The sequence below is a fragment of the Canis aureus genome, chromosome 28 (assembly GCF_053574225.1).
Source record: "Canis aureus isolate CA01 chromosome 28, VMU_Caureus_v.1.0, whole genome shotgun sequence".
Lineage (NCBI taxonomy): Eukaryota > Metazoa > Chordata > Mammalia > Carnivora > Canidae > Canis > Canis aureus.
The window spans coordinates 40,579,181-40,651,269 of record NC_135638.1 but is presented as its reverse complement, the minus strand read 5'-3'; the positions used below and the strand labels follow the sequence as shown (position 1 = coordinate 40,651,269).

Below are 72,089 nucleotides of genomic sequence, written 5' to 3'. Positions count from 1 at the left end.
GAATTGGACACATGGTAAATGAGGATTTAGAAATGAGAATATCTCCCTCCTGCTGACTGGGGCTGCTGTCCTTCTGTCTGGGATGCCTGCCCTCTGCTCTTACATCTGGTTCTCTCTCCTTTCCTCCCTTCCTTTGTCTCCTTTCTCTCTCCCTCCCTCTTTCTCCCTCATCATCTATTTTAACTTGTCTCTCTGTTCCATCTTCTTTCCAGTTAGCTTGCTTCTTTTCATGCACAGGAAATAATATGGCTATTTTCACCCAACTTACAGCTCAGTTGAAATAACTCACCAGTTGCTCTCTTTTAGTCTCACAAATTCCTTGGAGGAGAGAATTTGTTTGAATTTGTCAGGTAGAATCAAGTATCCATTCTCGATACAGTTCACTTCAGCCACGGGGCCAAACAGCACAACCATGACCTGAGTCCAACCACAGTGGAGGGGAGGCAGGACACTCACAGAGCAGATACCCCTCAGCATTTTAGCAATCCTTATTGTTTTGTTTTATCACAATCACACAAGTCAATAGTGAAATTTCAAACAATGCAGAAGCTGATGTGAAAAATGAATGTGCCTTCCATGCCTCACCACTGGTCCCATGTAGAGGGCTGAGGCCCAAGCCACACAGTGTCTGTGTCCATGCTTGGGACACAGCATGATCCTGGGCTCCTGGGCCTGGCAGCACACAGTTCTGCACTTTAGTTTTTATGTAGTGTATGAAACACAATATAATTCAGAAATTTTCATAGCAAGAGATATAGAATTTCATTTTTTGGTAGTTGCGTAGAATTCAATTCTGTGAGCATACCACCATTTACTTATTCAGTTCCTTACTGAGGGACACAAAATGTGGATTTTTTTCCCTTTCATTATTTTCATCATTCATTTATTTCGCTACATATAGGTAATGACAACAGTCTTACAAAATCCTGAACTTGGAATTGCTGGACCAAAGAAATATGCATGTAAATACTTTATGGTTATTGTCATAGTTCCCTCCAAAATGGTGATATATTAATAAGCAAATGTATTCTTTCTATCTTTCTACCTTAATACTGTGTAATGTCAATTTGCAGGATTGCTAATCTCATAGATTGAAGATTTTGTTATTTTTTTAAGTGTGAATGTCCTTAATGAGCTTTAACTCATTTCATTTTTAACCTTGTTGCACTTCTGTTTGTGAAGATTAAATAATTTAATATTTGCTTAGCACATCATATATAATAAATACTATAACTATCATAAAGACATAATAAACACATAGTAAATTGGCTGAAATTATTTTTAATTAATATTCTTTATGAGATACAGAGCTTTATTTTTACATTTTGAATGGACAAATTTATGAAAATTTTCTTTTATGACCTGTGAATTTTGTAGTTTTCTTAGAAAAGTTTACCAATATAATCAATGCTTATATTAAAACAATTTAATATTATAACCATGTAAAGTATTATAGACTGTATACATTAATATTTAAAGTTCCCACATTAGTATGAGTTTCCACGAAGCCCAATAAAATGTGCAATTCTTTTAAGAAAAAAGTCAGAATTAAAACTAGCAGACTAGCTGTAGAAAACTAGTTAATTAAGTACAACAAACCCTCTCATCTTAAGAGTTGAAGAAATGTTTTTTAAAGAATTATTTTGAAGATCTTAGTCTCTTTAAATATTTAAATAGTCTACTTCAATGGTTGAAAGTTTGGTCTAATGCCCCTTCTTTTTTCTTTCTTTCTTTCTTTCTTTCTTTCTTTCTTTCTTTCTTTCTTTCCATTTATCTTTACTAATCAGAGACATCAGAGAGAAAAACAATTATTTTTGCTGATGATTTTTTTACCATGTGAAAGATATTTTCAATACATAAAGAATATTTAAGATTTCCCTTTTACTTTCTCAGACTCATTTCTCTCAATTTAATAAAAGATTAAAGTACCGATTTTTTTAAGTTGAACATTTCAAAGGATATGCCTATATAGCTGAAAAGTTCAAAAAGTAGATATTGAAACATAGAGACTTAAACATGTTTTATGAAATGCATATGTTCAAATAAAAGAGCTTATATTGAGATTGGACACATTACAATATGTCACAACTTGCCAAAACTAAGAAATCATTCATTTTACAACTTATCTGGAATTATGTAACTTAATATAAGATGATTTAAACATATATAGAATCTCTTTTGGATGATTTAGTCATATACTATATCTCCCAGGGAACATTTATTTATTTTATTTAAGACTTGGTGGCTTTTTGTCTCTTCTGTGTTGAATAAATGCTTTTCATTTGGAAAGGATTTTTGTTTTAAAGAAATTTTAACAAAATACCTTATATTTTCAAGAAGCAAAGCCAAAGAAAATAAATGAATTTTTTCTTTAGTTACAGAAGCTAAAATAAAATGTTTTTTGCTTAAATGTTTCATTGAGTTTCTTTTCTCCTTTTTTCCTAATGAAAAGATTACAGATAACAAACATAAATATTGGGAGAAAGAAATTCTTTTAAAATATTTCCTTCTTGTAGCAAAAAATTTGAGTGATTTAGTTCTTCGCACAAATGATTATGACTACAAAATGAGAAGTCACTAAAGGGCCAAACATAATATGTAATAAATACCCAGACTCCGCATTGCCTCCCACAGCAGGATATAAGAACCGCCCAGGGTATTTTTTTTTTAGAGATTTTATTTATTTTTTCATGAGAGACACAAAGAGAGGCAGAGACATAGGTAGAGGGAGAAGCAGGTCCCCTGAGGGGACCCTAATATGGACTCGATCCCAGGACCCCAGGATCACGACCTGAACCAAAGGTAGATGCTTAACTATTGAGCCACCCAGGCATCCCCACCCAAGGTATGAAAATGCATTTGCCCAGCTTCCTTTAATATGTACCCCAAATCTTATCTTACGGTTTGAGTGTGCATTTTACACAAGCACCCACTTACGGTTATATTTTGCATATCTTTAATAATGCATATAATCTGCAGCATTGAACATGTATAATTTATGAATAATCTTATATATACTGGGAGCATATGCTCAATATATTTCAGAAATCAGTTTGGAGATCAGTGCTCTAAAAGATCACTTCTGAGTAATCCCAGATGACATTACTGGAGACTTGGGTAGAAATTATTTGGATAATTACTTTAATGAAACACCTCATTTTGTATACATGGCCTAAATATTAGCAGTATAAGTTGAATTCTGTTTCATCTTGATGTTAAAGTAATAAAATCACTTACCATACATCGCCCTCTGGCTAACTTATAATTTTCTTTGAAGTTTTAGTGTGATATTATAACAAACAGCAAATTTTCTTAAGATATTGAACTTCCTTTTCAATTGAACCTGAATATCTGTGTAGTAGCTTTGCAACTTATATAGCAGCTGTCCCGGGGAGTTATTGGTAATGTCCTGGGTTCATGATTTAGAGACTGTTTTCAATGACAGTGTGTAAAGGATTCAGGCTGTTTGGCTCTCATGAAGAAATGTAATAATCCAAGTCAGTCACCGAAATGACAGTACACGCAGAAACGTTGGCCACTAGGAAATTCTTGCAATGCTATAAAATTTAGGGGCAGACAGATACATCTTGTAATACTGTTGTTCTTGGGTCTGACCCCAGCAATCAAGTTTGTTGAACTGTAACTTTAAAGCCAAATGGACATAAATATCCCTTCAGTCCCTTCATTAGAGAGGACCCCTGGGCTCCAGAGCTCTCCAGTTTGCCTGCACCAGGACCCTTTCTCCCACCTCTATCCTTCCAGGTTTTGTGGTTTGGGCATTGACTGGTATCTTCAGTTCCTGCTTGATCACCTTGGCAAAGCATTGTTACTTTGCAATCATTACACGTAGAATCCCTTTCATTCTTTAGATTGGACTTCTGCAGCAATAGGCAGCTTAGCTCAGCAGAAAGACTGGAGAGATGGGAGTGATAAAATATCCTTTCAAGTCTCATCTATGCTGTGTTGTGGTTGTTACCCTGTGAGGTAGCTCTTTCCAGTGCTGTACTGCTAAATGTTGAGCTACCAGCTTTTAGAAAAGAAAGAGCCCTGATTTGTGGTTTTTGCTGTTTCTGTGGTGTAAATATTCCCACCAAAGCTGGTTCAGGCTGTGGGCACATCACCAGGGCTGAGCTAGGAGGAATTGATGCAAGAATGGGGGGTGCACAGCTGCTTAGTGCTTCAAGCTGGGTGCCCTCCTCTGGGCCAGGAGGATGAGGTGGTAACCTTCTAGTTCTTTTCTGTCATCAGCACCTTTTGCCCCTAGCTTGGTAACAGTATTCACAATATTTGCCAGCTCCCATGCATGATACCCACTGTTCAGACTAGTCGTTAGCCTTAATACCTGAACCTACCAAGAACCCAGCTGACCTTCATCCACTGCAGGGTCTCTGACAAGAGCCCTCCAGCCAGAGTTCTTGGTGTCTCGTGTAACTATACAGAGCAGTTTTATGCATATAAAAACACTAATATGTAGTATTCCCCCAAGTATTTTAAACAAGTGATGAGCTACCATACATCATTTAGAAAACTTTGCTTTTTTCCACTCTATATATCTTGAATGCTTTCCATATTATTAAATAGAGATGTTCTCCTTTTATTTATCAGCAACATGATATTTTTATAATTATGTGGCTTGATCACAATTTACTTCCACAGTGCCTTATTCATAGACGCAGATTAAGTTTTAGTTTTCTGCTTTCTTAAAATGCTACAATGAATAAATTTTAAAGTGTGTCAATTTTTATTTTTGCACATACATGTGAGTTAAATACTGAGAAGTAAGATTATTGGGACAAAGGAATATGCATTTTTCAGTTAATATATAGTGCCAGGTTTCCTTCCATAGGGGTTGTACAAATATCCAGCCCACTAACAATACTCAAAGGTGCCCTCAATAGAATACATCATCAAACTTCAAACACTGCAAATCTGATGGGCAAGAGATAGTTTTTTTTTTTTTTTTTTTTTTTTGGTAGCTTTAATTAGAATTTACCTATTGGGATTGAGTTGAGAATTCTTTGGTTTAGGAAACATTTGTATTCTTTGGTTTCTGAATTCTTTGTTTCATCTTCCTTTCCTTTCTTTTTTCCTTTCCTTTCCTTTCCTTTCCTTTCCTTTCCTTTCCTTTCCTTTCCTTTCCTTTCCTTTCCTTTCCTTTCCTTTCCTTTTTTCCTTTCCTTTCCTTTCTTTTTTTCCCCTATGGACTTGGTCTTTTCTGTAATAAACTGTATATAAAGGAGAGTAGAATTTTATGATTGAGTTGCTAATGTACTTTTCTCAGTTTGTCGTGTATCTTTTGAGTTTTCTTCGATGTCTTATACCTTGCAAAAATTTTTATTTGACTTAGTAGAATTTATCAATTTATTATTATTTTTTTCTGTTATGGCTTGTAGATTTTGAGGCAAAGTTGGAAAGGCCTTTCCTACTCTGAGATTATAAATTATTTTCTTTTTACAGAATCATTATCATCTCACACCTACACATTTCTTTCCAGAATATGTTCATTTGGTTGCAACTGATCAGCTCTGTGAGATTGATTAGGCATTTAGATAGATTGTATGGCATTGCCAGCCATTTGTTAAAGCCTGGGAGGGAGGAGAAAAGACTATAAATCGTGAATTCAAATTGTAAATATAATAGGCAGCATATAAAGAATATGGCAATAGATAATGTTAATGTTAGTAATAATTATATTTATGGTGAGCATTTATTGAGTGCTTACCCAATAAATTGAGTAATTTTAATAAATTGAGTTATTTATTAAATAATTTATTGAATATTTACTCAGACGGTGCCTTAAATGCTTTATATGATTTATCTAATGAAATTCTCTAGCAACCTTTTTGGTATTTCTCTTTACAAATGAAGAGATTGAGGAGTAGATAGGCTAAGCAGTTGCCAAGGTCTTACAGCTTCTAAGCAGTGGACCTTGATCTCAGAGACAGCCCTTGACCCAGCTCCCCATTGCCTCCAGGAATAGCAAAACTTCATCTCTGTTAGGTCTCTGGGGATTCATAAGAACGCAGAATGCGCTCTGTCCCTGAAGACAAAGTTGGCTACGGGTACTGGGATGATGTACACCCTACTCATTGTAGGAAAAAGGTAAAAAATGAGAGAGAGTTTGTGGGGGGCATTTGATCTTTGGACAATTGTAGAGTAGCTTAAGCATTTTCAACATTGGGCAGTGATAATGTTTTTTTTTTTTTTAATTTATTTATTTATTCATGAGAGACACAGAGAGGCAGAGGCACAGGCAGAGGGAGAAGCAGGCTCCTTGAGGGGAGCCTGATGTGGGACTCAGTCCCGAAACTCCAGGATCATACCCTGAGCCAAAGGCAGACACTCAACCACTGAGCCACCCAGGAGTCCCAGGGATAATGTTTTTGGACAGTGTTTTAAGCTTATGTCACCTGGCTTGTCTACTGCCAACATGTTGGGTATCAGCAGAGCAGCTGGGAACATGGAATAAGACCTCTTATTTTCTTTCTTTTATTTCTTCTTATAAATAATAGTATCCTGGGAATTCAACATTTGATGGAACAGTAGTTTCATTTCTAAAACAAAACAAAACAAAAAAGAGTTTGTGAGAACATAACAGAACAAATGCTAAATGTAACAAAAGCAAAAATCCCAAAACCTATGAAGCTAATTATATCTATTACCAGAGTGAGTCAAGGTCAGATACAAGGTGAGGTTAGGAGCCACGCCACCCGTCTCTGCATGTCAGGCTGATATCCATGCAGGACCATTGTACACCTTCACTGTCTTTGCCAAAACAGCTTCTATTTTTTTAAGATTTTATTTATTTAATCACGAGAGACGCACAGAGAGAGGCAGAGACACAGGCAGAGGGAGAAGCAGGCTCCATGCAGGGAGCCTGATGTGGGATTCGATCCCAGGACCCAGGGATCATGCCCTGAGCCAAAGGCAGATGCTCAACCACTGACCCACTCAGGTGCCCCTTCTCCTCTTCCTCTTCCTCCTCCTCCTCCTCCTCCTCTTCTTCTTCTTCTTCTTTTCTTCTTCTTCTTCTTTTTAGATTTTATTTATTTATCTGAGAGAGAGAGAGAGCATGAGAGAGAGAGCAGAGAGCACGAGAGAGAGCCCAGAATACAAGCAGGGGGAATGGCAGGCAGAGGGAGAAGGAGAAGCAGATTCCTCATTGAGCAGGGAGACTGATGCGGGGCTCTATTCCAGGGCCCAGAGATCACGACCTGAGCGGAAGGCAGATGCTTAACCGACTGAACCACTCAGGCCCCTCAAAAAACAACTTCTAAAGGAACAGAGTTGGTTCTACAAATGAGATCACAGACCATTCTTAAATATCTGAAATATGGTTTATATGCACAGTATATTCTATTGTGTATGTAACTATATTCTACTGTGTATGTAACTAGATGAATAAGCCATAAATTTTAAATGTAATAAACAAGAGCGATCACATTTTCTGTTAATTCTACTATCACTGCTAAATTTCCATATACAATGGTGAGTTGTGCATGAATTCATGTCTGACAATATCAATTATAAATGGAAATATATCATATGCTTATTAGATATAAAATTAAAAACTTTATTACAGAGATTTCCTAATAAACCTGAAGTTACAGAAAAATTAAGCATGGGAGCAAAAACTCATATTTGAAGGGTGTCTCTGATTACATGGTTTTGGTTTCAGACCCTAGGGTCTGTCTTCTTTTTTGTTGTTTTTATTTCCAGTTAGTTAACATACAGTGTAATAGTTTCAGTTGCACATTTTAGTGATTCAACACATCCATACATCAGCCTGTGTTCATCATAACAAGTGCAGTCCTTAATCTCCATCACCTATTTTACCTGTCCTGCTTTCCTGCTGATGACCATCAGTTTGTTCTCTATACTTAGTCTGTTTCTTGGTTTCACCCCCCCCTCATTTATTCTCTTTTCTTGTTTGTTTTATTTCTTAAATCCCACATATGAGTGAAATCATATGGCATTTGACTTTCCCTGACTGATTTATTTCACTTAGCAGTATATCTTTAACTCCATTCATATCATTGTAAATGGCAAGATTTCATTCTTTTTTATTACTGAATAATATTCCATTGTGTGTGTGTATGTGTGTGTATTTCATTTGTTTCCACGTACATTTATATATATATATACCATTCTTCTTTATCCCCTCATCAATTAGTGGATATAGGCTTCTTCCAAATCTTGGCTATTGTAAATAATGCTGCTATAAAATAGGGGTGCATGTATCCCTTTGAGTTAATATTCTTGTATTCTTTGGATAAACATCTGGTAGTGCAATTGCTGCAGAGTAAGGTAGTTCCATTTTTAACCTTTTGAGGAAACTTTATAATGTTTTCCACAGTAGCTGCACCATTTTGCATTCCCACTAAAGTACATAAGAGTTCCTTTTCCTCCACATCCTGACCAACAATCTGTCATTTCCTGTGTTGTAGATTTTAACCATTCTACCAGGTGTGAGGTGATAGGTCATTGTGGTTTTGATTTGCATTTCTCTGATGAGTAATGATAAGCATCTTTTCATGTGTCTGTAGGCCACCTGAATGTCTTTGGAGAAATGTCTCTTCATGTATTCTTCTCATTTTTAAATTGGATTATTTTTGGACAATGTTGAACTGTATAAGTTCTTTATATATTGTGGATACTAACACTTTATCAGATATGTCATTTGTAAACATCTTCTCCCATTCAGTAGGTTGTCTTTTAGTTTTGTTGATTATTTCCTTCTTTGGGCAGAAGCCTTTTATTTTGATGTAGCTGTAATAGTTTGTTTTGCTTTTGTTTCCCTTGCCTCAGAAGACATATCAAGAAAGGAGCTGTGTTGAGAATTTTTGCATCTATGTTCATCAGGAATATTGGCTGATAGTACTCTTTTTTGTCTTTATCTGGTTTTGGTATCAGGGTAATGCTGGAATGAATTTGGAAATTTCCCTTCCTTTTCTATTTTTTGAAATAGTTTAAGAAGAATGGGTATTAATTCTTTTTTAGAAGTTTGGTAGAACTTGCCTATAAAGCTGTATATCTGGTCCTGGACTTTTGTTTGTTGGGAGTTTTTTTTTTTTATATTATATCTGATTCAATTTCTTTGCTGGTTATCAGTTTGTTCAAATTTTCTATTTCTTCTTGCTTCAGATTTGGTAGTTTATATGTTTCTAGGAATATATCCATTTCTCCCAGGTTGTCCAATCTCTTGGTATATAGTTTTTCATAATATTATGATTATATTTCTCTGGTAGTGGCTTTATTTCTCCTCTATCATTTGTACCTTTATTTATTTAAATCCTTTCTCTTTTTTTCTCTTGACAAGTTTGGCTACAGGTTTATCAATTTTATTGATTTTTTTCAAAGGACAAGTTCCTCGTTTCATTTTTTTGTTGTTTTTTAGTTTCTTTATCATTTATTTCTGCTCTAATCTTTACCATTTCCTTCCTTCTGCTGGTTTTGGGTTTTGTTTATTATTATTGTTTTAGATACTTTAGGTATAAGGTTAAGTTGTTTATTTGAGATTTTTCTTGTTTCTTGAGGTGGGACTGTGTTGCTATAAACTTCTCTCTTACAACTGTTTTCGCTGCATCCCAGAGGTTTTGGACTATTGTGTTTTCATTTTCATTTGTTTCCATGTACATTTTTATCTCTTCCCTTTTTTTAAAGATTTTATTTATTTATTCATGAGAGACACAGAGAGAGAGAGAGAGGCAAAGACACAGGCAGAGGGAGAAGCAGGCTCCATACAGGGAGCTTGATGTGGGACTCGATCATGGGTCTCCAGGATCAGGCCCTGGGCTGAAGGCAGGCGCTAAACTGCTGAGCCACCTGGGCTGCCCTATTTCTTCTTTTATTTCCTGATTGACCCATACATTGTTTAGTAGTGTGTTATTTACCCTCCACGTATTTGTGGTCTTTCCAGATTTTTTCTTGTGGTTGACTTCCTGTTTCATAGCATTGTGGTCAGAAAAGATACAAGGTATGACTTCAATCTTCTTGAATTTGTTGAGGCAGGTTTGGTGGCCTGATATGTGATCTATTCTGGAGAATGTTCTGTGTGCACTCAAAAAGAATGTGTATTCTGCTAAGGATGGAATGTTCTACATATATCTGTTAAATCAATCTGTTCCAGTGTGTCATTCAAAGCCATTGCTCCCTTGTTGATATTCTATTTAGAGGATATGTCCATTGATGTGCATGCAGTGTAAAAGTCCCCTACTATTATTATTATATTATTATTTATTAGTTCTTCTATATATTTTTAGTAATTATTTTTTATGTCTTTGAAAGGTGCTCCAAGTTGGGTGCATAATTATTTACAATTGTTGTATCTTCTTGTTGTATTGTCCTTTAAATTATTATATAGCACCCTTCTTTGTCTCTTGTTACAACCTTTGTTTTAAAGTCTTGTCCAATATAAGTATTGTTACTCCGGCTTTCTTTTGACATCCATTTGCGTGATAGATGTTTCTTCATTCTTTCCCTTTCAGTTTGCAAGTGGCTTTAGGTTTAAAATGAGTGTCTTGTAGAAAACATATCAATGCATCTTGTTTTATTCATTCTGTCATCCTATGGCTTTTGATGGGGCTTTGAGTCCATTTACATTCAAAGTAATTACATATAAATGTATTTATTGCTATTTTATTACTTGTTTTACTGTTTTTTTTCTGTAGATTTAACTGATCCTTTCTTATCTCTCTCTCTTTCATGTTTTCCTGATTTTCTTTAGTGATATGTTTGGGTTTCTTTCCCTTTATTCTTTGCATGTATGTTAGTGGCTTTTGATCCATCAGGTTTGTATATAACCTTCTGCATATAGCAGTCTATATTAAATTGATGGTAGTTCAAGTTTGAATTCTCTTCTCCTCCCTACATTTTAGGTGTATGTTATTATATTTTATATCCCCTTTTTTCCCTTGACTGATTTTTTACAGAAATATTCATTTTTATTGCTTCTGTGTTTCTTAACCTTTTACTGTCACTTTTGGTCCTTCCATTCCATTCAAAGTGTGCTCTATAATATTTCTTACAAGTTTGGTTTAGTGGTTACAAAGTCCTTTAGTTTTTGTTTGTCTGGGAAATTCTTTATGTTTCATTCTATTCTGAAAGATAGCCTTGATGGTATTTTTGGATGCAGATTTTCCCCATTCAGCACTTTGAACATTCCCTTCTTGCTTGAAAAGTTCTGTTGAAAAATCTCCTGGTAGCCTTATGGCTTTTCCCTTATAAGTTAGTGACTTCTTTTTCTTGCTGCTTCTAACATTTTTAATATGTTTTGGTGTGGGTATGTTTTTCTTGATTTTGGTGGGATATTTCTGTGCCTCCTGGATCTGGATATCTGTTTACTTCCCAGATGAAGAAAGTTTTCAGTTAATATTTCTTCAAATAAATTTTTAGCCCCCTTTCCTCTCTTCTTCTTCTGGGACTCCTATACTATGAATGTCATTATGTTTAATGGAGTTACTGAATTCCCTAAGTCTATTTTTGTTTTGTGTAATTCTTTTTCTCCTTTTTGTTCAGCTTGATTACTTTTCATTACTCTGGCCTCTGGAGCCCATTTTCTTTACTATGCTATTCCTTACCTCTGTGTTAAGGGTGTCACTCATGTCTTTCATACTTGTCTCAAGTCCAGTGGATATCCTAATGATCAATGCTTTAAATTCTCTATCAATCATGTTACTTCTATCTGTTTCACTAGATCTCTGGATGTGGCCTTGTCCTGTTCTTTCATCTGGGATAAATTTCTCTCTCTCCTCATTTTGTCTGACTTTCTGTGTCTGCTTCTCTGTATTAAGAAAGTTAGTTGTGTCTTACATGTTTGAAAGTAGTGACTTTATGAAGAGGGGGTCCTGGGGTGTTCTGCAGTGCAGTATCCTCTGTTCACCAGAACCTGGCACTTCAGGAGACTATCCTATGTGTGTTGCTTTTGCCCTGCCCTTATGTCTGAGTCAGTTTTCCTTTCAATACAGTTGTCTACACTGATTCTGCCTGTTGTGGACTGGCGTGCTCTCGATCAGAGACCCTAGAGTATTTTAAAAATTAACCAACTCCCTTATTTTTTAAATAACTAGATTCCTTGCTTAAGTACTATAAGGGATGATGTGTACAAAGAAAGGAAGTCTAAAGAAGGTTAGAGAAGAAGGCAGCCTCTGGAAACAAGTGCCACCAACAAACCTAAGAATCTCTTTCAATATCACTTTTATTTCCCTTCCTTGTTGGTAAACTTTAATTTTTAAAAGAAAATTAAAATAACAAAATAAGTTATTAACTTATGATAATGGAGAGAGTAAAATGGAGTAAACATTGCTCAAGGAGGTATTTAGAATGGAGCCAGGAAGACATTGAAAGGGTAGGGTTTGAGCACCTTGTCTCCTGCTCAAATTCTCAGAATGCTGAACTTAGGTAAAAGCCAAAGCATCTGCTACAAATTAGAATAGGCAGAAATGGACTTTCTGCCCAGCATTAGCCCTAGCAACCAATCATGTATAGATAGTATAATTATAGCTAACAGCACCAATCACATTTTGTTCAAAACAACTTATATAGATTCCCTTTTCCTCTTTAAAAGCTCTAGCATCCTTTGTCTTTCAGGAGCATGCTTTTGACTTCAGTTGACTCTATGTCTCCCAGACTGCAATATCTAAAACTCCAAATAGATGTACATATTTTATTTTGCCATTTGCAGTCTTGTCTTTTGTTGGTCTAGACTCAGGTGAAGTTTATTGAAATACACTGAACTAGCACTGCACTGTTCTAAATTCATTCAAAGAGCCCAGTAAAATCTCATTCTGTAACTGAATACAGAGGAATGATTTATCACTGGGAAGTAAAATAAAATTGTTGGCAAAGTGATTTGGGATTAAAAACAACCAAAGGTAATTCAGCCTTGAATAACTCTTCATAAAGCTCATGGCTCTTTATGGACACTAAAGGCAAAGTACTGAAAAATAGCTTTTTAAAACTAAGATATCTTTACTCCATTAATCTAAACACTTGTATACACAGGTGACTATTTTGGCTCAAGAATAGATATAAAGATAAAATTCCTCACCTCATGTTTCATGCATGGACAGCTGGAGTTGCTGGCCAGGTTAATCACTCATATGGAGAGTGTTGAAATTCAGTGAAGTTCACGGTGATTAATACTCAAGAATATTCAGTGACCTATAACTAACACAACCTAAGTTGACTTCAGAAACTTTCTAGTTAAGTGACCCTGAACAAGTCACTTGTATTTATAGTTTAGTTTTATTGAGTTTAAAAGTTGCTAAATTTGTGCACTTCTATGTGACATGCGATTTGAGAGTTAATAAAAATAAAAATATCAAGAGATGGGGCAAGACGGCAGAGGAGTAGGATCCCCAAGTCACCCATCCCCACCAACTAACCTAGATAACTTTCAAATTATCCTGAAAACCTACGAATTCAGCCTGAGATTTAAAGAGAGAACAGCTGGAATGCTACAGTGAGAAGAATTCACGCTTCTATCAGGTAGGGAGAGGGAAAAAAATAAACAAATAAAAAAGCATCCAAGGGGGAGCGGCTCTCCCAAGGAGCCAGGCTAAGGGGGATGGGGAGAGCCTCCAGGACAGGAAAGCCCAGTTCTGGAGAAGCAGGAACTTTACCAATCTTCCCAGATGGAAAGGCACTCTCAGGGAGCTCGGGCAGGATCCCAGGAGAGTGGGGGTGCCCCTAGGCTTCCAGGGTCACTAACAGAGGAACTGTACTCTGGGGGAGAGTGCACCACACGCCACAGGTCGAGCTCCCTAAAGGGGTAGAGCGTGCGCCTGGCGGGTCTGGGAGCAGCTCAGGCGGTAGCTCAGGTGGCTGCTTCATGGAGAGGACTGCGTGGCCCTGAGAGCGGGATTCCAATGATGCAGGCCCTGGAGCACAGGCACCAGGGGACACAGCCCAAGATCCAGGGAAAGGCGGAGTCCGGGAGGGCACAGGGCAGCAAGGATGCTCCTGCAGCTCAGCCTCCCGGGATGTGCAGATGACTGACCCCTGCCCCCAGAGCATCCAGGACCCCGCAGACTGGGAGACTGCGGTAGTTACTGTGGGGGCTGTCTCCAGGGTTGGAGAGCTGGCTGCCGCCACTATTGTTGTTCCTCCTGGTGTCACCTTGTGCCTGGGTCTGAGTGGGGCAACCAGGGAGCAGGAGCCTCACAGGGTTAACAGCTCCCACTGAGTTGTGCACCTGGCAGGGAGTGGGACAGCTCCCCCAGGTGCACACACCTGAGAATCAGCACAGCAGGCCCCTCCCCCAGAAAACCAGCTGGAAGGGCAAGACCAAGTTATTGACCCAGCAGCCCTGGAAAGATCCAAGGGAAGTCTAGGAACTTACAGTATATAGAATCAGAGGAAACTGTCTTTGTTTTTTGTTTGTCCCCCCCTTTTTTCCCTTTTTCTCCTTTTTCCAGTACAACTTGTTTTTAGCCAGTCTGCACTGAGCAAACTGACTGAAAGGAAAAACTCACCACAAAAGAAATAATCACAGAAACAATACTCTGTTACACAGAGTTACGAAATTTGGATTACAATTCAATGTCAGAAAGCCAATTCAGAAGCACAATATAAAACTACTGGTGACTCTGGAAAAAAGCATAAGGATTCAAGAGAATTCATGACTGCAGAATTTAGATCTAATCAGGCCAAAATTAAAACTCAATTAAATGAGATGCAATCCAAACTGGAGGTCCTAACGATGAGGGTTAACAAGATAGAAGAACGAGTGAGTGACATAGAAGACAAGTTGATGGCAAGGAAGGAGGCTGAGGAAAAAAGAGAAAAACAATTAAAATATCACGAGGATAGGTTAAGGGAAATAAATGACAGCCTCAGAAGGAAAAATCTACGTTTAAATTGGGGTTCCAGAGGATGCCAAAAGGGACAGAGGACCAGAAAGTGTATTTGAACAAATCATAGCTGAGAACTTCCCTAACTTGGGAAGGGAAACAGGCATTCAGATCCAGAAAGATTCCCCACCCCCCCAACTAAAATCAATAAAAACCATTCAACACCCCCACATTTAATAGTGAAACTTGCAAATTCCAAAGATAAAGAGAAGATCCTTAAAGCAGCAAGAGACAAGAGATCCCTAAACTTTATGAGGAGAAGTATTAGGTTAACAGCAGACTTCTCCACAGAGAACTGGCAGGCCAGAAAGGGCTGGCAGGATATATTCAGGGTCCTAAATGAGAAGAACATGCAGCCAAGAATACTTTATCCAGCAAGGCTCTCATTCAGAAAAGATGGAGAGATAAAGAGCTTCCAAGATAGGCAGAAACTGAAAGTGTATGTGACCTCCAAACCAGCTCTGCAAGAAATATTAAGGGGGACTCTGTAAAGAAAGAGGAAGTCCAAGGAAACAATCCACAGAAACAGGGACTGAATAGGATTCATATCTTTCAATAGTAACTCTGAACGTGAATGGGCTTAATGATCCCATCAAAAGGCGCAGGGTTTCAGACTGGATAAAAAAGCAGAACCCATCTATTTGCTGTCTACAAGAGACTCATTTTAGATGTAAGGACACCTACAGCCTGAAAATAAAAGGTTGGAGAACCATTTACCATTCAAATGGTCCTGAAAGAAAGCAGGGGTAGCCATCCTCATATCAGATAAATTAAAGTGTATCTCAAAGACTGTAATAAGAGGTGAAGAGGGACACTATATCATACTTAAAGGATCTATCCAACAAGAGGACCTAACAATCATGAATATTTATGCCCCGAATGTGGGAGCTGCCAAGTATATCAATCAATTAATAACCAAAGTTAAGACATACTTAGATATAATACACCTATACTTGGAGACTTGAACACAGTGCTTTCTACAATCGATAGATATTCTAAGCACAAAATCTCCAAGAAACAAGAACTTTATTTATTTTTTTTTTTGAAACAAGAGCTTTAAATGATACACTGGGCCAGATGGATTTCACAGATATTTACAGAACTTTACATCCAAACGCAACTGAATACACATTCTTCTCAAGTGCACATGGAACTTCGCCAGAATAGACTACATACTGGGTCACAAATGATACCAAAAGATTGGGATCGTCCCGTGCTCGCTTCGGCAGCACATATACTAAGATTGGGATCGTCCCCTGCATATTTTCAGACCATAATATTTTGAAACTAGAACTAAACTACAAGAAGTTTGGAAGGATTTCAAACACGTGGAGGTTAAAGACCATCCTGCTAAAAGATGAAAGGGTCAACCAGGAAATTAGAGAAGACTTTAAAAGATTCATGGAAACTAATGAGAATGAAGATACAACCATTCAAAGTCTTTGGGATACAGCAAAAGCAATCCTGAGGGGGAAATACATTGCAATACAAACATCCTTCCAAAAACTGGAAAGAACTCAAATACACAAGGTAACCTTGGACCTAAAGGAGCTGGAGAAGGAACAGCGAATAAAACCTTCACCCAGCAGAAGACAGATAATAAAAACTCCAGCAACTCAATGAAATAGAGACCAGAAGAACTCTGGAACAGATCAACAAAATCAGCAGTTCGGTTTTTTTGAAAGAATTAAGACAGATAAACCATTAGGCAGCCTTATTAAAAAGAAGAGAGAAAAGACTCAAATTAATAAAGTCATGAATGAGAAAGGAGAGATCACCACCAATATCAAGGAAATACAAACGATTTTAAAACTTACTATGAGCAGCTATATGTCAATAATTAGGCAATCTAGAAGAAATGGGCGCATTTCTGGAAAACCACAAACTACCAAAACTGGAACTGGAAGAAATAGAAAACCTGAACAGGCCAATAACCAGGGAGGAAATTGAAGCAGTCATCAAAAACCTCCCAAGACACAGAAGTCCAAGGCCAGATGGCTTCCCTGGGGAATTCTATCAAACGTTTAAAGAAGAAACCATACCTATTCTCCTAAAGCTATTTGGAAAGATAGAAAGAGATGAAGTACTTCCAAATTCGTTCTATGAGGCCAGCATCACCTTAATTCCAAAACCAGACAAAGACCCCACCAAAAAGGAGAATTACAGACCAATATCCCTGATGAACATGGATGCAAAAATTCTCAACAAGATAGTAGCCAATAGGATCCAACAGCACATTAAGAAAATTATTCACCATGACCAAGTAGGATTTATCCCCGGGACACAAGGCTGGTTCAACACTCGTAAAACAATCAATGTGATTCATCATATCAGCAAGAGAAAAACCAAGAACCATATGATCCTCTCATTAGATGCAGAGAAAGCATTTGACAAAATACAGCATCCATTCCTGATCAGAACTCTTCAGAGTGTAGGGATAGAGGGAACATTCCTCAGCATCTTAAAAGCCATCTACGAAAAGCCCACAGCAAATATCATTCTCAATGGAGAAACACTGGGCTGGGAGCCTTTCCCCTAAGCTCAGGAACATGACAGGGATATCCACTCTCACCACTGCTATTCAGCATAGTACTAGAAGTCCTAGCCTCAGCAATCAGGCAACAAAAAGAAATAAAAGGCATTCAAATTTGCAAAGAAGAAGTCAAACACTCTCTCTTCACAGATGACATTATATTGTACATAGAAAACTCAAAAGACTCCATCCCAAGATTGTTAGAGCTCATACAGTGATTCGGCAGTGTGGCAGGACACAAAATCAATGCACAGAAATCAGTGGGATTTCTATACACTAACAATGAGACTGAAGAAGGAGAAATTAAGGAGTCAATCCCATTTACAATTGTACCCCAAAGCATAAGATACTCAAGAACAAACTGAACCAAAGAGGTAAAAGACATATACCCTAAGAACCACAGAACACTTCTGAAAGAAATTGAAGAAAACACAAAGAGATGGAGAAATATTCCATGCTCATGGATTGGAAGGATTAATATTGTGAAAATGTCAATGCTACTCAGGGCAATTTACACATTTAATGCAATCCCTATCAAAATACCACGGACTTTCTTCAGAGAGTCGGAATAAATCATCTTAAGATTTGTGTGGAATCAGAAAAGACCCGGAATAGCCAGGGGGACATTAAAAAAGAAAACCATATCTGGGGCATCACAATGCCAGATTTCAGGTTGTACTACAAAGCTGTGGTCATCAAGACAGTGTGGTACCGGCACAAAAACAGACACATAGATCAGTGGAACAGAATAGAGAACCCAGAAGTGGACCCTCAACTTTAGGGTCAGCTAATATTCAACAAAGGAGAAAAGACTATCCACTGGAGAAAAGACAGTCTCCTCAATAAATGGTGCTGGGAAAATTGGACATCCACATGCAGAAGAATGAAACTAGACCATTCTCTTACACCAGACACAAAGATAAACTCAAAATGGATGAAAGATCTAAATGTGAGACAAGATTCCATCAAAATCCTAGAGGAGAACACAGACAACACCCTTTTTGAATTTGGCCACAACAACTTCTTGCAGGATATATCCATGAAGGCAAGAGAAACAAAAGCAAAAATGAATTATTGGTACTTAAGTAGGATAAAAAGCTTCTGCACAGCAAAAGAAACAGTTAACAAAACCAGAAAACAGCCTACAGAATGGGAAATGATAGCTGAAAATGACGTATCAGATAAAGGGCTAGTATCCAAGATCTATAAAGAACTTATTAAACTCAACAGCAAAGAAACAAACTATCCAGTTATGAAATGGGCAAAAGACATGAACAGAAATCTCACGGAGGAAGCCATAGATATGGCCATCAAGCACATGAGAAAATGCTCCACATTGCCAGCCCTCAGGGAAATACAAATCAAAACCACAATGTGATACCACCTCACACCTGTGAGAATGGGGAACATTAACAAGGCAGGAAACAACCAATGTTGGAGAGGATGGAGAAAGGGGAACCCTCTTGCACTGTTGGGGGGAATGTGAATTGGTGCAGCCACTCTGGAAAACTGTGTGGAAGTTCCTCAAAGAGTTAAAAATAGGATTTCCTTATGACCCAGCAATTGTACTGCTGGGGATTTACTCCAAAGATACAGATGTAGTGAAATGCCAGAACACCTGCTCCCCAGTGTTTTTAGCAGCAATGTCCACAATAGCCAAACTGTGGAAGGAGCCTCGGTGTCCATCGAAAGATGGATGGATAAAGAAGATGTGGTCTATGTATACAATGGAATATTACTCAGCCATTAGACATGACAAATACCCACCATTTGCTTTGACGTGGATGGAACGGAAGGTATTATGCTGAGTGAAATAAGTCCCTTCAGAGAAGGACAAACATGGTCTCATTCATTTGGGGAATATAAAAGTTAGCGAAAGGGAATAAAGGGAAAGGAGAGAAAATGAGTGAAAATATCAGTGAGGGTGACAAAACATGAGAGACCTTAATTCTGGGAAAGGAACAAGGGGTAGTGGAAAGGGAGGTGGGCGGGGGGTTGGGGTGACTGTGTGATGGGCACTGAGGGGGGCATTTGGCTGGATGAGCACTTGGTGTTATGCTATATGTTGGCAAATTGAACTCCAACAAAAATTAAATAAAAATAAATAAAAATATCCATTATTTTAAAAATTACTTATCTAAAACTAAAAAAGCCAGAGTATCAGCAAGATACTAAAGCATTGGGTACCCTCTTAAAGTTTTTTCATTCACTAAACTCTTTTTTAAAAAATGAATGAAATTTTGAAAATTTACAAACAAATGTTTATAACAAACTGGTAAGGTATAAATAATAATGAATCAATGGTCATATGTCCACCATCTGTGCACCATCTGTACAGGATTTTCTCTGTACCATTGTACCAAGTAACCATTAGGTGAAATTTTGCCTATCATTTTCTTGATGTTTTCTAGGCAGTTTCAAAGGCATTTAGTATTTGTGTGCCTTTATACGTAAGGTATTATGCTACTTTAAAGGTAGCAGTATTGGTTACATTCATGAATAACACTTTTAGGCATATCCTCTCTCTTTTTTAAAGATTTTATTTATTTATTCATGAAAGACACAGAGAAAGGCAGAGACATAGGCAGAGGGAGAACCAGGCTCCTTGTGGGGAGCCTGATGCAGAACTCGATCCCAAGACCCCGGGATCACAACCTGAACCAAAGGCAGACGCTCAACCACTGAGACACCCATGCACTCCTATGGCATGTTCTCTATACAGTACATTTTATCTGATAATGCAAATCTTTGAAGACTAGAACCATTTTCGTGGATCTTCCTCTACTTCATAACGAAAGCCTCTTTTCTGCCCTATATTCATTGATTCTTAAAATTGTTTCTAGGAAAATAACTCAGGACAGCTAAACCAATTCTGGCGTTTTGCAAGAGGCTGGCTATTCTTTACTAGAATTTGTCTTTTTTTTCACCTATACTTTACAAAAGTAATTTATTAAGGTGTGTGATTTTTTTTATAATAAAAAATATGTATTTGATCTTTGTCTAGTTTCTGGTGCAGGGTTCATAAAACCCTTAAAATTTCCTGAGTGAGGTGAGGGATAAAAAGTGTCTTTTGTTATGTCGATGAGGTGACCTTTGGAAAATACCTAAGTATGGGAGCAGGTTGTCAAGGGATGGCCTTGAGATTAGAGGGTGGAACCTTCAATTCCATACCCAGCCCACCTTCAGAGAGAAAAGAAAGGATGGAGGTCGAAGCAAATAACAATGGCCAATTTTTTAATCAATCATGCCCATGTAATGAAGCTTCCATAAAAACCCCAAAAGGATGGGGTTGGAGAGTTTCCAGATAGTGAATATGTGGAAATTAGGGAGAGTGTAGCCTTCAGATAGCATGGAAGCTCTGTGTCCCTTGCCACATACCTTTCCCTCTGCATCTCTTCCATCTGGCTGTTCCTGAGTTTTGCCCTTTTATAATAAGCTGGATAATCTGATAATTAAAATATTTCTCTGAGTTCTGTGAGGTGATTAAGCAAATTAATTAAACCCAAGAAGGAGGCTGTTGGAGTATGTGAGGAGCATGTGTGAAAACATGGACCTGTGATTGACATCTACACTGGGCAATGGGGGGGCGGTTTGTAGGACTGAGCCCCTTAACCTGTGGAACCTAATGCTATCTCCAGGTAATTCCAGAATTGAGTTGAATCCTACGACACTAAACTGGTGTTTCATAATTACTTGGTGCATGGGGCAAAGCCACATATATAATTGTGTCAAAATTGTAGTTTGTGTCAGTGAAGTGGGATTTGCAAGAATGGCCCTGGCTTATAGAGACATGTGATTTGAGAAGAGAAAGGATGAAAAGATCAAGGATGAGGAAACTTTGATTTCTGGATGGTTATGTAGTCACCAGTGATACAGCATGATACAGCCTCTGCATTTTGTTGGTTTAATTTGTTTTATGATGACTGAATACACCCATTACTGAAGTTAGGGTAAATGCATGATTAAGGCAGCCCCTTTTGCATAGATACCCCATGTAACTTACTGCTGCAAAATCTAACATTTCTAGAAGCCTTCCAAAATTTGTTATCTCAGATTTCTCACATAGGTCATACTGATACCCAGAACATTAAGGCAATTAGCAAGAAAATAAGGAGAGATGAAGGGGAGAGTAAAGAGACTGAGGGTGGAATTCTTTAGATAGTTCTTGAGAAATGGGATGAATAAAGCAAACATCAGTGGAACTGAAACTAAGTGTTGATATGGCACTATCAAATATTGGGAGGGCCAATGGGACCCCCTTTTTGTCCCCTGACATTAAAGAGTCCAGAGTAATTTTTGCTATTTACTTCAGTTTGGAACAATTAAGTAGGACGGCAAGGATTCCAATATGAAACCTGAACAGAAATCAACTGGTGTGACGATTAAGCCAATGAATCAAGATAAAGACCTATGTAGAGGCCTAAAGCCATGTGCACATGTGTGGATAGAATAGCTAGGGTGGGGAGAAGAGATTTTTCTAGAGCTCTTTCACACAGAAGCCCGATGCACTGTGATTTTGAAGTCTCAGTGGGCAAAGGTTATACTGAGAATAAATAGAGATGCAATAGTTGATGGGATTAAGGTGAATATTTGGGTTAAAATTGGGATTTTTGAACAGATTTTGTGTGAGGTGGTCATATCTTTTTTTAGCAATAATATATTATTGAGGTGGATATGATGTCTGTCTGGGTTGCTTCTCCTACCTAATATTGTAAAACAGAAGGCATGTGAGCCCACCCTCAGGCCAGTTTTAATTGGGCATGCTAAATGGAAAACTGCTCCGAAGCCCACATATGTGGTTAACTTGAAGAATTCTAGAATACCTGGTGGGCAAAAAGAAATTAACAATTAATGATATATTAGAAGCTGAAAATAGTGGTCTCAATGAATTTGTTGTCTTGTGTGGCCTATGGTAAAGATGATGGTTCATGGAGACTAACAACAGACTATCAGGGCTGAAATGAAATTGTACCACTCACAGCTGCAACAGCTTCGGATGTGGTCTCAACAATACAGAAAACATAACTGGCTAACAGAGGCTGGTACTTAGTGATTGACCACATAAGTGCTTCCTTCTCTATCTCAGCCTCAGGAAAGGGACAACTACAGTTTACCTTCACACGGGAAAGACAGTAGTTTACTTTTACAGTAGTCGGCCTATATCCATGGTTTTGCTTTCCACAGTTTCAGGTACCTTAGATCAACTGAGATTCAGAAGCAGATGATCCTCTTTCTGACACATTGTCAGAAGGTCAATGGTAGCTTAATGCTACATCATATGCCTATACCTCACCTTATCTCATCACATAGGCCTTTTATCCTCTTACATCATTATAAGGTGAAGAGTGAGTACAGTATAATAAGTTTTTTTGGGAGATGGAGGGAAGACCACAATCACTTAAGTTTCACTATATTATTATAATTGTTTTATTTTATTACTAGTTCTTGTTAATTTCTTACTGTGCCTAATTTATAAGTTAAACTTTATCATATATATGTATGTACAAGAAGAAACTAGTATATATATATATATATATATATATATATATATATATATATATATATTTGTTTGGTACTATGCATGGTTTCAGGGCTCTATTGGAGGTCTAGGATTATAGCCCCCATAATAAGGGGACACTATTGTATTGTGTGCCATAGTGTTATCTCAATTTAGCAGTTTACTGTCATAAATTGGTCAAAAGGGATTTGAGTTTCATGCAGGTCTCAAGTGCAATAATATGCCATATTGGTGATAGCATGACTGTACCGGAAACTGAAGAACAAACCAGGACTGATTTGAATACAATGATGATATGCATGGTCAACTGGAACTAAGTAGTTACTGCAACCAGCAAAGGTGCAAGGACCTACCCAAATGGCAACATTCTTAGGAATAATCTGGGCAGGAGCCACCCAGGATATTCCACAAGTGACAAAAAATAAACTGCTATTAACTAACTACCCCCAGGACCAAACAAGAAGCCCAGCATTTGTTTGTTGGATTTTGGAGAACACATTTTCAACATTTGGGAATACAAATTAACAGAATGTTAGTTCCTATCTTTAAGATTACCTGAAAGAAAGTTGTATTTCAGTGGGGGGCCTATATTTCAGGCCATGTCTGAATTACAAAAAAATGGTAGCTGTCTCAAGCCATCTTGACCCCCATTCAGATATGATTTTGGAATTGTCTGCTGCGTTCTCATGCAGACTAGAGCTGCTTATGGTGAAAACCCATGAATGCTTCCCAGCAGCAGCTGTTGGGTTTTGAATGAGAAAATTCCCAGATGCTGCTGTGTATACATCATTTGAGAAACAATAACTGGATTTAATGGAGACTGCTTTGATGACTCATAAAATAATTGTGAGACCTGAGATAACTTTAATGTCTTGTTGGGAGATGTCAGAGAGACATTCTAATACAGAAGGAAGTACTCAGAAGAATTCCATAACACAATGGAAACGGTTCATACAGAAGCACACTGCCAGGGAAATGCAAGGAGGTATCCACCACATCCAAGAGCAGGCAGCTATTTTCCCTCTAGGACCAACATTAGAGCTACTTGAGGAATTGCCAGAATTGAATGTGCTGTGAATGGCTCTCAGTTGAACAACAACGAGGTGTTTGTTTACTAAAGGCAGTTCCAAGGTGAATGAGCAGCATTCTGTTTGCATTAAGATCAGTGTATGTGTGTGTGTGTGGGAGCACCTGGGTGGCTCAGTCAATTAAGCTTCTGCCTGTGGCTCAGGTCATGATCCTGGGGTCCTGGGATTGAGCCCCACATTGGGCTCCCTGCTCAGCGGAGAGTCTGCTTCTACTTCTGCCCCTGTCCCCCACTCATATGTGCACTCTCTCTCTCTTTCTTTCTCTCTCAAATAAATAATTAAAATCTTTTTAAAAAGACCAGTGGATGGAAAGACTCTGATTAAAGAGTGTAAAACTAAATTAACTCCATAAGTTGAATTGCATGTTGTTTTCCTACTAGTGATGAAAGAATTGAACAATGATAAAACCCTTATGGTTAGGTTTTTACCAACTTATGGGCAGTAGCCAATGGCCAGGCTGTATGGTCAGGTAGACAAGTAGTAGAAATCTGAACTATTAAAGAGATGCCCATAAGGGGCTTTTGCACTGTGTGACCATAGCCATGCCACTTTTCTGGGCCTCAGGATTCTCATCTGTAAATAAGAAATTAAGACAAGATGACGACTAAGATTTTTTCTAGATCTTTTGATCTGGATCCTGGAATCCAATTTAACATACAACTTTTCAGCCTGCGTTAGAATGGATCTAAAGGCACTAAGTGGCTAGTTGTTTAGACATCGTAATGACTGATTAAATAGTAGACAGTAAATTCTCATTATTTGAAGTAGTTATGTTCTAAACACATAGTTGTGTTCTAGTTATGTTCTAATTACCACAAACACTAATTTAGTGGAGACAAAGCATTGTTTTTAGGGGAAATACAGGGTCAGGTTCCTGCAAGACTCTAGTCACAACATTTTATCAACTGGTTGATACATCAACTTGTTTTATATGTTCCCGTCTATTTTTTATTTTCTAATTTTTAAAATCTAAATTCAGTGAATTAGCTATAATGTATTGTTAGTTTCAAAGGTAGAGGTCAGTGATTCAACAGTCTTATATAATATCCAGTGCTCATTACATCACATGCCTTCCTTAATGTCCACCACCTAGTTACCCCTTTCCCCAACCCTCCCCCCGTCCAGCAACCCTCAGTTTGTTTCCTATGATTACGAGCCTCTTATGGTTTGTCTCCCTCTCTGATTTCATCTTATTTTATTTTTTCCCTCTTTTCCCCTATGATCTTCTGTTTTGTTTCTTAAATTCTATGTATGAGTGAGATCATATGATAAGTGTCTTTCGCTGATTGACTTATTTTGCTTAGCATAATGCTCTCTAGTCCCAACCACATTGTTCCAAATAGCAAGATTTCATTTTTCTTTTCTGATGGTTGAGTAGTATTCCATTGCATACATGTACCACACCACATCTTCTTTATCCATTCATCTGTCGATCAGTTCTTTCCATAGTTTGGCTATTGTGGACATTGCTGCTATAAACATTGTATATAGGTGCCCCTTCAGATCACCACATTTGTATTATTGGAGTAAATACCTAGCAGTGCATTTGCTAGGTCATAGGGTATCTATCTTCAACTCTTTGAGTAACCACCAGGGTGTTTTCCAGAGTGGCTGCACCAGTTTGCATTCCCCTCAACAGTGTGAAAGAGTTCCTTTTTCTCTACATCCTCACCAACATCTGTTGTTTCCTGTCCCATTAATTTTAGCCATTCTGACCATTGTGAGATGGTGTCTCATTGTAGTTTTGATTTGTATTTCTCTGATACTGAGTGATGTGGAGCATTTTTTCACGTGTCTGTTGGACATTTGTATGTCCTCTTTGGAGAAATGTCTGTTCATGTCTTTGGCCCATTTCTTGAATGGATTATTTGTTGTTTGGGTGTTGAGTTTGATAAGGTTTTTATAGATTTTGGATACTAGCCCTTTATCTGAGAAGACATTTGAAAATATCTTCTCTCATTTTTGTTGGCTGTCTTTTGGTTTTGTCCACTGTTTACTTTTCTATGCAAAAGTTTTTCATCTTGATGAAGTCCCAATAATTCTTTTTTGCTTTGTTTCACTTTGGAGATGTGTCTAGTAAGAAGGTACTGTAGGTAAGGTCACAGAGATTGCTGCCTGTGCTCTCTTCCAGGATTTTGATCGATTTCTGTCTCACATTTAGGTCTTTCATCCATTTGGGTTTATTTTTGTGCATGGTGTAAGGAATTGGTCCAGTTTTACTCTTCTGCATGTGGCTGTCCAATTTTCTCAACATCATTTCTTGAAGAGACTGTCTTTGTTCCAGTGGATAGTCTTTCTTGCTTTGATGAAGGTTAGTTGACCATAGTTGAGGTTCCATTTCTGGGTTCTCTGTTCTGTTCCCTTTATCTGTGTGTCTGTTTTTGTGCCAGTACCAAACTGCCTTGATCCTTATAACTTTGTATAGATAAAGATAATTTAATGGGGTTCCTGGGTGGCTCAGTCAGTTTAGCACCTGCCTTTGGCTCATGTCCTAGGATCAAGACCTGCATCAGGCTCCCTGCTCAGTGGGGAGTCTTCTTCTCCCTTTGCCTCTTCCCTTTTGACTTCCCTCCCTGCTCATGCTCTCTGCTTGTCTTGTAAATAAATAAATAAAATATTTTTTTTAAATAAAAACTTATTTAATGTATATTGTTGATTTATTATCATTGAAATCACAGCCAACAACACCATAACTCATGCCTAAACAAAGCTTATGTATCACATATATTTTCTTCCTAAGCATACCACAGCCTTGTCCTGAGGGACACTAGAAAACACTTCAGCACTATGCACAGGGAATATTTTAAACAGGAAAATTAAAAGCACAAAAATGCAAAACCAAACAAAACAGAACATTTTAATAGACCATGAAGAAGACACTTATTTGGAGTATGAAATTTGAAACAAGAAGGCAGAGAATCACCTTGTTTGACCTCATTGGGAAGGCACACATCAGGTAACTCAAATGATTTGCACCTCTACAAACATTCGTAAATGACCATAAAAGTGCCATGACTATTGATTTGGGTGTTGCAGATAAATTTAGTGAATAAATGCATTCACAAATATGGATTCCACTAATGAATATAATTGGCTGAATATCTTTATAAATATCAACTTTATCAAAGAAAAGAAAAATAAATAAAAAGGCAAGGAAAACAATACTACCTCATCTGAGGATGTAGGCAATAATTGATAACTATAATTTTATTTTTATAATATTGAAAATTGAATGACATTAAATACACTGGATTAATCTTAATCTATAGCTGATTCTTTGTATTTGTCAGACAATTGATTATTTCAAACCATTAGGATCCATTTTGTATGTATGCATCTATTCTTGTTGAACACCTGTCAAGTGCTATCTTCTTTGCTAGAAATGAACAATATTGCCCTCAAAAAGCTTACTGATGAGCTAGTGAGCTATAGGAAAGTTTCCTGAGGTTATTTCCTCTGCTGATAGCCACTTCAAAGTATTGTTTATTGGTCTCACAGAACACAGGATAGTCAAGATTTTTAGGTGTAAATAATAGAGGTCAACTAAGGTCAACTATATTAGCTTATGTTGTGTAATAAATCATCCTAAAACATAGTGCCTTAAAACAAGAGCCAGATATCTGGTTCATGATTTAGTGGCATGAAAATTTGTGCTAGGCTAATGTTGATGGACTTCCTAGTTTCCACTAGACCACAGTCAACTTCCATGTCTAGGTTGCCTGATTGGGAGGCTCACCTCTGGATTGCATGACTGCTCCAGGGTAGTTGCCAAGACCCATTGAGATGATGGTTGGAAATAATTCTAAAATATTTAGTGGAAAACTTGTAAAGCTTCTTGCAAATAAATCTGTCTGCAAAGTGATAATTTCCTAATTTCTAAATATTATTTTTGCCTAAGCAAGTCAGAATGCCAGATCAGATTCAAGGAATGGAAAATTAGATTCTACTTTATGATGGGAAGAATATATATATTATATATATAATATATAATTCATATAGTGGAGACATAGATATGGGGAATGAGGTGTAGATAATGAAGCATAATGGGGTAGGATAAAAGATGACTTGACTGTCAAAGTCACAATTAAAATCACACCACAGAATCAGTTCAATGGCAGCATCACTATTGTTGACCAGTAGATGCTGAAGCCAGTGTATCTCTATTGATGGCATTAATTATTATTGCCACAGTTTGGTTTAAAACTGGAAGTTACTTTTACCTTGATTCTGCAACTCCCAGAATAGATGTTTCACTGGTCTTGCCACACTTGCTGGATTGAGACTACTTACCCTTGCTCTGGATGCAAGGGGAGTTGGGAAAGTAATTACCTATCTTTTTTGCTTCCATCATGGGAAATGGATGCTATATCCTAACAATACCATAGGTGGGAAGTTGCCAAACATAGACAAAAGGTTCAGGTTCAGGAAGGGCAAAGAAATTATAAATATCTACATATGTAGTCTTAGGATGAGTAGAAAGGGACTGAGGGAGTAACCTAAGATGTTCTGTCCTAAAGTTTTCTTTGTTTGTGACTTCCCTTTTCCTCTTAGAACATAAGGTTTTACACCTACATGTTTCATCAAGGTCCACAGTGAATTTTAAGGATGAGCATTTGAAATACAGTTAGAGGGAGTGTGGAGAAGTCAAATTCCAACAATGGGACTTCCTGGTCAAACCATATTTTACCACATTGTCACCAGAATAAAATTCCTTGGTTTGCAGGATGGTTCTCTGTGAGGTATCTTTAAAAACTTTTGTTCTCCTTATTACCTAACAGATGCAGATGAAGAAATCAGACAACATAAGGCAGACGGTGCAGAATAGGTGGTGCTGTGATTGAGATGAGTGGAAGATCCTTTGTAGTACATGCGATGAGCATATTGTTGCTCAGGTTACCCATGAGCTATGCAACAAGAAGACTCACCACCTCATGCCTATGTCATCATCAAGTGATAGTAACAATGGCATGGACCTCCTAGCTTATCATGAGGATTTAAATATGTGTGAAATATGTAGCCAATGAATGCTATTCTTATTATTTTTTATTCCTGGAGAAAGGCTTAATTATGTGGGTGAAGAAATCAGTGTAGATAAATTTAAGTCCAGGAGACATAGGAGATATCAGCAAAAGTCACTTCAAAACTAAAAGAAAAATGTGTATTTTTATTATTATATGAAGAATATACTATTCTTTATGAAAGTATTAAATTTCATTGTAGCAGAAAATAATTTTTAACATTTTTTCTACATTTCTATGTCAATAATAACACCTGCTGTCATTAATTTCTATTAACTAGCATTATACAAAGGGAGTAGACCAACATCTCAATTATACTCCAAATTTATTAAATGCTTTTTTCATTAAATATAGCTTTCAGTAATTGTGCTCCTACTTTTGTCAAGGTTAGACTCTTGACAGGAAATATGCCCCTTATCCTTATACAGTATTATTATTGGTCTCTTGAGTTTACAGATGAAAGATCTAAGCCACAAAAGTTTAAATAACTTGCCTAATGCTACAAACTATTAAACAGTTAGCCCAGGATTCATACCAAGAAGTCTCACTCAAAGACTTAGCTTTTGGCTCCAAATTTTAAATAACACCCACTTTAAAAAAGTTTGGAGTATAGATGACATACAATGTTATATTCATTTCAACTGTACAACATAGTGATTCAATAATTGTATGCATTACACTATGCTCATGACAGAAAGTGTAGTTACCATGTCACAATGTTGTTACAATATTATTGACTATATTCCCTATGCTGTAGTTTTCATCCTTATGATTTATTTATTTAACTGGAAGTTTATACAAATTGATCCCCTTCAGCTTTTCTACTTTCTCTCCAATCCCCTTGGCTCTGGCAACCACCAGTTCTCTGTACTTACGATTTTAGTTATGTTTTTTGTTTGTTTGAAGGTTTGTTTTATTTTTTAGATTCTACATGTAATTGGAATCGTATGGCATTTATCTTTCTTAGTCTGATTTATTTCACTTAGCATAATGCCCTATAGACATATCCATGTTGTGGCAAATGGCAAGATCTCATTTTTTTAATAGCTAAGTAATATTCCTGTGTGTGTGCATGTGTGTGTGTGTGTGTGTATGTGTGATATCTTATTTAGCTATTCATTTATAAAAATACACTTAGGTTACTTCCATATTCTGGCTATTGTAAATATTACCACAATAAACATCAGGGTGCATATACCTTTCCACATTAGTGTTTTGGGGTTTTGGGGGGACAGTAAACACTCTTGTTTTGAAGCCATGGACTCATCCCAGAGTTCAGAACCCCAGAAGATCCCAAGTCCCAAGCTATCATTGATCAATAGATAGCATATATTCAAGCCCTAAGAACCTATGTCTAAGGGGGACCCCGTTGCAGACCAGTTTCTATCCTCAGATCAGCAGTAGAAAATTTGGTGTAATTACTCCCCAAATGGACACGTGGCATTTGGCTGGCCCATGTCTCTTCTTTACTTCTACTAAACATTCTTTCTGGAAATCAGTTGTTGTATAAAGAGGGCATAGTGCCTTTTACCTTAGATTATTAGCTAAGTGGGTAAAAAAACAAGAGGGTGTTTGCAGAAACCCATACTCTATTAACCCAGGAAATTCAGGGAGGTGAGTTTGATTTTACATCAGATTTTACATCACAGCATTAGTCTATTTTAAATAGTTTTGTAAAGGGAAGTTATTTCTGAAGATTTGGGCCTCAATCATGTGGAACAGGTTGTTAGGTTCTAGGAAAATTGTGATTAGGTCTAAGGACATGTTTAAATGCTCCCCTTCCCTCTCTCTAATTAATGAAGCTGCTAGTTATAGATAACTTTTACTCATAAAGTGCAAGATTATTAAAATTTTAACCTGAAAATTACTTAAGAAAACTATATATGTTTACATGTGTATGTATTATGTGCATGACAATCTAGGTGCATGCATTATTTGTGTCATTTTAGCTCCTTAGTCTTGGTGAGAACTAATGTTGAACCAGCTTTTAGCAGTTTCGAAACCACTTATTTTGAAATAGCATGATCCTCTCTTTAGACCTGTCTTTTTGAAGCTAGCACCCTGGTATCATGCCCAGTGATCTAAGAATGAGGAAGTCTGAAGCACCAATAATTCTAATGTAGGGAAGTAAGTTCAATGACCAGCTTCTAGGATGCACTGAAAATGCAGAGGAGGGATGAGTAACCCAGCTGGCCCATTAGAGGTGGATACCTGGACAGCTGAAGTCTGAGCTGAGGCTGAAAGTCTAAGTAGGAGCTATCAGACTGGATCACACAAAAAGTCATTTTTATAGGTCAAAAGTGACCAAATAGCGGTAATTTGTATAGTTCAAACTAATCACGAAGGTAATAATACTCAGACAGTGGACACCCCACACCCCACATTCATAAAACCTAGAGGAGAAATAGGACATGTGCATGTCACCACTGTCTCTGTTCCCACTGTGAGTCTGGCCGGCAGGCCCATGGTGACACAGTCTCTGCAGTCCCAACAGCCTGATGTTATCTTTCTCACCACAGCATGTGACCAAGAAAGCCATTTGTCCTGTGTTTTCTACATTGGGAATGCTTTTGCTCTTCACTGAGCTGTGATGGCAATGAGCCTTTCTTTGTAGTTATGGGTCTGGGCCATAGGAAAGGTAGAAATGGGAGGAGGAAGTTGAAAGGGTCTCACCCTCAACAATTTCCTTCTGGGCAGTGGGTGAGTATTTAGTCATAAGATATATTTTCTAAATTTAGCATTCCTGAGACCTCATAGAAGATTCAGAATGTACCAAATATCAAGAAGCAGGTGCTGATGAACTCAAATGTGAAGCACTAGGTAAACATATATCTATACCCAGAAGGCAGGTAAGCACATGTAAATATTTTTTTCCCAGGGGGTCTATAATACTAAATTAATCTTCTCACCAAAGGCATGATTATATGCCTTAGGTTGCGATTGGAATTTGAATAATTCTAATTTCCAACTCTTATGTAACTGACCTTTTACTGCTTTTCATTTTATAAACTCAATTTTTGTGTTCTCTTTCCTTAGGAATTGCAGCTTTCCTTCATCCCAGGGGCTGCTATATTTCCTTGCATCTGCACCTTCTAAGAAAGGAGAATAAGAAATAAAGTTTCATACCAGCATTGAGTAGGTAATTTATATGGCTTAATCTTTAAATTCTTATAAAGATCTTTGGAAGTCAGTATGTTATAGTTGCAGATAGCTGGGATTCAAGAGATAAAGCATTGCGCTTATCATCGCAAGTGGTAGAACCAGGATTCAAATCCTGTTCTGACACCAATGCTGCTGCTCTGCTGTCTCTCCCACACTGTCTCTAGTACAAATCCTCCTGTACAGAAGATGCTCATCAGTTTGCTTGCCATGTGATTCCAAATTTCCTTTTATTTGCTTCTTGGATAATGATATTTGAACCTTGCCATGTGCACAGATTATCTTGAAAGCAAAGGCATAGCAAAATGCACCATATCTCTATGCTTAGTCCATGATAAATATAAGGCTATAGGGCTTATAGTCAAGTGAATAAACACTGTGCTGGCTTAGACAGAAAGAAAAGGAGAAATTCCAGCTTTGAGAGCTACATTATCAAAAGCTTGTTTTGGCTTATTAACTTTTCGAATATGATGAAATACTCCCAGTGCATCTGTATAAAGTAAAAGTTGTTGATATTAACAATAGAAGTATGCTTTCTCCACAAGTCCACCAGCAGCCCTCTATAATAAGGACCTCAACCAGGGGGAAATTTGTGGGGGAAACTTTGGGCTTTCAAAATGTCTCAGCAGATGGGCTTCATTTAGAATAACCAGCCAGCCTTTTGGTTTGACAAAGTAAGCCTGCTTTTCTTCTGAGACTGATGGAATGGACGTCATCCTTTTATGTGAGTGCTTTGCTAATACCCAGAGGAGAGTGACTCCCTCAGAACTCCATAAGAAGCAGACCTAGGAAAACCCAGTAAAGGATCCAAACCTGACCAGTGTGAAAAGGTGGTGCCTATTGAAAACAGGTTTTGAAAATCATCTTTGAAAAAGATAGCTGTGTTTGAAAGGTGTATTCAAACTGACCCCTATAATTCTTAGATTCAAAGAGAAACAAACCAAACTCAATCCTTCCCCACACAAAGAAAGTCCTGAAAAAGATTCTAAAGTAGCCTGGTAAGTAAATTGTGCCCTAATATCCTCCAGCCCCCTCTAAATGGGGTGGAAGATAAAGCACGTGAAGAGACATGAACAGTTTCCCACTATAGACAATTTCATCTGTCACACTTACATCACCTGTGTCAACACAAGTATCTTAGCACTGAACTAATGTGCAACGTTTTCTTTCTATGCTTCCATGTCTACCTGTTAGCAATCATTCATATCACAACCTTTTCTATCTTCTCTTAAATATATCCTCTCTTATTTGTAAGTTTATCTTCTTTTAATAGGCTGAAACATATTTTTATTACATAATAGGGTAGATATTTTTGCCCTAGGGAACCCAGGTATTTTTTAAACTAAACAGTTTCTAGTCTTAAGAGTGTTTTTGTAGTTGGAATACTTTTTTTGGCTTGTCAACATCTCTAAATTTGGAACTGTATTGTGAATTTCCAAATACATCCCCATATACATCTCATTTACATAAGTATGAATAAGTGAGGCCACTTGGAAAGAGAGCTAGATATTTGAGGATAAAAAAGCCACCTTTCCACTATGTTTTTCAATTTGATCATGATGAATGAGCCATTCAGCTGCCTTAGTATCTGGCTAAATTTGGATTATGGTCAGAGAAAAAACATAATAATCATAGCTATCATCCTTCCAGTGGCTGAGATAAAGCCACCTGGATATGGGATGTGGCTGGATGCAGAGTTCCCTAGGGTTCTTTCTCATCATTCATGCATAGGAGTGTGTACGTGTTTCTGTGTGCATGTGAATACATGTGAGTATCTCAATTTAAATGACAAGACTAGTAACAAAAATATATTTCTATTACATACTGTAGTATATAACTGTCTAGCTAGGGCATTCAATGACTTAGCCACCAAGCAATCTCATCCAAGCATCTAAAATGGTAAGAAATAGAAAAGAAAAATTGTTTTAGAATCTATATCCTATTTGACTTATGATATTGAGAGATGATAAGTTTCATGTCTTCTGGCCATAAGATATTAGGTCAATCATCATTGTTCAGTTGGATGAGTATCACTTCATGAATTGGGATTTTAGTAATGGGTTGCTTTAGCAGAATGTAGTCCAACTAATAGTGGTTGTAAAATCTATAGTGATGCTCTTCTGAGCTACTTACTTTAGGAGAATTATAGTGGTACAAGATGATAAGCCCAAGGCAAGTATTTTTAAACAGAGTGATCAACACTGAGACAGAGACAGAGACACTGGCCTACAGGTTACTATCACCTGTTGGTTAGGAACCCCCTCCAAGCAGCCCCTTGCTTGCACAGGTTACGCAGGAGGGTGGGCACTCACTGCCATCCTTCATGATGGTGCCAGAAAGTAATAGGATGATGGAGCTCATGTGGGTGCTGTTACTTTATGCAATGAGAAGACCAACCTTCCACCCTCAACACAGAATTATCTGGCCCCTATGTTCATAGGGCCCTTTTTAAAAAGAATATTTCAAAGAAGCTATAGCTCTGAATTGGGAAAGCCTATACTGAGATGAAATGTTTACCTTCAGATATGAGAGACTGAGAAGTTGAGAGAGTGATAGTGGGCAAGAAACAAAAAGAGTGTGTGAGGAACCCAGAGGCAGTAGGCCTTCACCAGGAGACTTCTGACCAGATAAGAGTGATTCTATTAGACCTTTCAGTTTGAGTTTAATGAGGAGGAGCTAAAGTTTTATGAGAAATCACTATGTGGTATTCATGGTTATTGTATATGATTTATTCTCACTTATATAAATATTTAGCTAACCTGTGTGAGTCCTGAGGCAGAAGCCACCACAGGTATGGTCACTGAAAACCTGTACCAGGTAAGTTGGTGTGAGCAAATCAGCAGTTCTGTGTCACCAGGATTTTATCTTTTAAGGTAATTAGGCCTTGAATGACTGTTCCAGCCAATAATCCTATCTCACTATTTTAAGGAATTATAATTGAAGAAAGTATTTAATATATTTGAAGGGATGAAGCATAATTACATTGAATTAGAAGTGTTTTAGAAGTATAACTTTACTAATCTTTTTCTATTTGAATTAACACAACAAATTCAGTAAATTGTATATTGAAGTGATTTGACAATGGCACATGCTCTGGGGGTTTCTAATCTTCCTCATTGAAAAATCAATCTGAGAGGTAAAATTCATCCTGCTGACATTATTTCCCCTGCAAAGCTCTTTACTCTCCTCATTTCCATCACAAGTTGGGCTTCTCTGTGCCAGAAGAGCATTCACAGATGTTGCAAAAGCAGAAATTTTGAGACTGGGATTAGCAGCTGGGGCTTGGATAGGGGGTGCAGAAAGCCAGGGAACGAGGACCAGGCCAGCAGGTTTGGAAGGAGAGAGCTAATACCCAATTTCTAGAGATATGTATATGGGCAGGCTATTCTTTGAGTCCCAGGAAGTTTCCTGGCCACAATCACAACCTGTGTACCTGGTGACATTGGTCCTCCAGTGCCCTTTCTACATACAGGTGTTGACAAAAATTTCTGGGGCAGACAAATCCTAAGGAAAGGAAAGGAAGATACTTTCCTGTTTGGGTTAGGATAGCAGTCAGGGCAAATGGAAGTGCTGGTTCTTGGCATAGTCTCCTCAGGCTGAGCACCTATAGAACCATGCATGCATCATGATAGGAAGACCATATTTAAAAGTACAGAAAATTAAAAGTGCAATTTTGCTGCAATCATCCAGAATATGCTGAAAATTCTGGGTGCTACTGGTTCTGGAGCAGTGGACAGAGACAGTGCCTTCATTTTCAGTCATTGATAGCCTTGGAGCCAAAGAGTAAGCATCTGGAGTCCCTGAGTCTTGGCAGCAGGAGAGGACACTTGGACAGAGTAGCTCTTCTTTTGCTTCAGGAGCAATAAGTGTGGTCATGTGGATCCACTAGATTAGGAAAAACAGAAATTTGGCAGGCATTGTGTGGTTGTCAAGAGAATCAGATGTAGTGCCCTGGGGTGTAGCCTGGTGCCCCTTGCCTGCTCACAGTTTCTCTTTGCACCCTAGTGTGGGCAAGCCATTCGTATCAGGTCAGAGCAAGTAGGAGGATTGACTTCTGGCCTCATGTTTGCTTGAGACAGACATGTAGGTACAGAGGTGGATAGATAGATAGATAGATAGATAGATAGATAGATAGATGATGATAGAATTTAGTAGAAAACTAGCACCAAGAATGTGTATAAAATTAGGTAGACAGCAGGAAAAAGCCATTGTTTTAATTGTGCATATGCAGACCAATGTCAAATTGACAGATATTTGCTCAATATACAGGGTATTTAGAAATAAGTATAATAAAACTGGCACAATTTATTAACTATGACTATGGGGAGCATATTGCAAAATGACTATGGTCAGACCACTTAAATTTGTCATTTTCTTATTTTAATTTAGAGAAATAGTATTTTCCATTATAGAATAATATAAAATAGACTTCCTCTCACTTTTCAATGTTAGAAATCATTACCTTTTGAAAAGTTAGTATAAAAATAATTTGAAGTCCTGGTTATGTTTCCATTACGGTGTAAAATAACAAGAATTGGTCTGTATATTGTTTTATATATTTCAGATCATCAAATGGTTTTCTCTGAATTCTGGTATTGAATTTGTATTTCCTCAGACATTGTAAACAAATTCAAAGAAAGAGCCCTTAAGATACAATTATTAAATACTAATTATTATTTATATATATTCATGTGCTCTTCTGAAAACCTTGAAGTACTTTACTCATATTATTGTTGCTACAATTTTTGATGAGTGCTAATGTGAAACACAGGTTCCTTTTTTTTTTTTTTTTTTTTAGTTTTACAGACAGTGCAATATTTTCTAATTGAGTCACATCTCAGTTTACAAGGTAACTAGTCAAACTGGTAGGATTAGAAACGTGTCTGCTTCTAAGGGAGATCATATTTCCAACCCCAAATTGCACACTTAGTCATAAACATCACCTGCTTATAAGACATTTAAAAATTTAACCACTGAAAAAAACCCAGAATATATGAAAACACATTTGTTTAATATTACTACTTAATATAAAATAGTTTTAGATGGATAATACATAAAACATGAAATTTAAAAGCATAAAACATCTGCATAAAATTATCTTTGCAAACTTGGGATAGGCAAAAATTTCTTTAGTGAAAATTCCAAAGGCACTACACATAATTTATATTTATTTATTTATTTATTTATTTATTTATTTATTTATTTATTTTTAAATATTTTATTTATTTATTCATGAGAGACACAGAGAGAGAGAGAGAGAGAGAGACAGAGACAGAGACAGAGGCAGAAGAAGAAGCAGGCTCCATGCAGGGAGCCCAATGTAGAACTTGATCCCAGGGCTTCAGGATCATGCCCTGGGCCAAAGGCAGGCGCTAAATCACTGAGCCACCCAGGGATCCCATACACATAATTTTTAAAATTTTTGATTATCCTTCGACAAAATTAAAAACTTTAGTCCATCAGAAGACATCATGAAGAAAATGAAAAGGGAGCACACATATAGTAAACAAATATTCACATAGAAGATACGTATTTAGAATAAAGACCTCCTACAATAATTAAGGACAATCATTAATCAGTAATTAAAGACAAATAGTTTGTCTAAAATGGGCAAAAACTGGGATCCCTGGGTGGTGCAGTGGTTTGGCGCCTGTCTTTGGCTCAGGGCACGATCCTGGAGACCCGGGATCGAATCCCACGTCGGGCTCCCGGTGCATGGAGCCTGCTTCTCCCTCTGCTTGTGTCTCTGCCTCTCTCTCTCTCTGTGTGACTATCATAAATAAATAAATAAATAAAAAATTAAAAAATAATAAATAAAATGGGCAAAAACTTAAATACATCACAAAAGAAAATATTTGAATGGCCAAGTGACACATGAAAAGGTGCCCAACATCATCAATTATTATGGAAATACAAGTTAAAAGAATAATTAGATACTACTTCATATCCAACAGAATGGATAACAATAAAACCCTGACAATTAATACCAGGGTAGATAGGAGGCATATACCATCCCATGACCTAGTAATTCTATCCCTAAGTATCTACCCAAGAGAAATGAAAACACTTGTCTACATAAAGACCTGGTTGTTGTTGTTGTTGTTTTTAAGATTTTACTTATTTATTCATAAGAGACACACAGAGAGAGGCAGAGAGCGAAGCAGAGGGAGGAGAAGTAGGCTCCTCTGCAGGGAGCCTGATGTGGGACTCAGTCTCAGGACTGGAATCATGATCTGAGCCAAAGGCAGATGCTCAACCACTGAGCCACCCAGGTGCCCCTACAAAAAGACTTGTAAATGAATGTTCATAGCAACTTTACAAGGCTAAAAAAACAAAAACGACCCAAACATCTGTCAACAAAAGAATGGATAAATAAGTTGATTAACCAATTTAATGGAATATCTACTCATCAATAAAAAGCAAAAAAAGTATACATGCAACAACATGGATTATATATCTATGTGTGTGAGTGTATGTATGTATATGTGTGTGTATATATATATATATATATATATATATATATATATAGTGAGTGATAAAAACATTCACAAAAGAATGCTTTATGTATATTTCCACTTATATGAAATTCAAAACAGACATAACTAATGGTGATGTAATTCAGAGCAATGGCCATTTGGGGAGTATAGGGGTGATGAAGTGTTATATGCCTTGCCTGGAATGGTGCTTACACAGGTGTATACATTTATCAAAACCCACCCAATTATACACTTAAGACATGTGTCTTCCACTTTATGTACATTTTACCTCAATAAAAAGTAGTGAAAATATAAATAATAAAAACAACATGTTATTTCAACTTTCCCCCAACTAAAACTATTGAAATTTTAAAATAAGTTTGAAAACATAATTATAGGGGATCCCTGGGTGCCTCAGTGGTTTAGTGCCTACCTTTGGCCCAGGGTGTGATCCCGGGATGGAGTCCCACATCAGGCTCCCTGCATGGAGCCTGCTTCTCCCTCTGTCTGGATTTCTGCCTCTCTCTCCCTTTCTCTGTGTCTCTCATGAATAAATAAAATCTTAAAAAAAAAAGAAAACATAATTATGTTCTTGAAGCTTAGATTTAATAGAAGTGAATGTTCTTCAAAATACCCTCCTAGGGACAGGAAGTGAATTAGTACTTCTTAAGCATTTGTGCACCAACTACTATGGTAGAACTGTCATCTACATTGTCGGAAGTAAAATTTACAGGAACCTAGTGAAGTTTAATGATCCTCACTCCACAGATAAGGAGAACGAGTCAATTGCCAATGACTCTACCAGAGGGAAAATCAGAATTCAACCTCAGATGAGTTTTTCAGGATCTATCTCTTTTCCACTACATCGAACTTATAGTTCCTTCATGCTCAAATAACCAATATTTGTTGGAATTCTGTGTTCGAAAAGAAACTGATTTTTGAGAAGAAGGTATATATTAATACCCTTCTAGAAGTTCTGCCTTTTCTTTCTCTTTTTACCACAGCAGAAGGAACTATAGATCAATCTACCTGTTCTTCAGGCACATATTTGGAGCCAGAATGAAGAAGTTTGGGAAACTTTAAGGGAACTTAAAATAATTTATCACCATTCAAGAAGCATATATCACATATAAGTCAATTAATTCTCTCAGCCTTCTTCTTTCTGATTTTCTAGGGCAGGCTCATTTTGTCCAATACAATCTTGCAACATTGGTGTTGGTGTTCCTTAATGTTCTATTTTTTTGTGTATATCTTTTAACCCTGGCTTGAGGCCGTTTTCCAGTTTCTTCACAGCTCCATGTATGCTTCAATATAAATTGAACCTCAATATAAATATGTTTAAAACTAAACATATAAAATTTTCCTGAAATGAGATTCCTTGTGTCTTTTTCTTTGTTTGTTTAGGGAATAGCACTGTGGTCTCATTCTGCAAATCATCCTTGACTCTATGGTCAATTGGCTTCTGAGTTCTATTTTATAAATAACCTTCATGTTATTTCCTTCCTGTCCATCCTCATTGCTATTCTGTTGTTTCGGTTACTGAAAGCTCTCATCATATTTCACCTAGATAGTCTGTCAGAGTTATCAGTGGCTTCCATATTGCAAATTAATGGATTCTGTTTTGAAGTAATTGACAGTGCTTACTCCTCACCACCTTGATCTTACTTTACTCCTCAGATGCCAAATTTGTAAAATCTTCTGTACTTTTTACTCAGACTCCATTTCTTGTGCTGGCTCCTGCTCTTCTGCTTGATTTCTAAGCATTGGTTTAGCCTGTCATGGGCTCAGCCCTCCACGTTCCCTTCATGTCTCTGTATACCGTATCACTAGATCATCTCATGCAGGCTCTTGGTGTTAACTACCATGTTACATTAGTAATACCCAGGATTGGAACACCCAGAATTGCAACTCCAGTCCTGGACTCTATTCTGAATTCCAGATAACTGTGTTCATCTCCACTTGATTGTCAAACAGGCATTTTGAATTTATCAAATAAGAGCCTTTAGTCTCTATGCCCTGACACACAAGACATCAGACTCAACTTGTAATCTACTCTATTTCAGTCAATGACATCATCAGTTGTTCAGTTGCTAAGACCTTGAAGTTGTTTTTGTTTTGTTTTTAATCTTTTATTCCTTATGCTAATAAGCATATTTTTATCAGTTCCACCATTAAAATATGAAATCTGAGCTCCAACACAATCATTTTTGTTTGTCCAAACTCATATTTTCTTTCTCTTAGACATTTACAATAACTTCCTAACTTACTACTTTCTTCTACTTTGACAACTTACATCTTTATTCTATAGAACAGCTTTTTAGATGCAAAAATCAGATATATCATGCTTCTATTGAAAACCTATAAATAACCCCCCATTGTGTTCACAAAAACAAAATCAATGTTCTTGTAAGTCCACATATGACCTGGTCTCCACTCACCTCTCTGACTGCATTTCCTATTACTTCCCTTCCTTTTCTCCATCTCATTCATCCAATTAAATCCACAATGGTTTTTCTTTCTGTTTCTGAGATCTGCCTTTCCTCAGAGCATTCGTACCTGTTCTTGTTGTCTGGAATTTTGCTCAAACTGATGTAATGTATGAATTTGCTTCTTCATTTAGAGTTCACCTGAAGGGACCCTCCTCAGAGAGGCTGTTTCCCATGACCATATCTAAATTGGTTTTCCCCCAACACTCTTTCTGCTTGGTTTATTTGATTTGTGGCATGTTTTCCTATTGGAGATTATATCACTAATTTATGTACTAACTAGAGTCTAGGAGATCAAGGACCTCGTCTTATTAACTTTAGGTATCTGAATGATAATAGGTCTTGATATATAGTATACACTCAAAAAATACCTTTAAATGAATGAATGGATTGATGATCATTAGTATCTGTGTGGTAAGGAACTCAAATATTCAGTGGGTATTGAGAATTTACAGGTAGAATATTGGCTTTCACCATGTTTGTAGAACAAGGTCCATGAAGCAAAACAAAAGCAAACAAACAAATGACTAATGCCCATGAATGGTAAATAGCAGATGTCTATTTCAAAATTTACTTAGGATTTCAATCCTTACCTTCCCATTCTATTGTAGATAGGGATATGACATTCCATTAAATGCTGATATTCTTAGTCTACAGCATTCTTAGAGATAAAAATATCAGCATAATGCCTGCCACATAGCAACCACTCTATAAATAACTATTACATTAAACTACATGTTGGAAAATTTGTTCTAATCTTAGTCTGTCATCTAATGATGCACAGATCCATGATTTCTAGATTATATATTAGTTCACTACTACTGTTTCAGGATATGGTAGTTATTGTCTTTAAACTCATTATGAGAATTTTGTCTTTTTCCCTCAACTTTTTTGAAAGATTTTGACAAAATGTGGGAGCTATGAAGCCATTAGTACTATTTCTAAAATGATAATGGTATCTCAAGCACTGTTGATCCTCAGTAGGCATTTGTAATATATGTTCTGAAGGAATAAAACAAAAACAAAAAACTAATGCTTGCCTACATATGCATGATTTTAATTCATGGATGTTCTTTATTGTGGCTCTTGAAAGAATTACAAAATGGTTCATTTTGTGATCTTGGTTTTTGATGAAATATCCATAAACTCTTTTATGAGACTGAATGAAGACTTGTGAATTTTGGACAATGAACTTTCAAAAATATTCATTGAAAAATCATAAACACTCCATCCCTTGTCTGAAAAATTTAATTAATTAAAAGTTAAAACAAACTCTTTCAGAGTATTCTTATTAGGTATGAAAGAGTGGATTCTGTTATATGTACTCTAAACCTTTTCCAGATTAATTTTATAAAATAATATCAGTGGATTTGAAGTCATTATTATGATATGTTGATAGCATAAACACCGTGGAAGATATGCTAATTCTGTTAATTCTAAATCAAATCTCAAATTTCAGTGTAGGATGCTTCACAAAAGGGCTACATTCACCAAGAAAAGCTGCTACAAAGGCAAACTGTGTTTTAGTGATCAAGGGAAGTTAGTTTTAATGAAGTGCGCTGAAGGAAGCCATTCATGTCCTCTAATATAATTATAAACTCCAGTAACCCAACTCCAGGAGATATATCCCTCTGGGGATTTGCTAAAAGAGGCTGCAAATAGTTCATGATCTTTCACAGATGTCTAATGTAAAAGTAGAGATTAATTTAAAAGTAAAAGGAGAACACTAATTGGGTTAAATTGTTAACAAGTGGTATAATGTGTCATGCTTTATAAATGCATACAATAATTTAAAGATTCCTATATATAATACTTTGAAAGATATTTAAATTTTAATAGCTCTATTTTCGCAAGAAGAAATAAAGACACAGGGTAGTTATTTGCTGTCTTGCTTACCCCAGCACATTTAGACAAAATCCAGACCAAATGGATTAGTTTCTGAATTTCATTAGCCCTCTTTACCAACAGGTATAAATGAAAATTATATATTGTGGGGATTAAATACAATGATATTTGTCTTGCTTTATGTGATTAACTTAAAGTTCAACCTGGAACAGGAAATTGCCCGGGTAGAGAATTCCTATGGGCAAGAGCGCCGCTGCCGGCTCATGTGAGCCCTCAGGCTTTGGGTAGCTGCCTTGATTCTGCCCCTGGCACTTGCCAGGCTCCAGTGGGTGTAAGCCCTTAGGACTTCACGGGTATTGTTGCCAGCTGTGTCCCCAGTCCTCTGGTCGCACAGTGTGGTACCTTCATGTTTGCACACTTTTCCAGGCTCCAGTGGCCTGGTTGTCAATGTTTACAATGGGGCAAGGATGTCTCATGGGCACTGGCCTCTAGTCCTCTGTTTTTGCTAAATGAATTGTTATAACCTTCAAGATTGGCATTTGAGTCCTAAGCATTGTTTATTTAGGGCTCAGTCTTCTGTGCAGGTTTTGGGTGTTGGCTGGATGAAGGGAGCTGGGGACTCCTGAAGTGCAGCTGGCTCCCTAGTGTGACAACATATATATGTAAATAAACTGAGAAATCTTAAAAAAAAAAAAAAAGAACTTCTTTCAATCCTGAAATCTGAATTATATTTTTTCCTAATTCTGTGAAAGGTAGTCTTACTGAAAAGATTATCAATTTATAATTAAATAGTATATTATACATCATTTATTACAATTTGTGATTCTATGATGTGTTACTCAAACTCTGTGTTTAGATATTCTTCTGTTGCTTGAGGGTCCTCATTTGGAATATGTGAGAGATGAAAACAGTGAAAGCATTCCAAGTGCCATCTTAGAAACCAAAAAGTAAAAGATCAGCTTGCTCAAGGTAAATAATCAATCTTACTGAGCATATTAAATATGCAAAGAAAAATGTGTTTTAATTACAGCTTAAATGCAGTCTGAATACTAATATGACAAAGATTGAAGCACTTTATTTCCCTTAGATCCATATTTTACAGTTAGCGCATTGCTTGCAATGGGATATCTAAAAAATTACTTTAGCTACAAAGATTTCTTGTTAGAGAGATTTCTTCGCCATAAGAAAACAGAACCAGAAAAAATGATTGGTTTATTAATTAATTAATTAATTGATTAATTAATTTTGATGATTGGTTTATTTATGTAATCAAGAGCCTCAAAGAAATTTTAACCTTAGAAATGTTACTCCAGGAAATGTACTAGGTCAGCTCCATGCTGAGACTCTCTCCCTGCCTCTCCCTCAGCACCAGAATGTTACCTCCACCTCTTACAAATTCTTTTCTAAAGGATCCTCTTTCTGGGTGACTGTGTGTAAAATCATCTCCACTGATTGGACTGTAACAATGTAATATCAGGGATGTTTCTTTTGCTTTCAGACTATATTTGAGAAATACTGTAGAGTCAAAATAATGATGTGGACTGAACAACTGCTCTTATGGCGCCTTTAGAAATGGACACATTTGCTGGGTGGTAGGGCAGGTCTATTTTTAACTCTTTGAGGAACCTCCACACAGTTTTCCAGAGTGGCTGCACCAGTTCACATTCCCACCCACAGTGTAAGAGGGTTCCCTTTTCTCCACATCCTCTCCAACATTTATGGTTTCCTGCCTTGTTAATTTTCCCCATTCTCACTGGTGTGAGGTGGTATCTCATGGTGGTTTGGATTTGTATATCCCTGATGGCAAGTGATGCGGAGCATTTTCTCATGTGCTTGTTGGCCATGTCTAGGTCTTCCTCTGTGAGATTTCTCTTCATGTCTTTTGCCCATTTCATGATTGGATTGTTTGTTTCTTTGGTGTTGAGTTTTATAAGTTCTTTATAGATCTTGGAAACTAGCCCTTTATCTGATACGTCATTTGCAAATATCTTCTCCCATTCTGTAGGTTGTCTTTGAGTTTTGTTGACTGTATCCTTTGCTGTGCAAAAGCTTCTTATCTTGATGAAGTCCCAATAGTTCATTTTTGCTTTTGTTTCTTTTGCCTTCATGGATGTATTTTGCAAGAAGTTACTGTGGCCGAGTTCAAAAAGGGTGTTGCCTGTGTTCTCCTCTAGGATTTTGATGGAATCTTGTCTCACATCTAGATCTTTCATCCATTTTGAGTTTATCTTTGTGTATGGTGCAAGAGAGTGGTCTAGTTTCATTCTTCTGCATGTGGATGTCCAATTTTCCCAGCACCATTTATTGAAGAGACTGTCTTTCTTCCAGTGGATAGTCTTTCCTCCTTTATCGAATATTAGTTGACCATAAAGTTGAGGGTTCACTTCTGGGTTCTCTATTCTGTTCCATTGATCTATGTGTCTGTTTTTGTGCCAGTACCACACTGTCTTGATGACCACAGCTTTGTAGTACAACCTGAAATCTAGCATTGTGATGCCCCCAGCTATGGTTTTCTTTTTTAAAATTCCCCTGGCTATTTGGGGTCTTTTCTGATCCCACACAAATCTTAAAATAATTTGTTCTAACTCTCTGAAGAAAGTCCGTGGTATTTTGATAGGGATTGCATTAAACGTGTATATTGCCCTGGGTAACATTGACATTTTCACAATATTAATTCTGCAGCCCTACGACCCAGCAATTGCACTGTTGGGGATTTACCACAAAGATACAGATGCAATGAAACGCCGGGACACCTGCACCCCGATGTTTCTAGCAGCAATGTCCACAATAGCCAAACTGTGGAAGGAGCCTCGGTGTCCACTGAAAGATGAATGGATAAAGAAGATGTGGTTTATGTATACAATGGAATATTACTCAGCCATTAGAAATGACAAATATCCACCATTTGCTTCAACGTGGATAGAACTGGAGGGTATTATGCTGAGTGAAATGAGTCAATCCGAGAAGGACAAACATTATATGTTCTCATTCATTTGGGGAATATAAATAATAGTGAAAGGGAATATAAGGGAAGGGAGAAGAAATGGGTTGGAAATATCAGAAAGGGAGACAGAACATAAAGACTCCTAACTCTGGGAAAGGAACTAGGGGTGGTGGAAGGAGAAGAGGGCAGGGGTGGGGGTAAATGGGTGACGGGCACTGAGGGGGGCACTTGACGGGGTGAGCACTGGGTGTTATTCTGTATGTTGGCAAGTTGAACACCAATAAAAAATAAATTTATCATAAAAAATATACCTTGAAGTACATACATCTTTAAAAAAAAAAGAAAAGAAATGGACACATTTCACAAGATTAGAGTCTCCATCTCTCTGTACTTTAACTTGAAAGAAAACACTGCAGACAAGTAGGCTATAGTTTCTGTCTCACTCTTTTGCTTTTACACCAACCCCATTTAAAGTTTTTATTTCAGATAAATAATGTACAATCTAATGCTTACAACATATTGGGTTGAATTGGGCTCTTTGATAATTACAAGAGGTTATTAAAAATGCATCATGTATCTCTACCTCTAAAGCTCACTTTTTTTTTCTGATTTTAATTCAGAGAAGAGATTGTTTTGTGTAAGTTTAGTTGAAAGATCAGTGAAAAGATGACAGCAGTGTGTGAAATTTTATGTAGAAACTATGTATATTACATTCCAGCAATAGCAATGCTTATATTTATGAGTAAAGATAGATAAAAATTGATATAATTCAGGACATTCAATTAAATGCATGGTTCATGGCCAAAATCAAAATTTTTACCTTTTATTTACAATTGGTATTTGAGATCTTATTTCTATTTAATAAGTTGTCTGGGTGATATTATAATGTAATTGGTGAAGAGCTAGATGGTTTGAACAGATGCTGCTTAAGGCTTCCCTCTGGCATGCCCCATAAGCCTCCCCAAATGCATCTCAGAGTCTGCTTTCCAGGGAACCCAGCCAAAGATGGTATGACAGCAGAGCTGAGATTTCGGAGCTGGATCACCCTTCAGCTATCAATGTGGACCCTGTCCTTGGTGATAGATGGCGTGCCAATGGTGCATGCTCTCAGTTGATTGCTACAGGATGGACTGTGTTTCCCCCAAATTGGAGCTCTAATCCCTAGTACCTCCTAGTTCCTGGAGATAGGCTTTTTAAAGAGGTAACCAAGTTCAAATGTGGTCATTAGCATGGGCCCCTAATATAATATGATTGGATTCATATAAGAGATATGATCAGAACACAGACACATACAGAAGTACATATGAGGATACAGAGAGAAGACAGCCATCTACAGGTCAAGAAGACAGGCCTCAGAAGAATCAAGTAACCTGACACCTTGGTCTTAGACTTCTAACTCTACAGTTGTGAGAAGATAATTTTTTGTTGTTTAAGCCACCCAGTCTCTAATACTTTGTTACAGTAGCCCTAGCAAAAGAATACACAGGACAACTGTTAAAATGTTTACCAATGGTGAACTGGGATAGGATAATGGTAGAAGGGAATGCACTAGCATTTACAACATCTCAGGTGTTGAGAGGGTCAGAGGAAGTAGCAGTTTATAGGGCCATAGGATGAGCTGTCTGTAGCTGGATATTGCTGATACAGTGCAGAAAATCTGTGAAAGGAGGAGAGTGATTATTAACTGATATAAGGGGGAGAGAGAGAGAGAGAGAGAGAGAGAGAGAGAGAGAACTTGTGTGCAAGTGGGGCAGAGGGAAAGAATCTCAAGCAGATTCCCCACTGAGTACAGGGCCTGATGAGGGACTCCTTGCAGGGCTGCATCTCATGACCCTGAGATCATGACCTGAGCCAAAACCAAGAGTCTGATGTTCAACCAACTGAGCCACCCAGATGCCCCTAACTGAAGTAAGGTAAATGATGAAAGTCAAAGGGCTCCTTGGCAGCATATAAAAGGACTATCATCTCCTACAACTAAAAGATACAAAAAACAGAGGGTTAGTCTCAAAGGCTTAATTAGAAGGGGGTTAGAGTTCAAAGAAAGTTGAATTCTCAACCCTGGCAAGTCTGCTTCTCCAAGCTCAGGGATCTAGTTGGAATGAAACTAAATACTGAGAGTTGTTATAGGGATAGCTGAACCAATGCACTAAAAAATATTGACTGCCAAGATATCCCAAAACTCTGTGTCTGTGGAAATGGCCAACACTTCTTTGTTAAAATCAGAGTCACTCTTTTTTGTGAAGGTGATACATAGGCCTCTGGCTTGCAAGATACTACATACCCCATCAAGATCTCTCCCTACCTCTTATTCTAGTAATTGGATAAATAACTATGGTCATTTATGTTAGCTAGATGAGGCAGTTAGACCAGCTAAGGTGAAAAGTAAGTACAGAGGAGCTGCAGGATTTTCTAACATGTACATGGGCGAATACAAATGTAACTAGGTCTTTATGGTGCTGGGTCAGGAAATACCAATTATGAAGTTGGCTAATGGGAAAGTTTATTAATAAAGGTGACATTTCCAATGATACAGGATATAACACCCTGGCAAGGCCACCATGCAATGCTAATATATTGTCAGGATGATTCTTGGAAGCAACAATGGCCCCTACAAAGTAAAAGAGAAATTCAAGAATTGCTGTGGAAGATGGTTGAGATAGAAATGGTCATGCTAGAGTGGCTATCCAACTTAAGGCCAGAAGACCCAACTGACTACATTTCCCAGGAGATAATCTGTCTTCACAAAATGAGAAGGAATGCATGGGAGAGAGGATCACCAGCTTCACTAAGAAGTGCAGTGAGGACTTTTCTCTATAGTTCAAGACTCAGAATAAAAGGTGTTCTTATATAATTGTCTTCCTAATTGCAATGGTGGTAACAAGATCCCCAAAAGGAGATCAGGTGATAGCACTTGACCATTTGAAGCTCAGTGAATACAACAGCAAATTCTATTCACGGAATACAATCAGAATACAGCGAATACAATCAGAATAGGTGGTAAGGTCAGAGTAGCCACAATGGGAGTCTTATCTACAGTGAGATGGCTTGTAGAACATGGTGGTCCTAGGTCCAATATAGGTAAGCAGTATCAAGAACATTGCTTAATTTATACAATTAAGGCAAAATCAATGATCGTAACAGCAGCTCGTCAATAAATACTCCTGATTCCTATGGACCCTAGACAGTTATCATACCTGGAATTCATTGTTCTAAGGAGGGCTGGGTTCCCATGAGTTAGGATTCTGTAACATCGTGGAGTATATATTTGAAAATAATTGGAAACACATAGGCATTTTGAAGACTTCTAAGCAAAGGACTATATTAAAATTGATTCCCAGGAATCAGAAACATCATTCATGACATCCTTATTAGAGTGAAAGCTATAGAACTCAGGTCATGAATGTAGCCCTGACCCAGGTCTGGATCACATTCCTCTGTTCACTGGACCTAATGGCCATTTCCTTGGTTGACAGAAACACCATATTGGTCATTATCCTGTGGTATAGGATTGACTAGTAGGAAAAGCCAGTGGAAGCCTCCAAAACTGGCTCCCCACACACCATGCCTAAGAGAGCAAAATTTTAAAACAGTATCTTGGGAGGAATGGTTGATATTAATTCTACTTCTAAAGCTATGAAGAATGTATAAGTGATGGTCACCATCATATACCTATTTAGTCTAGTTGCCTGATCTCTATAGAAACCAGCTAGATTCTGTAGGTAATGATGGACTTCCAAAAATTCCCCTGGTTGGGATAAGTCTGGAGAAACCAGGCATAAGCTTCTAGGTGTTCCTTCTCATAGTTTCACTTGGTACATACTAAATCCAGGGTTTTTATTGAGAGCCAGTCACATATAGTCCCTGCATGACTTTCTTCAGTTACTGAAACCCCAGACCCTCATAAATCACATTATTAGAATAAATCCTCCAAACAACTGGTGCAGTTTGGCTCAAGGCCAAAAAAATGCAAAAACACTCTTATGAGACAGAACGTTCCAGGAGCTCAGTTCTCAGGAGCCAGCCAAGAAGGGCCAGTCATAAAAATAGGTCTTTCTGGGGAATGTGCCATCCCCACACAAACTTCCTCAGCTTAAGAAGGGCATAATGAAGAGTGGCTCATTAAACTCAAAGATGAAGATCTGGATCAGTCTTCCAGGCAGATCACTTGGACTAGCAGAGGCACAAGCCAAGAGTAAGGGAAACACAGGATGCACAGTAAAGGATGGGAGCATAGCTCCCTGATGTGACATAAGTCTAGTTTCCCTGGTGGGAATTACAATTCATTCCACTCACCTTTCTCTTGTAAGTTTTCACAGTAAAAGAAGCCCCAAACAGGATGAACTTAAACTGGAAAGCACTTGATTCAAGCAATGTTAGGGGTGGCCTCTGGGGACCCGGCTGTGCTGCCTAGATTCCCTTTAGGAGAAAGGTGCTCATCCCCAACAATCATGACTTCTTGCTGGCTGGCAGGTTGCAGATGTTCTCCAAGGATCTCTGTCAGCTGAATGTACTCACCCTTCCACTGGCATGCCCATTCAAAGACTCACTTGATATATAGGGGCAAAGACCCGGTGCCTTACCTCAGTTAGGAGCAATGTAGATGCACTACCCTATTTTCTTCATGAAATCAGCCTGCAAGGTCACAGGTCACCTCTTCTCACTACTCCCCTTCCATTCTTTTGTTTTTTGGGGAGGAGAGGTCTCCAGAAAACTGTGTGCAGATGTATCTGTTTTCCTAAGAACAGAGACTAAAACACCTCAGTCAGATCAAAAGGTACTCCAAGCATTCAGATTAGGATCTTTTTGCATATCAAAATAAGCAGACTCATATTTAGATTTGGAATTTGTGGGAAATGAAAGTAATTAGATTAAGGCAAAGAAAAGCGATGCTTAGGATTTTGATCTGATATCTAAAAGCAATCTAAAATTAAAAAAAATAATAATCCCATGATTTTTTTCCATCTTACAGATGCTGTGGGAGACATGAAAGAGAAAGTGTGTTTATGTCTCCAAACTGTTTCACTCGGCTCCAAGAAGTTGTTATACTGATCATTGCTGACAGCCAACTACCTAACTCAGCAGGCATAGGATTCACAAGACAGAAACACTGACTTAGATAATTATGAATATTTATCTATGTCTCAAATCATAAAAATAAGAGAAAATTGAAATGAAATCCTTTTGGCTCTAGCATATTTATTACTTCCAGTGTATTTGCTCACCTAAGTATCTCCATTTAGGAAGACAAAGCAATTGTCCTGAATCTCCTCATAAGTTCTCCATATTGTGCCATGCCAGGCCTGATGAATGTAGGGTGCTGAGCCTTGGGGAGTTCTGTCAGTTATTATGTTCATTTAGATGCCTTGTCACAAAAAAGAAAATGCTGACAGCAGTTTGGAAGCTAGCAACTAAGAATCCTGAAGACACTGCCCACTGAGAAATGGTCTTTGCACCAAGAAAGACAGCCATCTTCTCCTGTCTCTGAGTTAGCACTGTGGAAGGAACTGGTTCCTGCCCTCACAGATTTGGCTACCACTCACCTGCCCAGTGGCTTTGCAGATGGTAGGAACCTCAAGAATCAAGATCAGTGTTTATTAATAAGTGATCAGTGTTTTTGCACTGTGACTAATGTTTGGAGCCTGATTAGGGAGAATGTGGCCCAAAGGTGAGGAGGATAAAGACTGGGACTTTTTTTTTTTTTTTATGTTTGACTATTTGTATGACTGGCAACTGACTCATTATTCCACCTGGCAGTTACCCAGACATAAAGAAGTCACTGAACTTAATTCTCCTTTGCTTCAAAGGATCAGGGAAAAGGGTAGAGAGACTTGTAGGTCAGGTAAACATGTAATAAGAGCAGGTGGTGGGGTGAGATTGCCATAGTGGAAGAAAGTGCCTAAAACTGTTCAATACCAGTTGCATGTTAGGAATAGGGACAATGGCAGTCCATTGGATACCTGGCAGTCCAGCATCTGAGGACACATCTTATTTTGGGGGATCTGGCACTCTGTACCACTCACTACAGAAGTCAGAGTGCTTTTAATGGTCAGGATGTAGTATAAGTTGAATAATAGTAACAAGATACAATGACTAAAAAGAGAATTTTATTTCATTCTGATGTAAGAACAGTCGCACCAGGCTTTGCGTTATGACCTTTACCTCTGTGCAAGAAGTCCAGGGCAAGCGAATTGATCTTTAAAGAGATGACCCTGAGGATGAACCACTCAATTCTCACATGTCACTGGCCCACACTGATTCCTAGCCGCAAGAGAGGTTGAGAAATGTAGTTCCCAGTTGGGTGGACTATGCCCAATAAATATTAAAAAGGAAAGAAAGAATAGTTCCTGAAGTATGGTTAGCAGTTTTTGATGCAAGGATATGTTGTCTCTATGGAGCCTGATGTGAGCACATGACCTGGACTTAACCAACAAGGTCAGTTCCACTGGGCACTTTGGATCGGAGAGTTGGTCATAGCTGACAGAAGGCCTCTCCTATTCTGCCTAGGTGTGACCTGAGCAGATGCTTCCCTGCTCAAGTTTAATTAGCTCCTGCCACATTCTAAGCCTGATGCCTTCTGCATGGCTTCCCAGAGTCCAATAGCTGTCAGGACAGTGCGTACATATTGCATGATTATGGATTGAGAAATAGGATTTGTTGGGAAAGTTTGTGAGCAAAGGGTCAATGAGAGAAAACATTCCTGGCCCAGACTCTCACTATTCCTGTAAGAGGCAAACAGGGTGAGGGTTTTTATGGTGAACATGTATTTCATTCTAGCAGCTCTCCCTTCTCAGGGAATGGGAACAACTTCCTCAGTGCAGAACTAAACCAACTGCTTGTTGGAAGGCAGACTGGATTTGGGTTCCCGCTTTTTAGAAGAATTGTCTAGGAAAGTCAGCAGCTATTGGGATGTATGCCTTGGCAATGTTAGCCCTTGTGCCCTGGAAAGCTCAGTTTGGTCACAAACTGAGTTTCAAATACACAGAAAGCTATTTTCAAAAACTATCTCAAAGAATGAATAAAAATGAAACATTCTCTCTTGACAATACAATGGGCTTAGAAATAAACTAAAAAATATTTTTTAAATGTATATATTTGGAAAAAGAAAAGCACTTTTAAATCAAACATTCAAAAAATGTCATAATTGGAGTTAACAAAAATATTTTGAAATAAATGACAATAAGAATAACCCTAAAGTGAGTAAAAGGAAGAAGAATAAAAGCAAGACAGAAAATAATGAAATATAAAATCAAGAAACAGAAGAGTAGTTCTTTGACAGATCTAGTGTAATAGGGAAACCCCTAGCAAAACTAATCAAGACAAAAAGAAAAAGTGTAAGTAAACAGTACTTGCAACTTACAGGAGCCATAATCAGGTAGACTAGATGGTCAGAAAGAACCATGATGGCATACTAAAATCAATGTTTTGAACATAGATGACATGAATAATTTTGTGTTTTAAGCTGGTAAAACCAATAGCCACTAAATAAATTGAAACAATAAATTGAGAATCCTCCCACCCCCTCAATAAGGTGAGCCACAATTTGATTCATGACAAACTGCAGGAAATGGCAAACTGCTCACAGAAGGGATGTTACTAAAATGAGAATATAAATCGAGCTTTTGACTCAATAAGTAATATCGATACAATGTCATACAGTCACTAATTTCCCCTCATTACCCATGATTGCCATCTGTCTTTTATCATTCTCCCTGGAAATTCTGATTCACCGTCCATAAATTCCTGCAGCGCATGTCCTTTCCCACAGGACTTCCTAATTCACTGAGCTCCTCCTTGTGAGCTCTTCCTGTGGCTCTGCTTTGTATCACTGTGTCTGGGGCATGAGCAGTTCTGTGAGCTGGCCTGCAGTGACCCCTTCTCCCAAGGAGCCTAGCACGGTGCGTCCCCAGAGCGGGAGAACATAGAGAAGGCTGAGGGGGGATGCGTGGGCGTCACCCTCCACTCTGCACAAACCAGAGTCCAAGCTCTGACCTGACAGTCTGTCCCTGCTGCCGCAGCCCTGCTTGGCGTCTGGCCCAGGGAAGGGCAGACAGGCAGAGGCCTTCACCTCCCTCGGTGCTGTGCCCAAAGCTCAGGTTTCAGCCTTCTAAATATAAGGTGTGCTCAGGGGTCCCAAAGCAAGCCCACATTCACTGCAGAGTGCTCCTGGCCTGCCTGCTGTCCCTGCTGGGTCACGTCCACCCTTCGAGTGTGTGCTTTCTCAGGAAACCTTAGAACATGTTTATTTTAAAAGAACAGATTGGAGAAAACAAAAAGGTGAGTGACTATATCATGGCTGTGTTAACACTATTTTGACTGAACTTTAGATTTGTTTCAGATGGAACAAGTTGTGGGCATTGTCTGTACTTGGATAGTTTTATATACACACACACACACACACACATATACATACATATGTATATACACACACATATCCGTATATATTTGTACATATACATATAAGTATACATATATATGTTTTTTCTTGCTTTTCCAAACAAAAACCACATTAATTGCATTTTTTTATTTATTGTAGAATATTTGATCACAATTTTGTGTAAGCTTTTCATTTTTTTTTATCAGATATTTAATACATGGTAGACTATGTTGCTTTGCCAAAAAAAAAGGTATGGAAAAAAGAAAAGGACACTCCATGTGATTAACAGCATCTGTTTTGTGTCAGTGTTTCTAGATTGCTGTTCATAGTCGGGCGCTTGTTCACAGGGAAATCCATGGCATCAGTACCTTCCATTGGTTGCCTGCTAGCCAAAAATCAGTATTATCGAAGTAAGTTATAACATCACTGGAGGATATTCCTAGAGAATGTGATTTGAGGTGATGTTGGTGGGATATTATTGACATACCTATCATGTCCTGGTCAGAGCTTAAGGGAGGAAAGTTGACAGTTGTAACAGTGAAGAAAATAGGACTAGAGATCATTCAGACCTCTCTGAATCAATATTGTCAGGGCTCATCTCTTTGTTTTAAGTATGCCATATTATATCATATTAATGAAACCATCAACACTTGTAAATAAGTGAAAATAATCTTATATTTCATAATTATGTTTTAATTTCATGTATCTTGCATTTAATAGGATATATTAAAAGCTGACAATTTTACATGAAGAAAAGACTGTTTCTTAGAAAAGAAAGGATGATATGACTGCTTCAAGGATTATTTCATTTCCATTTTCTGCTATGGATAATAGGTCAGCTTCTATTTGGCCGGTTTTATTTTTATTTATTTATCCACTTCTGAGTATTCATAGCTGAATAGAAAATTACTGATTCTTAAGGAAAATTTGGAAATTTCATAGAATGAAACAATCATTTCAGAAACAAATTATCGTTTATTGAAAATATGCCCACATATAGAAAATTCTAATTTCAGGGATTGTTTGTAGGTAAAAGTTGGACGTGTCTATTAACTTATTATTTTTATAAAATTGTTAAACTATTTGCATTTACTTAGTGTTATATCCATAGAAGTTATTTTTATATTTAGATCATTTAAAAGACTTATAGGTTTAAAATATACGTATGATAAAACAAATAAAATTTTTATTATTTAAATTCCTTTCCTTCTAAACTTGTAGCTTTTGTAGAACATTTAAATATATGCACATGTAATATTTCTAATGTAGTACAATAAAATTTATTCTTGATTTTGTACTTACTAAGATTTTGAATTTGGTGACATTTATATTTTAAGTTCTACATCTATCTATGGAGAGAGAGAGAAAGAATCATCCACCATGAAAAGAAATATATCTTTTTAATAGAAAATGTAAGAGTGTGCTAGGTGACCATTGCTCTTCCAAGTATCTCTCTCCCAGGCATGGTCTAGTGGTCAGTAAGGCCTGCAGAAATCAGCAAGAACTTTCCTGCCATAAAACATGAAGAAATCCTCGGAAATTAGGAAGAGAAAAATAAAAGGGGATAACTACCTCAACTACCTCTTAGAGAAAACAAAGGACTCTGAGATAATGCAGCAAAAACAGAAGACAGCCAATGAGAAGAAGTCTATGCAGACAAGAGAAAAAAGATGACTATTTGGAATACCTGGGTGCTACTGCCAACTAGGTGTATCATAAGCAGCGTCTGCCTTCGGCTCAGGGTGTGATCCCAGGTCTGGGGACTGAGTCCCGCATTGGGCTCCCTGTGGGGAGCCTGCTTCTCCCTCTATGTCTCTGCCTCTCTCTCTGTGTCTTTCATGAATAAATAAATAACATCTTTAAAAAAAACTATCTTAAACTTAAAAAAAGTAACATGGAATATGCCTTTTTCCAGAAGACTTTTTAATTGACAGTTTAATCCATTTTTTGATTCATGAAGTCATGATCCAGGAGTAAATAATTTCAAACCATGCTACTTTGCCACTTGGAAGTTTATGCATAAATAATATGTCTGTGTTTGTTTGCCAATTATTTATTTGTTTATTGATTATCATTTGTTTCCTTCAGAGACCAGTATATCTTCAGTTAGCTCTTTAACAGATTCTGTTAATGTCATACCTGATGACAAATCCCAACAAGGTATTTGGTTTATTTCTTATCAGCATCACTCTTAATATTTTCTTTGTTTCTAGTCTTCCAAATGTGTTTGAGAAGAGAGTAATATGACTTTTATTTGATAGGGTTACTAAATGTGGCAGAATCTAGCTGGTGGTTTAAATCCTTTTTCCATTCTGAACCTGTGCCTTCAGATGTAAGAAGAAAAGATCTGTCTGCTAGTGGGTATGTTTTAGTTTTTCTCTGATAAAGATATTTAAAAAAAAAAAAGATATTTCCTTACCAGAATGAAACAATATAGGTAGCAATTACTATGTTAACCATTAGGGATAAAAAATAGTTATTTCTTGATGGTGATGAAGGCTTTAATATAAAGCATACTTAAGGGATTGAGATGGAGAAGATATTTGCTCACCTGTTTTGTTAATCATCAGTCAATTTGTGAACACTTTTTCTAATTCTGCCACTGAAGAGAAACTGAAAAGTCACATGACAATTTTTGTCATTGTTTAGTGATAAAACAGACTGAGAGTCAGAGGCAAGGTTCTAAATTTGTTTTTATGGTACTTTCAGGAAACAAAAATATCTACTCTAATAAAAGGAAACATGAAATAGTTGGCTCCAGAACAGGGAAGGAAAAGAAAAAAAAAAAGAACTTGGACAATCTTATGGTGTGAAAGAGAAAGAAAGAAAGAAATGCTCAAAAAGTGAGGAGATATGTCAAAATGACATACGACCCAGTTGGCCAAATCTGGGACAATTTCAGCAACAAAATAATGATAGTAACAGATAATTGCCCATTGGAGCAAATAAAATCTGTTAATCATTATTGATATAAATAAGTAAATGAACAAACAAATGAGAGAGAAGGGAAAGCTCTTTATTGTAGTACTCTAATTAATAAATGTAGAAGGAATTAATAAATGTAGATGGAAAAAGAGAATTACTACTTGACATATATTACAGTAATGATTGTTTCAGGCAAGGATTATCATTGGGTGCTAAAATAAATGGGGACAAGTATGAGAAATGAGTTCTTCTCAGAGTGTCTCCCCCCAAATACTTATTCATTACAAGGGAAAATAGTGATTTTCCAATGGACAAAACTATCAGATACCACCTTAACAAAAACAAACAGAAAACAATTATTTAGTCCCTGTCCTGGACAACTTATTTCAGTTCCACTGCTGACTTTGACTGGCTTCTATATGGTGCCAATTACTACACAGAAGATTGAACTGGTGGGTTTGCATACAAGTGTTTCTACATATTTTGAATCCTAACACACTGAATAGTACAGTTGTTATTCTAATGGTTTCTAAAATACTTATTTTAGTTTTTTAGACACTACTAATGACCAAATGTAATACAAAGAGTAAATAATAATGGATTTCATAGATCCTAATAAAACATAAGGGCTTTTATGAATTTTTTACATATAATAAATTTGAAATAGAATTAATAAATATTGATATTTTCAAAAATCAAAGAGAAAAAATCAAAGTGGAGTTAATTGTTGAAAACATGTATCCTATATGCTATCAAGTATATTAATTTGAATTATCTAGGTAACTGTTTCACTCATTTTTCCACTTTACTCTGACTATAAAGACAACTTACCTTATAGCTAAGTATTTCTCCGCTATCTGTGTATGGAAATTCAATGAATATTGTTGTAATGACTATTTTATACAGTGTTAATAGCTGACTCTGATAATCAAGAGGATTCCACCTGCCGAGGTGCTATATTTGTGAACCACACCTTTCAGTACTAAGCTATTCCAGATGACTTTTCTTCATTATAAGAAGACAGAAACCTGCTGGAGATCCTATTTATGAGATAGTATCTCTGCAGCCACCCATACAGCAAAAGATTAGGCATTTTCCTCATTATACAGACTATTGCTGTGAGTGGTATCAGCAACGTGGAGAATATTGGAAAAGTATGCCTTTGAAAACATGTACCTTTTTAAAGTAATAAGTCTTCAAATGTAATGATTTGTATGAAGTAGCTTTTTCCCTATCCACATTATTTTTCAAAAACTTTTCAAAAGTCTTTATATTTTCAAAAAAATTTAGACTCTCTAAATGTCTGTTGAATAATTTATTATGCCTTAGAAAGGAAAAATTGATGCCTAACAATGGTTTAAAGGGAATTGAATTCAGAAATGTAGACAACAGTGGCAAAAATTGTATTTTTAATCATGAACATTGGAAATATAAAACACCCCCATAAACATATTGCTTGTTAAAAATATATTGCTGTACGTGCAATTAATTTGTTATTGTGTACACTTTACAATGCATGATTTTAAATAATATTTAACAATGTGGAATGATCTATATATGGTGTGATTTTAGTTGTGTTATATATATATGTTTATAATAATAGATTGAGAAGAAATATTTCAAAATGGCAACAGTAACTATTTCTGGAGATGGAATTATAGGTGATTTTAATTTTCTTCTTTATATTTTTTCTGTATCTTTTCAAATTTTCTAATATGATGTTTTTGTGTATAATTAGAGAATAATAAACATTATGACAAAAAGAGCAGCCCCGGTGGCTCAGCGGTTTAGAGCTGCCTTCAGCCCAAGGCCTGATCTTGGAGACGCGGGATCGATTCCCACATCGGGCTCCCTACCTGGAGCCTGCTTCTCTCTCTGCCTGTGTCTCTACCTCTCTCTGTGTGTGTCTCTCATGAATAAATAAATAAAATCTTTTTTAAAAAAAGAAGCACTGGACACATTTTGTGAATGTGAATATTTCCTACCTTGGCTAGAATATTCCCTACTTTCCTCAATACGGGGTAGATAATATTAAATGACTTTCAGTTAAAACTTTTCTGTATACTACTAGCAAATATTTTTCAATGTAAGATGTGAGGCATTAGAAATTAGGGATGGTGAATTCTCGCAGATCAATGTCACTAGTCTTATGTGACTATTGTTGCATTAAACATCCAGGATAGCACACACAGTTGTTAGTAAGACTGTATTCTAACCCAACTGCATAACCATAAGAAAATATTAGGAATGACCATTTGCAATGATGAGCACAACTGACTATTTACTACTGTTTCCAAATGAGACATACATATTTGTGTTTCTCTAACACTTGGCTGTCAATGAAGGGACTCATATATCATGTTGGCCCACTCAATAGCACATCATTATTTCATGTTACTACTTTTCTGGTGGTTGCTTGCATTTATATTTTTTTATAATTTATAGAGGCTGATTAAATTTTTGGACTATCATTTGGCTTCAGTATAAAGATTAAATTAGTGATAGAACACTCATTTTTTTTTCTAAAGTAAGAAAAAAATGACAAAACAAATATGGTAAGTTGTGAGACTTTAAGATTATAAACAAATTCCTTTTTTCTTAGCCACTAGGTATATGTGTAAACATATTGCTTGTTTAGGTTATTTGATGAATTTTCCCAAATAGGTTATCAAGTTGATATTCACTTTGTTTACTCAGAAAGATAGCATTTATTAAATTACATCATTTGCCTATGTATTTGTATATTTTTAATGTGTCAAAAATACTGGTTTTATAGTAGTTTAGTGTTACTGTTGCAAAAAGTTATTATTTTTTAAAGTACTTGGATTTTACATGAGATTTTTAGTCAAATATATTAGAGTGGCTAGTATACAATACAGATGTGAGAATAGATGGACGGATGGAGGGATGGTTGGAAGATTAGAAAGATGATAGATAGATAGATAGATAGATAGATAGATAGATAGATAGATAGATGATAGATAGGGATTCTGAAAAAAATATGTAAGGAATCTTTCAGAAAAGTAATAGTAAAGTGAATTTTTTAAAGATTGAAAGGATTCCTGTGTGCTATCTCAGAGTTTGTATAGAATGAGGATGATATAAGTAAAGAGAACAAAATGCCTTCCAGATAAATTCTAGTTAATTGCTTTTAACATAATTTTCCTACAGTTTAGTTTGGGGCTGTGTTTAAAAAGTACTTCACACATAGATAGTAGCATAAGTATGTTATTTTAGTTCAAACATCCCCTACCTGTCTTTGTTGCCTACTGGTTAGATGATAAATAGTGGAGGCTGAATGTATCACAGGAGTGTCATAACTCCATATGACTTGAGATGTGCTATAGTTATTCTAATTTGAAATTATGAAATATTATTTGACTTGGTTGGATGTCTGTATTAAATGCAACTAGGTTTTTAATATTTCTGCTCAAGTTCTATGAAATTATATGTTAAGGTTCCGATGATTTTTTGACGTATGATTTTGATAGCAGGTTCCAAGTTATTAACCCACATTTTTTACAGATAAAATAACCACAACCAGTTCATCAATTCTCACTAGAGTTAAAGTCCTCTAGCTTGATTTTAGGACTACTTGGTGCTTCATACATTATGCAGAAGTTTGGGTTGTAGGAAATAAAATTCAGGAATACCATTTGCCTATTAAAAAGTAATGATGGAAAATAATTAAGTTGAATAGAGTAACTAAACTTCTCACTCATAGAAATTCAAAAAATGTAGTCATAATTTATCCATCCTCCCAATGCCATCCTCCAAATGAACATGCCAAAGCCCAGCTCATGGTCAAATAGCTCACAATATTTCCTTGTTGCTTCTTCTTTCTCAGAGAATGGCAACCCATTCATCCGTTCAAACAAGTTCATTATCCATGATAATTATAACCAAGCCAACACCGAGTCCTTCTGATTTTATTCTTTTTATTTTTTGCATCCACCTACTTATTTTCTTTCCCACCAGCACTTACCTGAGCCCAGGCTTTTATCATTTCTCCTGAGAAAAATGGCCATGGCATCCTAAGTGGTCTACCTGCACCCTTTTTTAGATCTCTCCAATTGAGTGTCCTCTACAGATCAATCACAATCATCTTAACAAAACATGATCTGATTATACTCTCCTGTGAACACACATCCTCCATACACTAGCACATGCACAATATTCAATAGTTCCATCATGCTCAGATTATAGTCACGATTCATACAAATCCCCACATATTCTAGCCCTTGCAGATCTCCATAATCTATTCTTGTATATCACTATCCAAAGCTTCCAGTGTTCCAGCTATGTCAGCTCTCCTTCAGTTTCTCATATGTGTCAGCTTCTTTCCTGCCACATAGTCTTTCCACAGTCTGTTCCCTCAGCTTGTACTGTCTTCACTTAATTAACATCTACTCATCTTTAAAATCTTGGCTCAAAAGTCTCTTCCTCAGAGAAAACTTCTTCGATCTACTTAATAAATTAAATTTTTCATTATAGGCTCTCATAGCTCCTATTTATCTCCTTTCTAGCTCTTATCACACTTATAATTTTACATTTGTTTAAGTATTAGTTTTCTCTGCTGCACTATAGTATGCTTTTCCAACTGCAGCATAAACTACACGAGGGCAAGGATTATGTCTGCTCTACTCAACATTTTATACCCAGCTTCTGACATATCAACAAATATTTGTCAAAAGAATGACAATGGTTCTTTAGCTGGAGCTGGCCCCTCTCTCAAGAAGTGTTAAGCTTTGGCAAAGAAGGGTAAACACTAAATCAACAAAGACAACCTTTTCCAACAGCGGTGAGCACTGTAAAGGAAATGATGTACTTTTGTTGGAGAGTGATGGAGGTGGGACAGAGGTGAGGGAGGGCTTCTTTAATTGGTATACTTAAGGAAAGCCTTACTAAAAAGTGGATTTGGGACTGAATCCTAAAAAGGGGAAGCAGCCAGTTTTGTGAAAAGCACTCTAGGCAGAAAAAATAGGCAGTACAATTTACCACACTCTATGTGGTATATCTAGTTTCCTGTTGCACTATTTTCAAGAGAAGAATTTGATATATTCTATATAGGGGTCAGATTATCTGCTGTGTTTCTTTCCAACTAAAATGGGGATGAGAGATGGTCTGGTCAGTTTTGGGGCTGTGTACTTTTTTCTTAAAGTCGCTCAGGGTGACCTACGAATTGTCCAAAATCACACCGCATAGCAGCATGCATGTAAAGTTGCTGGACATCTCCCACAGCTCTTGTGAATGCCTGGAGTTCTGTAGGGCACAGCCACATGAGCATCTCCTGTCTCTGATATAATTTTCTGAATACCAGGTCAGTTTTATTGCATCATTTCTACCCTACTTCTTACACCAAATGGATAAACAAATGGCTATTATTTTAAAGATTCTTTATGAGTTTCACTTAAAAAATCTTATAACTATTTCATAAAAACAAAACAAAAACTAGTGAAAGAGAGTGCTGCATAGTTACTCTCCTTCCTCAATAGTTTAGAAGGAATGCATTTCAGCTTGGGTGTCTAAAAAATGTTCTCCCATTTCAGTGTAAGTATCTGGCTTCCAAAAAGCAGAGAGGGAGAAAAGTATGTGATTCTAATACTGTGCTTCAAACAAATTTCATTCAACATTTTAGTACATTTTAATTAAATTCATTCTAACCAAGTATGTATTGCAGCTATTCGGGAAAAATGACTTGTATTTTTTTGTTATAGCTTTATATAAATTGGTCAGATATAAAGGTTTTGCTTTATCATTTTTAACTAGATAGATTGAAATTTATTTGGGTCCAGGTTGTAAACCCAAAATATGTTAAATCTTTTGCATTATAGTAATTATTTGGTTAACGGCCAGCTGGAATGTGAGCTTCATAAATGTTTTATCTTTTTATCATTCCTAGCAGAGTTTTTCTAATCAATGAATGAACAGTTAATGGAAATAAGATTTATATGTTAAATGACTACAAACATTAGAATTTTGAAATTCCTTTGTAAGGAAGAATGACCAACATTTTATTTTCAGATAAACTACCTTTGAAAATATTTATACAGTCTTAAAAAGCTCTAAAGAGAGCTATCTTCAAATTTCAAGATGAATTTTACCATGAAGAGAGAAGACAGACAAAGCTCATAAACTGATTCATGTTGCTTTTTCTTAATCATCTTAGATGGATTTCACATATCCATTTATTTCCTGTTACTGCTATTACTGCTTAATATTCTGGAAGGACACAATTTTATTCTTTCTATTGTGCAGAAAGCATCCTTTTAGCTTCCTCCCATCTGGCTGACATTCTCTGAGGTCCCTAAGATAGAAGTACATTTGAGTGTGCTTGATGGCAAATATAGGAGCTCAATCTGCTCAGCATCCTGGACTCCAGAAGCAGGGTCCCAAACTGAAAGCAAAGCAGGCTTCATTCAAAGCAGCAGAGTAGGATTGAAACAGAAATTTGGGGTAATGTGGAGGTTAATTAATTTTTCTTACACATATCTTAAACAGTGTAACCAATCTGTAACTGACCAATTAATTCCAATTGAACCGACAAATATTTTCCTTTTGAAAACTACCTTTTAACACTATTCCATAGTCCTTGTTCTTTCAAAATTCCAGAAAATATTAAATTTCAAGAAAAATCTCTCTCCAGCTAATTATTGTAATTCATTATTTACAGTGCTTAGGTGAAGCACTTTGTGTTTCCTCTAATGGCAATAGTAACTTCTCTAGTGCTAAGTAATGAAAATGACAGATACAGGGAGAATGGTTGGAGGTGCATTATAATAGTGCGACCTCTGTGACAGCCTTGATTGTTGCCTAGAGAAGATACTTGTTTTAGCAAAGCTGAAGCCCTGCAATTCTGAAAACTCAGTGTTCTTAGGATCTTGGGATCTCCACATGGTTCTTAGGTTCTCCAGATGAATCTCCAGATGGATCTCCAGAAATCCTAAATCAATGGTCCTGAGCTGAGGCTTAGAAATCTCATTCTTTAATAAGGGCTCCTGGTAAATTGTATATGATATCTAGAGTAATTCTTAATTCTTTATTACACCGGCAAAAGCTGCAACTGTCCTTCTCCCCAAACTCGGGAAATAAGCCTATGGTTTGCTACGGTTGCAATTTTAGATATGAAAAGGTCAATTGGCCTGAGAGAGTATGTGCGTAATTCTTGAACCAAAATAATTTGATATAAAGAAGTAATTTCAAGTGACAAGGCGTTGGAGGTGAACATGCATAATCAATCAGCTTCAAAGATTGAAGAAAGAGCTGGAATTTGGAAGGATTTTCTACTTTTATAGATAGTTTTCTTCTGCATCCTCAAAGGTTAATGACAGAAATATGTTAATTTTTGTGCTCTTTCTTAATTTTTATTTTTTTCAATAACTGCTATTTTTTATTACATGCACTTCTTGCAATTCTTGTTTTTCAATTCTTAAGTCACTTATTGCCTCTGTTAGAGATAAGTACAATCCAAAAGAATGATAATTTTTCTTTATCTGCGCACTTCTGTCACATAAAATGCCTATTGTACTTATCATCTTAATTTTTTTCTGTGATTCTGTGATAGTACTATGGCTGTCAAAATACATATAGAAAACTGGCTTATAAAATCACTTAATTTTCAAAAATCGCAGGACATGGACATGAATTCTATCATTGTAGATTAAGAAGATTACACACAATGGAGATGTGTGTTGACTTTGCTAAACACATTCCAGTGGAAATATTTGTTTTATTTATTCAATAGTTATTTACTGTCTGTTCACCACATGACAGGTACTCAACTAGACTTCAGTCTTCCAAATTTTTATTTCACATGAGTTCAGAACATTCTATCTATGACTCTCGCACAGACTGGAAATCACACTCGTTCTCCTGCAGAGCTGAGGGAATGAGTCCCTAAATGCCTGCTAATGAAGTTTCTGGATTGTGGAATGGTAGAGGGAAGAATAAGTAGTATGTTGAAGTTAAAAATAACCACTAAGGCTTTAAACTTTAAGAAAGTAGACAACAGTGATATTTAAAGTAGCTTTAAAGGAGGAAAAAATGAAAAATACACTTACAAGTTTTATTATTGAATTTGTTTTTATTACTTTTTTTTGCACAAGGATTTATATGATGTATTTTAAATTTTAATAATGATCTTCTTTTAAAAACTAATTGTTTTGCATTCTTCCCAAAAGTATAATTCCTAAAATATACCATGCTCACCCAAAGGTTCCTAAAAATGGAATAAACTTTTACAGAAATTACAGGAAATTAATATTTAAAGCATTTACTTTTTATGTTGGAAAGTGTTCATACAAAGTTTTAAAATTTCTAGGTTAGTAAGCAACCAATAACTTATTTCCATCTCTGTAATTTTGTCATTGAGAGAATTATAGATAAATGGAATCATATAGTATATATGCAATATAAACTTTTGAGATTGGGTGTTATTTTTTCACTCATCATTATTGATTTGAGATTCATCTAAGTTGCTGCATGTGTCAATAGCTCATTTCTTTTATTGATGAAGCTTAAAACCTCAGCTACAAATCTATCAGTTTGTCTAACCATTCACTCACTGAAGGGCACCTTTCCAGGTAGCGGTATTAAAAATAAACCTGCAAAAAAACATTGGTGTACATATTTTTGTGTGTGTGAGCATGACTTTTCATTTCTTGAGAGTAAGTGCTCAAGTGAAATTGCTGGGTCATATGGTAGTTATTTGGTTTTATGAGAAATTAAAAATCTGTTTTCCAGACTGGCTATACCATTTTACATTTCCACAGGTAATACATGAGTGATTCAGTTTTTATATCCTCTCCAAAATTTAACATTATTACGCTTATGTTATTTTAGTTGTTTTGATAGGTGTGTGGTACTAGTTTTTGCTTTAATTATCAATCATCATTTAGAAAACTCAAGAGAAGGAAAGCCTATTGAATCCTCCTTTTCCTTTCAAATAAGCCAAATCTAGACCTTTTGTTATAGTCCAACAGATTCTTGAGACTATATCCATTTTTTTCATCTATTTTCTCTCTGTTGTTCATGAAGGATAGTTTCTATTGTTCTATGTTCAAGTTTACTGATGCTTTCCTCTGTCCCCCTCATCCTACTGCTGAACTCACATCTGAGCTTTTAATTTTGCTTATTGTAACTTCTAGTTCTAAAATTTTCATTTGATACTACTTTATATCTTCTATCTTTGTTGAGAGTATGTTTTTTAAAAACTTGTTTGAAGCATGGTGTAAATTGCTCACTGAAGCATTTTTATAATGACTGCTTAGAAATCCTTGTCAGATAATTTCAACATCTGCTTCATCTCAGTGTTGACATTTGTTGACTTTTTAAAATTTTCTCATTCAGTTTAGGATTTTTCTGGTTCTTGGTATTACAAGTGATTTTTGATCAAACCCTGGGCATTTTGAGTATTACATTATGAAATACTGGTTCTTATTTAGATTTTTTTTTTTTTTTTTTAGCAGACTCCTCTAACACCATTACAAGAGGTGGTGATGGAGTGCTTCTTCATCACTGCCAGGTGTATGTGGGAATCCAGGCTGTCTACTAGACTTTTTTGACACATGGGAGGAGAGGAGCTCCCTGTTACTGCACAGTGGGCCCACAGCCCTGATTCACCATCTGGCCTCAACTGGCAGCACCCAGTGGGGAGCAAGAGAGCCCCCTTGATACTGTTGATTAATGTTGGAAGTATGGGCCCCCTCATGACCTTCACTGACAAGAGTGAGGAGATTTATCAAAAGCTGGTAGGGATGACAGTCTATGGGGAAGTCATTGATGGGACGTGACTGCTGGTTGACCTATGAGCTGGACCCTGGGCAATTTGGACACCCCTTACCCTTCCACCATCCTTGTAATTTGCATTCTACTTGCCTTTCCACCCCAGAAACTGCCCGAAGGACACAGCCCTGAGACAATGATGTAGTATGGAGGCTATCTGAACAGTATACCTCACTAAGCCCAGTTAAGGTCGTATAAACTTTAAAGGGTTGGACAGCTGGGGCAGGCATCCACTCATCGAAGTAAGTCAATCGGAGAAGGACAAACATTATATGTTCTCATTAATTTGGGGAATATAAATAATAGTTAAAGGGAATATAAGGGAAGGAAGAAGAAATGGTTAGGAAATATCAGAAAGGGAGACAGAACATAAAGACTCCTAACTCTGGGAAATGAACTAGGGGTGGTGGAAGGGGAGGAGGGCGGGGGGGTAGGGGTGAATGGGTGATGGGCACTGAGGGGGGCACTTGACGGGGTGAGCACTGGGTGCTATTCTGTATGTTGACAAATTGAACTCCAATAAAAAATAAATTTATTATAAAAAAAAGACATCCACTCATCTCGCAGCTGTCCAAGACAAGCCTCATATGTAAGTTCCCTTTGCTCATTAAAACTGGCTCCCACCAACTGGAGTGGACTGCTTCTTTCTTCGTCTATCCCTGCCCTGAATCTGTGACTAGTTTCAGATTATACCTGGGAAATTCCTGAGGAGCTTGTGAATCAGTACTTGCTAAGCCAACCAGGAAACAGAAGAAATAGGTCTTGGGAAAGAGGTATTCATGGGGAATTCAATTCTTGAGTTGGCAGTGACCTTTATGTGGGGAGGGATGACTCATATGTGGATGATTGTGAAATGTTATGTGAATACAGGGATGCCCTGAAAATGTTAGATGACCTAATGCACTTGTTCGAGGAGCTGCACATAGCTCCCATGGCAAAGAGGGGAAGCACATGTCTGACACAATGAGCTGTCTTCTCCTGTGGGCAGTTCCCACTGGCCACTGATGCTAAACTAGAAGCTGAAGCTCAGGTTACAAAGTTGGAGGAGCTGAGGTTAATAAAGTGTGTCTACGACTCTGATAGTACCGGAGCTCTGGGAGAGGTAAAGACCTTAGCATGCTATTTTGTGAAGCTAAGAAAGTACAACCTGCCTCAGATTAAGGTCTGAGTCCTTATAACAAAGCCTGATTGGGAGGTTAAGCAGTGGAGTCTCCAGAAAAATGAGAACAAAGTGAATGAGGTGATGAAGAAAGACCAACTGTTTCATGCTGTCACACACTTAATACAAAAGAAAATTTTAAATAGCAATTACTTCAAAGTTCCTAGGAGAAAACTTGACTTTCTCTGTCCTTTATAGTTGTGAATCTTGTCATATGTTAAACACTCCAATAGATAACAAAAACACTGTCCACAGAGTTAAAAAGAAAAAAGAATTTTAATACCAAAAGTATTCTGGGGCAAGTTTAGAACTTGGTTTTCTCTCTGTTAAAAGAACAAAGTTGCCTTAGATTACTGGCCTGCTACTTAATTAAAAAAAAAAAAAACAAAGCTTTTGTTTTGTTTTGTTTTTACCTTTGATGTAATCTGCCTAGAAAACAAAGCTTCTGCACCTTGTTTTTATGAGGTCTTTAATTACTCAAGGAACTGAATCTTGAATAAAAGGAGTTTTAGACAACTGTGTAATTTTTTAATGTAATTTTTGTATATGTTAAATTTCATGGGAAACATTGACAAATAAAAAATGATGATTTTTTTTTAGTTTTTATGTAAAATTCCAGAAAAATCTGCTATATCTTGGTATAATGTTACCATTTATAAGTTTAAAGTGTATATCACAGACATAAATTCTGTACTTTATAATAAGCTTTATAATAAACTCTCATCATAATTTTAACCATAACCATTTTTAAGACCTTTGCCATTTGATGACACTTACTGTTTTACTCCAATGCTTTGACAGAAAGCATTCCCACAAAAGTGCTTTATTTTTAAGGAAAAGACTTTGACAAGTTTTTGATACAGCTAAGATCAAGTTTGTGTGTGTGTGTGGGAAAGACAATAATAAATCTTTCAAGTGCTTCCCCAAAGCTACCTGTGCGTCCCCGCAATATATCCCCTTGCTTGCTCCCCACATCAGTAAAATGGGTTCACCACATTAATAATATAGTATAAACATGTGAAGACATCCCCCTGTTGCAAGACATTCTGCAGACTTTGCTGAAACATCTGTGAAGGAGAGGATGAGTGGTAAAACCACAGAAAATCTAAGGCTCATGCACCACCACAAGGTTTTGGGAGTCTCTTGGTTGGATAAAACTCATGCAGTCCCAGAAATTGGGCTTGATAAGATACAAGCCTATCCAAGCCCTAAAATTGCAAAGGAGATACAAGCCTTTGTAGGAATGTTGGGGTTTGGAAAACTTTTATTTCTTATGCTTCCTGGTGCTTCCATTCCTTATACCATTTTGTAAAGAAAGTAGGGATGTGGGAGTAGAGATAGAGCAACAAAATACCTTTGAGGAGGCAAAAAATACCAGTGAAGCAGGTGAAAGCCCTGGGCATTCACCCTGGGACTACCATTTGAATTAGATGCATCTGTGACTCTGGAAGTTGTGGGTCAGGCACTGCAGCTGAAGCAACAAAAGAGAGAGTGCCCTTAGAGTTTTGGTCCTAGCTTTGGAAGGTGGCAGGAACCTGATAGACTCCCACAGAGTGACAGCTCCTAGCAGTGTGCACAGTGCCACTTCGGGGTGGGGGGGGTGGCACTCAGGAAGGAAGAAGATACAGCAACCAGTGGACTGAACTCAGAGTGGTTTGACTGGTGATCCCTTTGCACTGAGAGTTGGGCTGTTCTAAAAAGATTTACTACTGACTTGGACAATAAAAAGCCAAAGGGTAGATGATTATATATAAGCTCTTAAAGGGTCAAGATATATGAAAAAGCATTTGAGTCCATCTTCAAGAACCTGAGGCAGTCCTCACTGTTTTGCACACCCTAGCTCATAAGCCACTGACACTCCCTGGCAAGCAAACATCTGATGCCCTAGTTCCGGTACAAACCTTAGCAACTGACCCTGCAGTAGATACAGCAGATTGGGTGCATAGAAAGAGTGGCCAGTGCAGTGCCCAAGTGAGATGGTGTGTTGCTAAGCATGATGATGTACCCTTGAAGTATAGTGATTTGGTTAATGCAATAGCACCATGTTCTGTGTGTTTTAGACAATGCCCAAGGCAACTGCCAAAGGAGATTGGGACTATCCACTGTAGTTCCTAACTGGTAAGGGAGTTACAAATTGATTATTTTGGCCCCCTGCCTCTGAATGAGGGTTCTAAATGTGCATTGGTTTGTGTGGACACTGCGTCTGGCCTGACCCAAGCTTTCTCCTGTGGATGTGCAGACCAGGCTATCACCATGAGGGGATTAGAGAAGCAGAGTTTAGTATGGGTACCCACATGGAATAGACAGTGATTGGGGGGTCACATTTCAGAGGTCATGATATGTAAGATGAGGCAAAAGAACATGGCATTAAATGAGTTTCCATCTCTTCTAAATCTATAAGCAACAGAGTTTGTAAAAATGAAAAATGAGTATTAAAGCAGCACATTAAATTGTTAACATGTAAAACCACCTTAGCTGGGTGGACTAAAGTACTGTCCCAGGCTTTAATACATTTGAATGATCAAGCAGAGGGCCTGTTGCTCCCTGTGACAGTCTGGGGACCTCTGCTGAGACGCTTAACATCCTAAGTGTATAGCAGTCACAGGAAACAATTGCCCTGAGTTTCATGGATTAACACGCTATGCTACTGAAAACACCGAGCCCCATTACACCTGGGAAAGGAGTTACCTACTAGAATTTGCAATGGGTTCATTACTTTACACTGCTGGATGAGGGGCAACTACTCAGTCTCTCCTGGGATCCTACTGTCCTGCTGCAAACTGGACCTGTTGAAATGCACTATCCCTGGAATGGAACCTGCACAACTGAAAGAGAAGATGGGGGTCCTGGTATGGAATATCCATTCCCAGACCATCTCCTCATACCTAATTGTTCTACCTCCCCAATATAGACGGTGTGCATAGCCTGGTCACATTCCAAAATCTGCCAGCCTCCCCCTCCTCAAGGCCAGGTGGGTACACTCTGTTTTCTACTGGTTTATCCTATGGTTGCCATCTTTTTTCCCTCCATTGGTCTGGAGAATATTACAAATACATGGAGGCCCTTAATAAATTTACCTAGTAAGTCTTGAATGATAGTAACAAAACCTATCCTTTCTGAACACTGGGGCCACAGATGAAAAGGGCCTTCTCCAATATAGGGTGGCCTTGTACGTTATAACTGTCTCACAAGGAGATACCTGTACTATTATTTGAACAGAATGCTATGTGTTCATGTCCACAAGTCTGCTAATATATCGTTTTATAAAACCACAGAAGTACATAAGTGAATGCCTTAGTGTAGGAGACTTAATAAATCAGTGGTTCAGATCATGGAACTCTTGGAAAAAGTCACTCATTTTGAGAATCATTGTCTTAATCTGTGTTTCTCTTGCATGAGCCTGTTGTGCTGCTAAAGGGCCACTGCCACGCTCATGAAACTCCTGCTGACAGCTTAGGGCACAATGCAGAGGACTTTGTGGGGAGAAGATGCATATGAAATTGTAAGAGTGGGTCACTGGGGGGTGAAGAGGTGGGGGAGCTCATCAAGAGGACATGACTGCTGTTTGATTTGCGAGCTGGGAACAGACAGTCAGAGGCTTCCCACTCCTCCTGTCCTCAGAATGTGTATCCTGCTTGCCTTTCCATTCCCAGAGGCTGCTCCAAAGACACAGACTTGAAATGGTGACATGGTGCTGAGATCTGAAAGGTTCGCGACTGAGCCCAGTCAAGGGCTCTATATAAACTTAAAATGTGGCAGGCGGGTGCAGAGATCTTGTTTTGCACAGCCCAAGACAAGCCCCGTGCATGAGTTCCCTCGCTTACTGAGCCTGCCCCCTCCCCATCTTCCTCTTTCTTCCTCTCTCCCCCCTGCAAATAAGGAGGCCGGTTTCAAATCACATCCAGAAGCTCCCGGGAGCTTGGCGACCA

The 72,089-nt window shown here is 37.3% G+C and overlaps 1 protein-coding gene and 1 long non-coding RNA gene across 12 annotated transcripts; both read left to right on the top strand.

Moving 5' to 3' along the window:
- Positions 1–23,856: 23,856 nt before the first annotated feature.
- On the top strand, positions 23,857–51,072 carry LOC144300255 (uncharacterized). 2 transcript variants are annotated; one of them, XR_013366840.1, is made up of 5 exons: positions 23,857–24,034; positions 31,748–31,858; positions 32,046–32,144; positions 43,832–43,944; positions 50,889–51,072. It is a non-coding gene; the product is annotated as an uncharacterized LOC144300255 (long non-coding RNA). The 2 variants fall into 2 exon arrangements; XR_013366839.1 differs by having other exon boundaries at positions 32,046–32,148.
- Positions 51,073–53,698: 2,626 nt separating this feature from the next.
- On the top strand, positions 53,699–59,166 carry PPDPFL (pancreatic progenitor cell differentiation and proliferation factor like). Of its 10 annotated transcripts, none has more exons than XM_077876985.1 (5): positions 53,699–54,193; positions 54,600–54,703; positions 56,382–56,453; positions 56,555–56,654; positions 58,957–59,166. In XM_077876985.1, exons 2-5 carry the CDS (start codon positions 54,649–54,651, stop codon positions 58,961–58,963), a joined length of 234 nt encoding a protein of 77 aa, XP_077733111.1. In that variant the 5' UTR covers positions 53,699–54,193; positions 54,600–54,648; the 3' UTR covers positions 58,964–59,166. The 10 variants fall into 10 exon arrangements, 3 of the variants coding, with proteins under 3 accessions (XP_077733111.1, XP_077733109.1, XP_077733110.1); XM_077876984.1 differs by having other exon boundaries at positions 53,705–54,193; positions 58,125–59,166; XR_013367451.1 differs by adding an exon at positions 55,014–55,127 and having other exon boundaries at positions 56,382–59,166.
- The last annotated feature ends 12,923 nt before the right edge of the window (positions 59,167–72,089 follow it).

What these genes read in the sequence shown, in the direction of transcription:
- PPDPFL (XM_077876983.1), top strand. Translation starts at nt 54,649, where the DNA reads ATGGCATCAGTACCTTCCATTGGTTGCCTGCTAGCCAAAAATCAGTAT. An exon ending in CAAAAATCAGTATTATCGAA is followed by an intron (nt 54,704 to 56,381) that starts GTAAGTTATAAC and finishes TGTTTCCTTCAG; the next exon opens with AGACCAGTATATCTTCAGTT. An exon ending in TGATGACAAATCCCAACAAG is followed by an intron (nt 56,454 to 56,554) that starts GTATTTGGTTTA and finishes TTTATTTGATAG; the next exon opens with GGTTACTAAATGTGGCAGAA.